Source organism: Rhinolophus sinicus, chromosome 1, assembly GCF_057876585.1.
Source record: "Rhinolophus sinicus isolate RSI-liver-muscle chromosome 1, RSI-T2T, whole genome shotgun sequence".
In the NCBI taxonomy this organism is placed as follows: domain Eukaryota; kingdom Metazoa; phylum Chordata; class Mammalia; order Chiroptera; family Rhinolophidae; genus Rhinolophus; species Rhinolophus sinicus.
Window position 1 is genome coordinate 7,339,629 of NC_142501.1, and position 71,277 is coordinate 7,410,905.

At 47.3% G+C, this 71,277-nt stretch overlaps 1 protein-coding gene and 1 pseudogene across 1 annotated transcript; both read left to right on the forward strand.

The window, feature by feature from the left end:
* The first annotated feature begins 695 nt into the window (after nt 1-695).
* Nucleotides 696-48,547, forward strand: ARFGAP3 (ARF GTPase activating protein 3). Its single transcript, XM_074326489.2, has 16 exons — nt 696-870; nt 5,754-5,872; nt 11,636-11,708; nt 15,243-15,374; nt 16,398-16,481; nt 19,049-19,136; nt 23,063-23,119; nt 24,433-24,479; nt 25,045-25,187; nt 29,189-29,317; nt 29,761-29,883; nt 34,837-34,968; nt 40,017-40,140; nt 41,431-41,521; nt 46,028-46,149; nt 47,484-48,547. Exons 1-16 carry the CDS (start codon nt 802-804, stop codon nt 47,499-47,501), a joined length of 1,551 nt encoding a protein of 516 aa, XP_074182590.2. The 5' UTR covers nt 696-801; the 3' UTR covers nt 47,502-48,547.
* On the forward strand, nt 13,019-14,000 carry LOC109436450 (U6 snRNA-associated Sm-like protein LSm3 pseudogene; annotated as a pseudogene).
* Nucleotides 48,548-71,277: the final 22,730 nt, after the last annotated feature.

Below are 71,277 nucleotides of genomic sequence, written 5' to 3' on the forward strand. Positions count from 1 at the left end.
AGTGAACTGGCATTTTAGGATTCTTAACCACGGAGCTGGAGGGACTTGTGGGTGGAGCTGGGCCCTTTGTTGGCTCTGGTCTTGCCTTCCTGTTGAACTCTGTGGCAATTTCCCGGGGAGGGATGCGAATACAGGGAGAAGCCATGTTGACGCTGGGTTCCTTTCTCCACGTGGGCAGCCGGAGGGCAGTCTGGGCTGCAAGTGCACTTCTTGGTGGTTCCGTTTCTTTTTCTTTTCGCCAATAAACCCGTTTTCTTTTGGTGGATCAGCTGGAGAATTATTAGGCCAGTCGACAGGGACTAGTGAAAACCCTGCGTCTAGACTCCAGTCCTCTGTCGGAAAGGGCGGGGAGGCCCTTCCCCAAGTTTCCTCCTTTGTCACTTCAAGTGGCTGGTTCTGCCGCACTTACGGGATGGAAGTGAGAAGACCTTGGCCAAGGAAGCAGTCCGTTACGAAGGTCATGCGCATGGGACTAAACCCAACCCAAGGTCAGGTTCGCTACCCACTGCCCTGCACGAACCGCAGACGAGGACCCGGAAAACGCGCACGAGCCTTCTGTGCACGCGCCTGCAGCGCCGGAGGCGGGGCTTGAGTGGGCGGAGCCAGCGGCGCAGTTGAGCGAGGCACCCTAGAGAAGAACGGCGCGTGCGCTCCCGTTGTGGGCGGGGCTATGGGCGGGACCTGCCCGTCACGCGCAGCCCCGCCCCCTGGGCCGTCGTCTAGCTCCGGGAGGCGGCAACCGCTCCTTGTCAGCCCTTCTCGGTTGGCGGGGCCAGCTGCGCCCTCGGTTGTCTGGTGACCATGGGGGACCCCAGCAAGCAGGACATCCTGACCATCTTCAAGCGCCTCCGCTCGGTGCCCACCAACAAGGTAAAGGTCGCCGGGCGTGCTCACGTTTGGTTGGCATCCCTGCCGGACCCCGCGGGCCGCCCCTGCGGCGCCAGTGGCCGCGGCAGTGGGAGGAGGAGCCGGTTTGGGCTGTGACACGTCGCACTTGCGGCAGCTGGGCCTCTCCTGGGTCCGGACCGCTCGCCGCCCCCCAGTCTCAACAAGGAAGGGGGGAGGGGTCGCACCCTTAGGGACTCGGGCGGGGCGAGCAGCCGGGGTCCTGGGGGCGGGAGGCCAAAGCACCTGGGGGGTCCTGGGGGCCGGGGGCAGACACTTGCGGGTTCCGGACGCCGGGTCGAGGGCGGGGGCGGCTTTGGGGGGTGGCCGAGTGGACACTGTCGAGTTCCCGAGAGAGCTGAGGATACCGGGGTCCCTACGAGTGGGGGCGACACCGCAGGCCACCTGTGACCCAGCTGGGAAGCACGCACAGGGTGAGAACTCCAGCTGGTAGCGCTCGGCGTTTGGAAAAGCTCAGCTCGCCCCCCCCCCCACTCGTGAACTCATCTCTAAAGTTCCCCCGGGGGCGCCTGTGGAGCCTGCCTGGTTCCCTCTGTCCTTTGATGGCAGCGTCAGTGTCTCCGATAAAGCTGCCAAGTGGTCTGTGCAGTGGCTTCCAGCTCTTTTCTCTTGCTAAGAAAGCCCACACACACAGACCCTTTCTCTTTCTTCCCCTTGGGTCTCTTTGGAAATTAGGGGTTTCCTTTTTTGCCATATCCAGAGGCTCTCCCCTCCCTCCCCCATGACTTTTACAACTTTTCAAAACTGGCTGGACATGTGATGACACATCGGGCTAAAGTGACACCTTCCGATGAGGATCACAGGTCGGAGTGGAACCTGGAGAGTGCAAAGGGCTGTCGCGTCAGTGTGGACTCTCCCCTCCCTTCCTGTGACAGGAGTTCTGTCTGGTCCCCGCCATCACCTCCAAAGTGAACAGCTGTTAACGAGCATGGTCACAGGAGCCATGAGGTGATGGCAGAGAAAGTTCCTGAGTTTTACAGAATTTAGGTGTCTTTGTTTTAAGTCTTGGTGGGGGATGGGGAGCCCATCATTTTGCAGCCTACAAAGAGTGAGAAAGGGAGCCGTTTATTGGAAGCGATGTCTGATGGAGGTAGGAAAGTCAGGAGGAGAAAGGCTCCAGGAATTCGCCAGTGCTGATTTCTGTGCTAGTTTCTTGATTTTCAGGTTTAGATTGACCCGTTTATAAAGAGTGGTTCCTGTAACTAGAATTCTTCAAAGGGAAGATGCCCTTTTCAAATAAGAAGTCAGTGCCTTTCTACCAAGAGACACTTTGAGGGACATGTGTGGCTTGCTTATAAATTGTTATCAGGACCCTGCTACTTTCTGTGTCCCCTTGGGCAGGTTACTTGACCACTTGGTACCTTGTTTTCCTCGTCTGAAAATGGGACATGAGCAGGATCTGACTCAGAGGGTTATTGTGAAGATTAAATATTTGAGAAAATCTAGGAAAAGCAATTAGAGCAGTACCACCGTATACTACCCTCCAATACACATCAGCTCTTTTCTGTTATTGTTATTTTTATTATGAAGAACACACCTGTGGAACACTTTATATGCTGTAATGGGATTAATAAAAGCATTGAGCAAAAATATTTTCTGGTAATGTTCCACACTACATTTTTTTGTGTGTGTTACATTTCTTGATTAAGACTTTTTATTCGATCATGAGTAAGAAACCATTACCTAAACAAAGATGAAAACTAGTTTTAGTGATGTGGAAGAGTTGTAGGACACGAACCATTGTCAAAATGGGGTTCTGAAAAGGAGCTGTAAGGTACACGAGACAGGAAAGGTAGGTAAAAAAAAAACAACTCGGTTTACTTTCAGAATGTGGTGTCCAATTGCTTCCTCTCGTGTATGATGACCATTTACTCTAGACCAAAGGTTTTAACTCATAAGGGTCAGCTTTCTAGTTTGTGAACTCCCGCCTTGAAGCTATACTGTTCCTTAGTTTTATGTTGATTCCTTAAGTTATTCATTCAACAAATATCCATTGAGCACCTGTGGTGTGCTGGGCACCGTGCCAAGCATTGAGGGTACACTGATGCACCCTGAATAAAGAGACAGGCTCCTGCCTTCTCGGAGTACACAGTCCAGTGGGTGAAGGATGAAGGCTGTTGGCCGTGTGAGAGGCAGTGTGATGATGGGGTGAAGAGGGGGCTGGGGCGCAGACTGCCTTGGGTCCGGTCCCCGCGATACCCCTTCTTAACTGTGATACTTAATTTCAGAATTCCTTAGTTTTCTCTAAAATGGGGATCAAAACTGCGCTACCTGATTTGCATGAAAACTCAGGGCCCTCGTTTGAAAAGTATTAAGAATTTCAAGATGAGACAAGAGAACGTTAAGCAGTCATGGGCCCTTCTGAGTATGGGGCCCAGATCACACACACCCAGGAAGCGGGCCCCGATGGGGACCATAACCATACCTTCTTACAGTGTTGTTCTGAAGATTCGATTGGCCAACAGCAGTGCCTGACAGGGAGTAAACAGTCAATATTAGCTTCTTTCTATAGCAATTATTATTCTCATCATTAGGCAAAGCAAATTGTTAGTCAAAACTATTTATCGTCACCGTAATAACTGATACTCTGCTTAGAAAAGCATGTCTCAACTTGGGTTTGGGGTTTCGTATGAAAACACAGAGGAGTCCGTCTCTCAGCGCAGTGTCCTGCGAGCAGGAGACTCAAGGCGGCGTGAGAGCCAGGCTTGGATTTCTAACTGCCTCCCGGCCTCAGATCCCACACGTCCCAGTCTCCGCGCCTCCAAACTGCCCCACTACCTGTTTGTGCCTTTAATGCCACTTGTGCCAGGCTCGTCGCTTGGCTCAGGTGAACAAGATCGACAGGGCCCCGCCCTCAGGGAGCTACACTCTAGCAGTTCCTCATCTCAGTGGGTCAGGAGGACGCTGTGCCTCCATGTTCGATTCCCCACTGCTCTCTTGTGCAGCCAGCCTTGCGGCCGCTTCAGGGGTGGTTCTCCGGCTTGCTGCCCTGGGCCGTGCACACCCAATCTCTGCTGTCACCTCTGTCCACAGGGCCATTTCCTGTACAGGCTATTGCCACTTGCTGACCTTTTAGACTCTCTTCTTGAGGTCCCGAGTGCCTGTCTAGAAAAATGGATACATCCTGTCCTTGCTTACTAAGATTCAACCTTGTAACTAATTGTCCTACCCTCTAGACTGCTAGTCTGTGGGCTCTGTGCAGCCGACTCTTCCTGACCCACCTTCTTACACGTGCTTTGTGTGCTCCAGGTACATATTTGATTGTACAAACGTACACAACTCTTAGTTGAGTAAGTGAGGCATCACAATGGCCTCTCGCAGAGGGACGGCACCTTTGGCAGAGTCCCAAGTAAGTGGATGCCTTACTCTGATGGCTGTGATCACAGGGTGTCTGAATTTCTGTGTCCTTCCTCCCACTGCACAATGAGCTCTTCAAAGGCCAGCGTGTGCCTTGGCAGGGGGTAGGGGCTCAGCACGTGTTTGTGGAATCAGCGACCCATCTACTTCTTAATACCTGAGCGCCGGCCAGTAACACTGAAATGAATGGCTGGCACCTTTCATGTCATTGTCACTCCATGCCCACGATTCCTGCATGCTCATTGTGGGCCTATGATGGTGAGGGGCTTTGGGAAACCCGCTCATGTTTTCGCTCTCGTGTTGCCTTCAAAAGTCCAGAAGCCAGGTCTTTCTTGATGATTATAATTGGGACAGTGTTCACATACGTTGCTGTGCCTATGAAGCGTGTATAAAATATGGGAGCTTTTTTTCTGGAAAAGAAAATTAAAAGCAATTCTCCTATTAGTGGAATTTTTACTGTTCTGTTTTTCTGACTTTAATTAATTACGCGTGAATTTCCATGACAAGCACTGTGTATTTTAGACTGCTTTTATAATCCTGTTATCAGATGAAGAATATTTGACCTCAGTCAGTGTTGAGGAAAGGAGGCTCGGGGTCTCTCTGTGCTGAGGTTGCAGTCGTCTGCAAGCTGGAGTTTCCATTCTCAGGCTCACCTGTGTGGTGGCTGGCCTGCCCCGCCCGGCACTGGCCTCACAGCCTCTCCACGAGGCTGCCCGAGTGTCCTCAAGACATGGCAGCTGGCTTCCCCCAGAGCTAGTGAGCCAGGGGAGAGAGAGCAACAGAGAGAAAGGAAGCCACAGCGTCTTTTGTAACCTAATCGGAAGTGATACATGGCATTCCTGCCACATCATGGTCACACGGATCACCCTGAAAAAGTGCGGGTGGAACTCCACAAGGGTGTGAATACCAGGAGAGGAGGATTATTGGGGGCACCTTGGAGTCTGGCCAGCACCCTCTCCTCCTCCTCTGGGTGAGGAGAGAAGTATCCATCTGTGCCCTGCCATCTGGTCTAGAGCCACTGTCCAGGGGACAGTAAGGCCTTGAGCGTTCTGAGCAGGGGCAGCCATGACTAGTGTTCCTTTGCGTGACTGGTAGGAACCGCGCTGATGCTTCAAGGAAAGGTGATGTGAGAGATGATACACATACCCGAGTCCTCGTCACTACGCATAGTGCGTTATCATAGACAGTGTTAGATACAGTGGTACAGTGTAATACTGCAGTGTTATAATAGATACGTAATGCGTAATACTAACGTACCACGTAACTAGTGGGTTGTATTAATGTAACTATATTAACATATAATTATATATGCAGTAATAAAGTGAATTGAAATTTGAGGTTTTTAAAATCTGGGTGAGATAGTTTCTAACAACCAGTTTAAATTGTGAAGGTTAAGCAGCTTTCAAGCTAAATCCTGTACCGTATCCTACGGGATGGCTCATTTGGCTAATAGAAAGTAACAAATAACAGGATTTAACATTTTCTTTCAGGTGTGTTTTGACTGCGGTGCCAAGAACCCCAGCTGGGCCAGCATCACCTACGGGGTGTTCCTTTGCATCGACTGCTCAGGCTCACACCGGTCACTGGGTGTCCACTTGAGCTTTATTCGGTAAGTAAGTCTGTCCTCGCTGGTCAGTGGGAGGGGTGACACTGTCCCATGGGACTCTTTCCCCTTTTTCTCTTATGTTTCCTTCGACATCAAGTAGATGAGAGGTTGATTATGAGTTAAAGAGATTTAAGTTCTTACATAATTAAGTAAACTGGGGAAATGTGTTCTTTTCTGGCCAGTTACTGGTATATAGAGCTCTGTGTCAGACCTGAGGCCGTGGTGGTGACAACAGTCAGTATGGAGGCTTGAAGACAGTATTTCCTTTCCCTTTATTATCTTGTAATAACGACAGAGGCGCCCTGCTGGGCCACTCGTGGTAGGAGGGGAGTCAGGTGCTGTGGGTCTGTCCCCGCCACCCACACACAGGTGGACAGCCAGGTCCTCAGAGCAGGGTTTCCCTTCTGGCAGAACCCTCCGGCCCTGGCCCGCACCACACGAACACCACAAAGCCCAAGTGACAGTTTTTGTATGAATTTTAGTGACGTCTTGGGCTGCATTGTGTCCTTCTGGCGAGTTCCTCTCCTCCACTCTGACACTGGCAGTGCCCAGGCGGGGCCTTTGTGTGCATCAGAGAAAGACGCCCCTCTGGACACACACAGCCCCAAGTCCAGGGGGAGGTAAAAGCGATTGAAATAACAACAAAAAGATCCCAGCCAGACTTGGGCTTGGAAGTCAAGCATGGCTTGTACATCAGCAGCCATGGGCCGAGGCTGGGGCGCCACCGAACGGCCGCGGTGGATCCCATCCCCTGTTTCCTGCTACTTCTTCTCCCAGGGAAGGAACCAGCTAGGCAGGAAGGCGACTTAGAAAGTGGCGAGCAATTTTATTTTATATTATGACTTAAGGAATTTGATTTTATATTACTGTAAAGAGCATTTTGTTCCTGGAAGATAAAGTCTTGTAATTCATGATGAGATATTTTGTATGATAGCACAAAAACTAAGTAGTAACGATCGCAACATAATTTCTTTTTAAATGTATTAACTTAAAGAGAACTTTCCTAAGTTCTTTTTTCAGAAATCAATTTGTAAAGGCCTGATGTGCTAAATATTTATAGCCATGTAACTCCATAGGTAGTTATCTAGGAAAGGGAATTCTCATGTGTGTTCTTATTGGTTTTAGAGCATCAGTTTCTTCTTTTTTCTTAGATGTTGGTCCCAGAATATTTTGAATACACTACCCTGTCTTTGTCTCTTTTTTAAATATTGAGGGGTTTACTTGCCAGGGCAAGTTTATTTTTAATGTAGCCCCCCCTTCCCGCCCTCTCCATCCCCCCCACTAATGGTTGCCAGTTAACACGATGACTTACTCTGCCCAGAGCCCATGAGCTCACAAGCCCACAAAGGCTGGACTTGAGGCAACACATTATTGCTTGTCTTCCTTTCTCTTTGATGTGTTCTTTCCCTCTTCCTCTCTGCCAAGCCCTGCCCTTAATAATCTCACCCTCCCTTTTCCTCACCACCAAAGCACATGGCCAGCTTAAACCGTTCCAGGAAGTGAGGTGGTTTTCTGACATGTTCCCCAGTTGAGGGAACGCCTGACCTACAGCCTGGTGAGGCTGGACAGCAGGGTCTGTTTGGGCCGTTGCAGGTTTAATCACCAGCCTTTTAAGCGTCAGATAAATATAACTGTATGAATCACAGTGCTTATCAATGATTCAAATCAACTGTTAAAAAAAGCACTGTTTAAAGAGCTGCAGCCTAGGATTTGGACAAGAGAAAGTCAAGGATAAGGGTATTCAGTATCTTTTGTTTTACAAGGTGGGGAGCTTCTCTTTGAACATTTTTTATTGATGAAAAAAATATTACAAACACTAGGTCACTGGGAAAAACATCCAAGCAGTCCCAAAGTATATAAAGTAACAAGTGAAAGCCCTCATCTGGAATCCCTTTTCCCCTCTTCTTCCTCTGCCCCTGCGAGCCACACACACACGTACATGTACACACAGACACATACACACACCTGCACACACATGTACACACACACTCACACACATGTACACACGCCTGCACACACACACCGGCACATACATGTGCACGCACACATGTACAAACATGCACACATACAGGTACACACACCTGTGCGTGCACACATGTAAACACATGTACACATGTGCACATATATGCGCGCACACTGGTACACACACACAGGTACACATTCACACACATATGCACATAAGTGCACACACATGGTCCCGTTTCCCAGACATGATCATGTTAGCAGTTTGGCATGGTGGAATATGTATTTAAATGGGGTGTTTTTTGTTTGGGGGACGGGTTTGAGTAGAATTTTAAGTCAACAATTTTGCAAAGGAAAAAATTTACAAACTGTGACTTTTGCCAAGCAAAAAGGGCAAGGCAGGTTAGGCATCTAGGGAAATTGCAGACTGCCTTAGGGCTGACTGCAGAGTGGACCTAACTGGATGGGGCCCTGCCCCCCCACATTCCCCATCCCCCCCTACCCCCCGCCCACCTGCCAGGACTCAGACTTCTTCACTCCAGCACCTGTGAGATCCTGTCTCACGCACTGCCTTCCCTCTGGCTCTGTTCGTTCTCAAGTTCACTGCTAAGTATGTGAATGGGATCTAGTCCCTGCATTGATCTTGTTGGGCTGGGAGCAGGGACAGGCTTATCCACAACATGAATAAGAAGAAAGACTGTGGCGTGTGGCACAGAGATGGAAACAAAATGCTGCGTGCAAGTCTGGTCGGAAAAGCAGGCATAGTTTAAAGGAAGAGGTAGCACTTGCAGTGAACTTCGAGGGCTTGGTGAGCTTTTGGTAACGGACACGGGCAGGGAAAAGGAGGCCAGCGCTCAGATGTGAAGAAAAGGTGTAGAGGTGCGTGTACAGCAGTGAAGTGCTTAGTGCTACTTTTTATGCATCGGAAAATGAGGAGAAATCGGGTTCAAAGGGGACGATTTGTGGGACGTTGTGGAGGGTCTTGACTGCCAGGCTGGGAGCTTCTACTCCCCTCCCGAGGCCCCTGCAGGGTGTTCCTGGGCCTTGAAGGCTGACATGGTCCTGGGCACAGCAGGCGCCCCCCAAGACGGACGAGGGGGCGCTGGGTAGGCGGTAGGAGCCGAGACTGCGGCCCGGCCGCTGCGGGTCTGAATCCCAGAGTCATCCCTTCCAAGCTCTGGGTGTGTCCCTTACCTCGCGGTGTCTGTTTCCTGCCCTTGCAAGTGGGGACGAGGAGCCCAGTACAGGGTGTTGGCAGGAGTGAGCGAATGGAGCCCCTGCCGCCTGGCACGGGCGAGCCGCCAGCGCGTGCTGACCGTGGAGCCACCCGGGCGCCTGCTCAGTGCGCCTTTGGATGAGCTTAGCGTGGACGGGTGACGTCTCACACGACCTTAGGTTAGGCAGTCAAGCCAGTTACACACCAGTGGCTTCCTGGAAGCTGCTCCTGGACGTGTCTCTGAGTAAGTCACGACGAATTGTGCTGTGGTTTATGCCATTACCGGTTCCTGATTTCAGGATGACCCTGTCGTGTTTATGTGGTGAGTCCTGATTTCATAAGTTTCTGAAATCCAGATGCTCTGCTTACAAAGAAATACTGACTTTGGCAGCCACGAGGGAAGCAAATTCGTGCCATTTTTCAGGAGGCTGTGTCTTGACTCGAATAAGGATTACAGAGATTGTGGGAAACCTGTTTTCTCGTTTACCTGGTTGGTTAACAGGAGCTGTTGTGTTCAAGTGACACCAATTCTTTAATTTTTCTTACTTTCGCGGCTTTGCTTTTTCCTTAGCACTCAGAGACTCTTACCTTTCCCCATCTCTTAATCTAAATTAAAGATAAGAAATAACCGACATTGAGTCACCTCCTCATGTGGGATTGGGCACTGATGAGTAATTCAGGTTTCTTGTTAAGGTTGGCTGTTGTCAAAGTCCACTGACATCAAAACCTTCTGTTTGGAAATTCCAGGTGTATCAGATAGAACCCCTGTCAGCTCATTTCTAGAACAATTAGGCTTTTTTAAACCTTCATTTCTAAGAAATATACAGAGAAATGTTTGGCTTTATTTTTTTAAAGATAGTTTAGGACCAAAAGTTGTAAGGCAGATTAGCACGTCTGAGTACTTGTAGCATCAATTTTAGGACATACTTTAGGTCAGGTACCTAGTATGTGCCTGTGCTTGAGTATGAGAAAAATATGGGACGTGTATGTCCTCTGGAGCTGGCTGCTTATGACACAGTGTGACAGGGTTACCATGATGATGATGATGGTGAGAATTTTAGCAGATGGTGTTTACCACAAACCAAGCACTTTTCAGACACCAGCTTATTTAATTTCTACAAAAGTGAAATAGATAATACTGTAATTATCCCCACTTTACAGATGAGGAGAGTAAGGCACAGAGAGGATAAGTAACTTCCCTAAGGTCATGAAGCTAGTAAGGGCAGAGCTGACATTTTCACTCTCTCAGTCTGTGTCCAGAGACTGTGCTGTTCACCCTATGGCTGGCGGGGTGGGGGGGGGGGAGAGGTGGGGACAGCCCCTGACTCCATGTGCCGTCTGCGGGGCAGTCACGAAAATGTGGTGACTAAGCAAAGTCTTTCAGAGAAAGGATTTCAGAACAAGATACACAGTTTAATCACCTTGCTTGGTAATCAAATAAATCTGAAAGGTTTTCTTTTGTCTTTGGTAAATGTGTTTCTTATAAAATATGGTTTAATTTTTATATATCACCATGAAGTGGATTTGTCATATGTATATATAATAATAATATTAGTATTATTATTAATCTTAAGGTAGCTAGGGGCTTCCAAATAACATCCCAACATGCATGAAGGTTAAATGATACAAAAAGGCATAGAAATTAGTAAATGGAAGGGCAGCAAGAAAGGAAATTTTGGGTGGACCTGAAGCCTCTTTTCTTTCTACCCTGCTCGTTTGTAAAGGTGTCCTACCTGCACCCATTTTCAAGTCCACATTCCTTGACGGTTAGTGGGGAGCAAGCTCCTGTGGGGTAGCCTTGCTGTTTGCTCATATCTATGGATTCAACATAAGACCTAGCATCGTTGCTCTGTCATACCTTGCTTTACGCTGATCAATCACCTGGTGACTTTTTGTTGTGGGGAAATACACTTACTGCCTTTACCTTGCTCGGTGGGATCTTAGGTTACAGGTAAGTAGAGCATAGGTGTGGTTGGGTAGGAGGCACTGGCACCTTTCACTTCAAGAGCAGGAAATCCCGAGTTTTCTTCCGTCCCGCGTGGTGTTGGTTGGGCAGGTCCCTTCCACCTGGTGGTAAAACGATGAGCATCGTCCGGCTCCTACTGGGGTCAAACTGGACAAATGGACAGCCGACCTGAAAAAGCCCAAACAGCGTATCTGCGTGAGTAGAGACGCATGACCACATTTTAGGTCGTAACCCGCTGACGATGTCAGGCCGAGAGTCAGAGTTGTTCCCGCAGCCCCAGGAAGCTTGTCATGTCCCTGTCCCTTGGAAGAGATGGCTGGCTGCCGTCAGTGCAGCAGAAGTGCGCTGGCCTGCGTGGCCGGTCTGTGGTCAGGCGTGGGGCGGAGCAGGCAGTCGGGGCCGGCAAAGCCTCGGCTTCTAGGCAGGACGAGGGGCCAGGAGCTGCTCGTACCAAGCATCACACACCCTGGAGTCCCAGCGTCCTGGAAGCATGTGTCACTGTGAACCTAAAGGGAGAATTCTTCAGGATCCTAAAGATCAAGGAGATCTTGTTCTCAAAAGTTGAGTGGATTGATTCTGGGGAAGAAAAGGATTAACATTTAAGAATGTTCTTTCCCTTTAGATCTACGGAGTTGGATTCTAACTGGTCTTGGTTTCAGCTGCGATGCATGCAAGTTGGAGGAAATGCTAACGCAGTAAGTTCGTCTCATACTTGTTTTCCTTCTGTGTAAATATCTGTGCCACTGGTGAAGACGCTCAGGATCGGCAGTGTTCGGGAGTCCCTGTTGGATAACAGCAAAACATGAGGGGCTTTGCCAGCTGGGCCATCTGGTTGACTTGTTTATCCCAAAATCTATTGAACACCTAATACACAGGAAGCTTTGGGCTAAGTGCTGGGATATGCGACACACAAGACAAATGAGGCCCCCTGTCTCATAGGCAGGGACAGTCATTAAATAAGTAGATAAAAGAAAGTAACAGGTGGTAATAGTGCTATAAAGACAATTAAACCAGGCAGCGATGATGTGGAAGAACCGGAAGGCGTCTTTATGACAATAGAGTTTTTAATATGTGAGGGTGGCTTTTGTGCTAGAAGGGAATAAACGCTGATAGCTCTTTACACCTGAATTTTGCTTAATCTATTGAGTCTACAAATAAAAAAATCTGGTCTCCAAATCTTCAAATATAGTACATAAATATCATTAACGTATAAACTTAGTAATTTCTGTGCAAAAATAACCAATTAAGTGGTCACTTAACTTATAATTTTAAGAGCAGATTTTCTTAACCCTGCTTACAAACTTAACTAAGGATCCTCAAACATTTTAAACTTCATTTGTAAATTCAATATATCCAATTTCTCAAACACTGAACTGGCAAAAATCACCCAAAGCACTGATACCCTATATATAATGCCAAATGGTAGAGGCTGAGTAAATAGAATTCCCTTGGACATGCCATTAAACATTCAAAGTATAAGAAATCAAATTTGTATGCATTTCAAATAAAAATTATATCTAGCATCAACTAGATATTTAAAATTAAAATTAGAAATCTAAAATAGTAGTTTTCAAAATACAGATTCCCTTGGATCAGTGTTTCTCAACCTTTATTCATTATTGTTCCCAAAGCAGAAAAATTAACTTTAAATTTGATTATTTTACATTTAAATTGGATTTAACTTTTCCCTAGTGAGAGAAATTAAATACTAAGGATGTAAGGGTGAGCTTTGGAGGACCACAAACCACAAAGTGAAAAAATATCTAAGATTTTTTTTTAACTTTCCAAGAAACAATTTTTACCCCATTAAGAAAGCATACCTTAACTTATTAGAAACCTGTGCCCATTATCGTGATGTCCACAAGCTTGTTCCAAAACTTAACGCTACGGGTGTGACTTGATCTGCTGCCCTTATTTCTAAGCCTTCCCAAGGTTGCAAGTCCGTTCACCCCTCTAGAGAGCAGCTTTCTCATCTCCAGTCAGCGGAGGTGGCAGAGGTGGGGGGATGGGGTGGGGAGGGTCAGGTCAGTGGTCATTCGCTCAAGCGCGGGAGTAGGAGCCAACCTGCTTGGGTTTGCGTGCCTGCTCTGCCCCTGCTTACTGTGTGACACTGGGCAAGTTGTGGAACCTCTCTGCGCTTCAGTTTCCCCATCTGTAAAGTGACTGATAGTGTTGCTATGAGGATGTAATGGGACGGTGCCCAAAGAATCTAGAGCAGAATCTGGTACGTGTGAGTGCTCAAAACTATCGTTAATCAAATTGGGTTAATACAAGGATTCTTGTACGGTTTTTACAACACCTGCTTTAATTAAGATATGAATTCTGTGCTTCATGTCTCTACATGGACCCTCAGAAGGTGGTTTAAAACAGTTTCCCCTAATTGTGTAAACATTTGTCACCTGGCCTGTGCTGTTTCTCTTAATGAAGAAATAGTAACCAGGAAGGTGAGAGTTAGCGTAGCTCCTAACCAATTTGCCAGAAATTTCAATTCAATGGAATCCTAATTGAAATGGATTTCTCATGGATTAAAAGTAGTCCTGGCAGGGTTTGGACAAACTACAAATATTTTAAGTAATAAACTATCAACAACAAACTACCAGCATCATAGGAGAACCCCTGGTCTCATCAGGCTCGGCCTGGGTGAGCGAATTTCTGTGGAAATGAGAAATGACAGAGCTTTGAGGTAGATGACATGCTTTTGATTGACATTTAAATATGGTACTGGGAGATGTGTAAGAAACTGTGACCACTATAGAAATTGATGAAGAAATGTATAAAGAGGTATATAAATCAACAGTACAGAATATTCCAGGGCTCTTTGTCCGGGCAGATGGTGCTGTACTGGTTGCCCCTCCTTTGAGAGTTGGCTGAAACAAAGAATTTATCTTGCATGGAAAATAGGAGGCTTTGTATGATTGCCTCTTTAAATGTAGAAGATATTCAAAAGAGAAACCAGAGTAAAATTTGATATTAAGAAATGATCGGGCCGGCCCGGTGGCTCAGGCGGTTAGAGCTCCGTGCTCCTAACTCCGAAGGCTGCCAGTTCGATTCCCACATGGGCCAGTGGGCTCTCAACCACAAGGTTGCCAGTTCAATTCCTCGACTCCCACAAGGGATGGTGGGCAGCGCCCCCTGCAACTAAGATTGAACACGGCACCTTGAGCTGAGCTGCCGCTGAGCTCCCAGATGGCTCAATTGGTTGGAGCGCGTCCTCTCAACCACAAGGTTGCCGGTTGGACTCCCGCAAGGGATGGTGGGCTGTGCCCCCTGCAACTAGCAACGGCAACTGGACCTGGAGCTGAGCTGTGCCCTCCACAACTAAGACTGAAAGAACAACAACTTGAAGCTGAACAGAACCCTCCACAACTAAGATTGAAAGGACAACAACTTGACTTGGAGAAAAAGTCCTGAAATTGCACACTGTTCCCCAATAAAGTTCAGTTCCCCTTCCCCAATAAAATCTTTAAAAAAAAAAAAAAGAAATGATCAAGGGTTCTTCCACTCCTGAAACAAGTTGATTTGCAGGTAACTCGCAAATTCGTAGCTCAAATGACATTTTTATTTTCCTCCAACCCTTCCAATAAATCTGGTCACCAGGATGCAGCACTCTTTCTTTCAGGAGTTGATTTGCTCCATTGTTTTTTCTGACAATTTCTGATTTAAAAAAATTTTTTTTTATTAGTTTCAGGTGTACAAAACAATGTAATAGACATTTACACCCCTCACAATGATATTCTTTTTTTTTTTAAGGAGGGTGCAGCTCACAGTGGCCCATGCAGGGATCGAACCGGCAACCTTGGTGCTACCAGCATCACACTCTAACCAACTGAGCTAACAGGCCACCCAGATTTTTTTAAGTTTAAATTAAATTTGATGTTTTTTAAAAGATTATTTTAATGCAGAAAAAAAGAAAAGTAGTCCTGAGTGGAAAGCATCCCCCCAAATAACATTCAGAGTGACACAAATAGTTTAATAGAGAAGTGAGGGGCCAGTTATTTTATTTTGTGATTCAAGTCTCACGCCCAGTTTTACCAAAATATTCATGTTACCATCTGTGGAGGGTATTCCCTTTTACAAGGAAAATTTTATTTAAAAAATTTTCATGGTTTACATTAATTTGGTTTTCACTAGTAGTTTCAAAAAATCCTTCATATCATGAAGTCCCATTTTTGGTTACCATGCTAGATTTAATGCGGTATTGCTGGTAATCTGGGTACTCTCCTCTGTAGTCATCCTTCTTCCATCAACATGGGTGTGACACCAGCGACACCAACGCCAAGTACAACAGCCGTGCGGCCCAGCTCTACAAGGAGAAAATCAAGTGGCTGGCCTCCCAGGCGACGCGGAAACATGGCACTGACGTAAGCACGGCGGGTTGGATGGGTCGTCTCCTTCAGACGAACATTCGTCTCAGCAGGAAAAGTGGTTTTTATCCCAGACAGTAAAACCTTCTAGCTGGATTCTCTTACAAGGGAACCACCAGCTGGTTCTCACCCTTGGTGGCTCTGTGCTTTGGGGGTGGTGGGGGGGTGGTGTGTGCTCTGAACACTGGTGGAGCGAATGCTGAAACCCCAGTCCCAAGGGAAATCCAGGGTCAGGTGTCTCACTTCTGGCCACGTTTTCATCCACTGATCAAAGCATAGCCTTCCCTTACGTGTGTTTCTGTTTAAAGACACCTTATTTAACACATATTGTTGATGCTACATTGAACTCAGCCAACAGCACTACAACTCATGTCTGAGTGAGACTGTATTTTCTCTGTGAGGCACATGGCAGCCTCACGTGCTTACGGACGCCAGGTCCCACTCAGCACTATGCTTCGGGGCCATTTTTAAACAATGAAATCACTAACAAAAGGCACAAAAACATGAAAACATGTCACTAAATAGACCACGAGAAGGACACTTGTTGACAGTGTGAGCTGAAACCAGGCAGAGTGTCGCCCTCTTCAGCCTCAGCTGGGAACAGGCACCTCGGGCAGAGGCTGTGCTGCTCTGCGCATGTCCATGAGGGACCGCAGGAGTGCCCCGAGAATGATTTCGGGGTTACAAGTACATTTAGCGAGGACGTGAATTCGCGGATATGGAATCCACAACAAGGGAGACGGACTGTACTTTGGAACCTGCCCTATTTATAGCAGAAGCCTTTGATCTTTCCTTTTCCGAAATGGCTTGCGACATCCTCAAGGTTTGGAAGCAGAAGTTGCGGAATGGATACATGACTAAAATGTGCTCAGGGCCCCCATGTAGGCCTGTTACTGATTTTTACTAATGGGAAAGTCCCGGTCGTTAGCAAACGGGTCTCTAGAAAGGGAGTGACAGGTAGGAACTAAAACCCTTTTAAGACAGGGAAATGCTAAGGGCCACTTCATGTCTTTGTTCCAGCTGTGGCTTGACAGCTGTGGGGCTCCATGTCTGTCCCCTACACCAAAGGAGGAAGATTTCTTTGCCACTCATGCTTCTGCTGAGGTACGTATGATGCTTTACGGAATTTCACAGTGTGCTTCATCTGACAGTTATAAAGGGAAGATATTTAGAATGTTTCAGGCTAAACTGCTATAACAAACAACCCTGAAATACGGTCACTTAAGCAAGATAGAAACGAGTTTCCCATCAGAAGTAGGCTGCCCAGGGCTGGCCAAGGGATTTCTTGTGTTGTTTGCAAATGAGACTTTCATCTCAGGGTCCAAAGTGGCTGCTCCAGGGCATGACCTTTCCCAGCAACGGGGACAGACGTCCCGGAAAACAAGTGCATAAAAAATCTAGAGGGCATACCCATTACCTCTAGTCAGACCCTATTGGCTGGAATTTAGTGGCATGGCCCATACCCAGCTGCCAGGGACGCTGAGAAATTACTATAATCTGGCACAGTCCAGCTCAGAGCTTTGGAGCTGACAAAGAATGAAGGCAGTACTTTATAAACCCCAATTTTAAAAGGGGTTTGAATCTCGTTGCCCCTGGTTAGCTGTGTACACAGAACATATCTCAAGGCTGTTATGAGAATGAAATGAATTGATACAGATAAAAGGAATTAGTACCTAGCACAGAATACGCTTTCCGTAAATGCTATAAGTATCATTATCTTTTCTGTGGTCCGAAGGCAGCAGTAACAACAGTCCACAGTCCTTTTGTGGGTTTTCTCCAAGTCGTTTAGATCAGGGAACATAGGCTCCAAAGCCTAAAATACTTGCTATGTACTGGTCCTCTCAGGACATGTGTTGACCTCTGGCTGCGAGCCCCTGTTCTGTTAGCTGCCCTGCCTCCTCCCAGTCCCACTGGGGAGGGGACCCCCTTTGCCTAACTGCTGCTCAATCCAGTCTTTAAATAATTTCCAAGTAAAAATTGTGTGAAGTTGTATAAATTCCTAAACCTTGAGTTTTTTTACTATTATAATTTGCACATACGTGTTACTGACGCAGTCCATTGTTACCAGAAGTAGTTATCAAGAAAGTAGTTGCCAGAAGTAGTTAACAGAAGAAAAACAGATAAGGTGCTCTATTGTGATCTGTTACTATTGTTTACTATAGAACTAGATATAGAATAGCCATGGTGAGTAGCTGAGAAACTTAGGAATAGAAATGATGGGCTTAAAAGAGGAGAGATGAGCAGTTTGGTGTGGATTAGAGTCGGAGATGTTAGTATGAATTCATGTTTATCTTAGTGTCTGTCTCTGTATACACACGTGTCTCTATATACACACATGCATACACAATGGAGAACTAATTCTCCGTATGTGTGTCTGCATGGGTTAGTACACACATATATGTACTGCTTAGCTTTACTGAGAGGGCCAGGGGACAGTGACAACCCAGGACAACAAACATACCCGACACCCAGATCTTGCTTTCTAAATACCATTCTCCCATAAAAGGAACCAGGGCTGCCTTCGGAGAAACCGCAGACTCTGGGACTGAGGCTGCGGGGGCGGATGAGCCTGGAGCGTCCTGTGGTGCTAGGAAGTGAGGAAGCGCTGGGGAGGGAGGGGCCTGCAGGAGGCCATGTCCAAAGGACTCGGGAACCAACCTGAAAGAGGTCCCAGTAGTCAAAGCGGAAGCAGTTTGAACAATGAAATAAATAATGACAGTATTGGATTGTAATCCAGAGAACAAAGTAAATCTCCAGGAATCCATACGGATATAAATAGATGATTAAATAAATAAATGGGGAGAGGGGACTGTCTTCCTTATACGAAGTTCCAGGTCATGTATATAGATACTTCCCCTTGAGAAAGTGGGGCTTTACTCCCATCCCTGGAGTGCAGGCCAGACTTAGTGACTCGTTTTCTTCCACCAGAGGATGGGAGGGGAAATGGTAACTTTACAGGGAAAAGACTGGCAGGTGTTTCCTGCGTCAAGTGCTCTGGTATCAACAGCATTCAGTCATGTTGACATGAGGTGGTGAGAAGGGCACCTCACCTCTGTGGTTTTCTTCGCCCAAATTGAGTCTAATCATGAGAGAACATCAGGTAAACCCAAATGGGGGGTGGGGTGGGAAGGAGAGCATTCTACAAAATACCTGATCAGTAACCTTCAAAAGTTTCAAGGGAAGACTGAGAAAATGTCCCACACCAGAGGGCACTAACGAGACATGACAAATGCATTGTGGGATTCTGGCTTTGATCCTGAAACAGAAAAGAGACATCAGTGGAAAAAATTGTTGAAATCCAAATAGAGTCTGGAGTTTAGCTAGTAAAGTACCAGTGGTAACTCTTAGTTTTGACAGCCGTACCATGGGTATTTTAACCTTAGAGGAAGCTGGGGGAAGAACATATGGAAACTCCATACTCTTTGCAACATTTGTATAAATCTGAAATTATTGCATAATAATAATTTTATTTTTAAAAAAGGAAAAATAAAGAATTTGAGGATTGAAATAGAGACTTAAGAATAGACATGTTGAATATTATCCTTCCTTCCCAATAATCCACGTACTAAGAAGGTGACTATTTAAATTATTAGGTTTTTTCCCCTGCTTTGATTTGTTTTTTTTATGACTTCTTGCCTGGCCTGCTAATGACTTTTGTCACCTTGCTTCAGGTGAGTAGCACAGAGTGGGCGTCAATACAACCAGAAGCATCGTCTTTAACACCAAGGAACGTGGAAACCACCCCAGCAAATAATGAAGGTAGTCTTTCGAAGTTCACATAAAGCTACCCTGTGGTTCAATGACTTGCTATGAAACTATTAGAAAATAAGACCCTGTATTTAATAGGGAAAGATATCCATGATAGATGATAAAGTGGGAAAAACAGATGATTGAACATGGAATATGAGCTCATTTTTGTAAAAAAAAAAAAAAACAGAAACGAAAATATACACCCACAGAAAACATTCTGGAAGGTACACACCACAATGGTTAATTGAAGAATGAAATTACTGATGATTTTTTCTTTCACTTTGATACAGTTGGGTTTTTTTGATACAGTTTTGAAGTGACTGAACTTTTATGATGAATATCTGTTTTATCAGAAAATACAATTGCAGTTTAAAAAACTATTCTATAAATAGTTGATGCCCAATGGTTCACATTTGGTGACTTTATTATAGGATTATATTTGTTGTAAATAAATATATCAATATCAATTGCTTACATTTAAAAAATCACTTATGTGATATGAATAACATGGGTCAAGACATCAACTTTTTCTGTTTTAAAATTGAGCATGTGTTATTAGCCCAGTAAATGTACGTGTCAATTAACAACAGAAACGTAGCATTGACAACTAAGCAGTGAACTCCTGGGGGGCTGGCTCGTATAAGCTGAGCCTGGGACTCTCCAAGGAACTTAGTGTAACAGGAAGGACCAGTCACCAACCTTGAGACTGGGCGGTAGGACAGAAACTTCCCGGCAAGGGTTTTGGTGGAGGGTTGGAGAATAAATGGTATTTCTCAAGCGTGCTAGAAGTGGTCACTCAGCTCTCTGTGAAAAGAGTGAGGGAGTACGCTGTAAAGAAAAGATTTGGTCACTTCCCTTGTATTGAATTACGGGTGCGAGTGTCCGAGATTCCACCAAAGAGCAGGTTTCAGGGTGCCTGTTTTTCATTTTACTGGTCTAAGAGTAGATCAATCAGTGAATCAAGATAGGAACCGTCTGCATTCTGGGGAACAATGAACGGAGTTGGGAGAAATGTCTGGCGTTTTGGAAAAAATAATAAAATAAGGCAGAATTCTTTCTTTACTTCTACACCAAACTAAATTCAGGTGGATCAAAGATTTAAGTCTAAAACATTAAAATATGAGGGCACTAGAAGACACATGGGTACAGGTTTTTATCATCCTGGGATGGGGAAGCCCTGCTATGCATGGTCAAGCCTCAGGAAAGAAGAGCTCAGTAGGTCTGACTGGTAGAAATGTGCCATTTCTGGTCTGAAGAAGTGCCTTGAAGACAAATGATAAACATTTGCAGTTCATATGCAGACAAAAAGCTTAGTTCCTTAATATGCAAAGAACTCTGACATGGCTGGTTTGTATGATTTGCACCTGTGATTTGTTTTCACATTTCATCTTTTATGCACATGACCCTAAATGCCTGCAAAGAAGACATTGACACATCTCCAAGAGGCGTTTAACTTTTAGATTTCTCAGACGTCCACTGCACTGCCACTTCGCTGCTTTCCTGTGCTTGCTTTCTGTTTGGCTTGGAGTGGGACTGTCACCCCGGTTGTCATGTGGCCACCCCATTATTGGAGTCTCAGCTCCAAGTCCTCTCCTCAGAGAGGCGGTGTCCAGCCACAGAGCCCCTGCAGCCCGGCCAGTGTATGTACACTGTCTTCCTCGTAGCACAGCACACCTCAGCTCTGGGAGCTGTTGTGTCCCTTAGCTTGCATGTCCACTGTGTGTACCTTCCACTGGGCTGTGAGCTCCTCAGGGAGAGGTTCTGTAGTAAGATAAGGAATCTTCCTGAGCCATTGATCCGTCTGTCGTTATCCATAAGGAGAGAGGAGGAAATATAATTCCAACACTCTGCTGACTGACAGAGAATCGCTGGGGTGTGTACCTTCCGAAAGTGCAGGTGATCGTTTGAATATTATTACTGTTACAACTTATTAGCATAAAAGCCTTCTGAGCCTGGAGGTTACAGGCCACGGGAGATCCACGTAACCTCTCCAGTCCAGATGTTTCAGTTCATTTTACTAACAGAAAACTAAGGTACCTAAATGCAGAACAAGATTTTATTCTTGTAAGTATTTTATTTTATTTTTAATACATTTTATTGGGGAATATTGGGGAACAGTGTGTTTCTCTAGGGCCCCTCAGCTCCAAGTCATTGTCCTTCAATCTAGTTGTGAAGGGTGCAGCTCAGCCCCAAGTCCAGTGGCTGTTTCATGCAGGGGGTGCAGCCCACCATCCCATGCGGGAATTGAACCAGCAACCTTGTTGTTGAGAGCTCACGCTCTAACCAGCTGAGCCATCCGGCCACCCCTCCAGAAGCTCAGCAGCAGCTCATTGTCTTCAGTCTAGTTGTGGAGGGCGCAGCTCACTGGACCATGTGGGAATCGAACCAGCAACCCTGTTGTTCAGAGCTCACGCTCTAACCAACTGAGCCATCCGGCGCCCCTATTCTTATAAATATTTTTTAATCTACATTCTTAGCTGAAGAGTTTCTCCTAAACGTTTTTATCATTTAGAATTCCATCTCCTTTTGCACCTGCGACAGCCCTTTCCTCTCTCTTCTCAGTCCAGAATTTTTCTTAAGCAGCTGTTAGTTAGGGAGACTTGTCTCAGGCTTAACCCAGAATTTCATTTGTCAGCCCTGGGTAACAAGGTGCAGTCTTGAGTAAGCTTCAGGATTATACAAGGAAAAGGGGAGAACAAAAGAAATTTAACAACTGGAATGGGAGGCCTGAAATACTCTGCTGTTTCTTCATGGCCCAAAGCAGTTCCTGGCCCATAGTAGGTGATCAATAAATGCATAGTCAGTTCTTTTTCTACAAAATATCATCCTTCTCACTCATCCTGCTGTGCCTATTTAAATGCCTCCCCTAGCGCTTAACTTTTAAATATTTATTAAAAAAACAAAACAGTTGAGTTTCCGCTGTTGAGCTAGCCATTTTTAAATACACAGCTTTATTGACATATAATTCATACACTATAAAATTCACTGTTTTAATACAATTCACTGGTGGTTAGTACTTCACAAGGTTGTGCCACCATCACCACGCTCTAATTCCAGAACATTTTCAGCATCCCCAAAAGAAACCCCGTACCCATCAATAATCACTCCCCATTCTCCCCTGCCCCCAGCCCTTGGCAACCACTAGTCTGCTTCCGTCTCTATGGATTTATCTATTCTGGACATTTCATACATAAGGAATCATACAATATATGGCCTTTTGTGACTGGCTTCTTTTGCTTAGCACAATCTTTTAAAGGTTCATCCATGTTGCAGCCTGTGTCGGTATTTCTTGGTTTTTTTTAATGGCCAGATAACATTTCATTACAGAGATATAGTACATTTTATCTATTTTTAAAATAACAAATAAAATTCAATTAAAATAACAACATATTTTTAAAATTAAAGGAGCCATTAATTAGGATCGGGTTTTTTCGTTTGTTTGTTTTTAAGAATTTTGAAAATTCTTAAAAACTGAGCCATCTGGCTGCCCCGAGGATCCTTTTTCAGGTAAACTAGAAAACAGGGCAGATTTCCTGACAACTGAAAATTTAGGTTTCTATCATTGATATAATTGGCATTAGAATTTCTAAATGTTAACATATGTTCGGTAGATAGTCCATATATGTAGCAGATAACTCAGAACAGTTGACTTTAAAACGCCAGATCACGAGGTAGAATTCCGAATGATATTAATTAGGGAGACCACTAACAGTTTTATTCTATAAAGCAACTGTATAAGAAATACACTTCTATTTTAATGGACTTTGAAATCAAATTCTTATAATGATAAAATAGAAAATGGAGCTTAAAAGAAAGACGATCATTGACAAAATTGGATAAGATGTGTACTACTGAGCAAGTTGGACGTCTTATACATTCAAAGGATGTTTGATGAGTCTGATTTCTGCATTAATATCAATATTTTTAACTTTCAGGACCAGCACAGGGACCAAGCGTGGAAGGTCTTAACGTACCGACAAAGGCTGCTTTAGGTAATGTGCATCAGACGCTTTATTCTGCTTTAGAGAGTGAGGTCGTAAGGGAAAAATGGATTCTGCCTCTGCTCAGACTTTATAGAGCAGCATGACGTCATGACTGTTAATCTGTAACCTGTTAATGAGACTTGATCACGCGAACACGCCGCTCTGATTGGGCCTGCTTGATGGTGAGGACGTGCGGCAGCCGTGCACCTGGCCGAGACAGCGGGGAGGCTTTTGAGGTGTGGGTTTACGTTGCGCTGTTTGTGTTCCCAGTATAAGCAGAGGTCAGAGCAGCCACACAATTCCTGTTTACTCAAGAACTCTTAGCATTTTCTTCTCTTTCTGATTTTATAATAGGTGAACTTAAATTTTTCATTATTAGGGAAGTAAAACCTGAAATTTGTGCCAATTGTATTGCATTGATTGGGAAGCAACTTCTTTGGTGAAAAATAACTAAACTAGTCGAAGTAGTCTAGATATTTCCATCGCATATTAATAGACTTGTAGGAGTTTGGGAGCAGATTACAAACCTAAAAGAATAGTGGAAAGAAAAATTTCCATGGATCTCTTTTTTATACTTGAAACGGAATGATGTTATCCTCTCATTAGAGCTAAAGATTTTAATCTTTTGTTTGTGGTTTTATGCTCTTTTCTTATTACAGCACATTCTCATCTTTGTAATAAAAAATTAAGATTTTATTCTTGCTGGGTCTCTTAAACATAATTCTACAAACGGAATTTATAATCTCTGATTAAAATTTACCCAGAAAACAATTTTTTAGAAACTTCCTCTAAAAGCGTCATATATTTTTGTGCAATTTAGAAAATGTGGCTACTAAAACAATAGGATGCTTTAATATTTGTTTTTGGTTAATATGATAAAACCAGTTTGTAAATCAAAGTGGAAAAGACATCACTGACTGTTTTCGTTGTATACATAATGCCTCACTAACTTTACGTTTTGAAATAATTTGAAAGTTTTTGAAGAGTGGAGGTTAATGGGAGAGTGTGTTCTAATATACTAAGAAGTGCTCCTGAAGAAAGCGACGAATGGGGACAGCTCAGGCCCTTTATCTCTGTTCCGTGTGCTGTCCAAAAATATGTTTTCTCTGAGTTTGGACGTTACGTGGAAATGCTGCGTACTCCATTTGATGAAGCTCCTTTCATCCAAAATAGACTCATCTACTGTCACCTAATGACAAACTAATGTGGAAAATGTCTCTTAATAATATACAGTATGTTAGAATTTTAAAAAAAAATACACTAAAAATAGAAAAAGTATGTATTTCTATTGGTCTGACTTTAAACTTTGTGTTTTTTGACAGAAGTTTCCTCTATCATAAAAAAGAAGCCAAATCAAGCTAAAAAAGGAGTGAGTATGATGTACAAAATACCTGGCAATTCATCTCTAAAGTAGCTTACACACTCAAGAGAACCACCTTTGTCGTTTTATTTTTATTATTTTGAGCCATATTATAATAAATGTGGCTTTGATAAAGAGTCTGTTGTGTTCAAGGAGGTGAATGTTACTCTTAGTGAGATTTTCTAGAATGAGCGTTTAGCTTTTCTTCTGTCAATGACAAAATACTTAAAAAGATCAGCAAAGACGCCCTGGCAGTTTCTAGCATGTTTGTGTTTCTCTGAGCAGTGCTGTCTCGTGAGACCTGGAGGGCTGTCACGTGTGCAGCTTTCAGGTACCATGATTCCTTTTAGAGCCCCTGCTGTGGAGGCAGGCGCCAGGGTTTGAATCCTGACGGCCTCATCACTTCCTGCTGTGTGATCTTGGGTCCAGTCGCGTAAGGTGCATGAGCTCCAGCTCCTCCCTGTAAATGACAGAATAATAATGTCCAGTCCCTAGAGCTCCTGCCATTACGCGAACTGTTCTTGCAAAAGTCTTCAGACAGGTTGGGTAGAATATAATCTTGCGTATCTTCTAGCTTGGGGCCAAAAAAGGAAGTTTGGGAGCCCAGAAACTGACGAATACGTGCTTTAATGAAATTGAAAAACAAGCCCAAGCTGTGGATAAAATGAAGGAACAGGAAGACCTTCAGGCCAAGGCAGCGCCTAAGGAAGAATCGATGTAAGTTTAATTTAGGTAAAGTCATACATTCTTAGTGAATAAAACTGTTAATTAAACAACGCCCAGATTTACTTTCCAAATGCCATTTATTTTCGTGTGTGAAGAGGCTGATGCAAGATTTCGTTTTATGAAAACTTACGTTGTGTGCGGTGGAAGGTTGAGGGCCTAGTGGTCAGGGAGAGCAGCACCAATTTCCGGTTGAAGTTGTGAGGGTGGGATTGGGATGGTGTCAATGGGAAGGGAAAGACAGATGTGTCAGGAGGCATTTACACATGGAAGACGCTCAGCATCATTAGTCACCAGGAAATGCACCGTCAGACACCACTGCACGCACCAGGATGGCCGTCATCAAAAGGCCAGGCAAGAATAAGTGTTGGCGAGAATGTAGAGAGATCGGACCCCTCATCCGCTGCTGCTGGCGATGTAACAAGTTAAACAGGGAGCCACCATACGACCCAGCAATTCCACGCCTGAGAGAAATTCAAACATATGTCCACACGTTCACACAAAAGCTGTACATGCGTGTTCATGGCAGCATTAATCCCTATAGCCAAGAGGTGGAAACAGCCCAGGTCCATTGATGAAAAGGACCCATGCAATGGATGTTATTCAGCCATGACAAGGAATAAAGTGCTAATAGGGGCTATAAAAGGGATGAACCCTGAAAAGTTTGCTAAGTAAGAAGCCAGTCACAGAGACCACATGCTGTGTGACTCCTGGTATATGAAATGGCCAGTCCAGGCAAATCCATAGAGACAGGAAGCCGACCAGTGGTTGCCGGGGGCAGGGAGAATGGGGAGTGACTCCTAATGGGTCCAGGGTTTCTTTTTGGGGTGATGAGAATGTTCTGGAATTAGATGGTGGTGGTAGTACAACTTCGTGAATATACGAAGCACCACTGAATTATATACTTTAAAAGCGTTCATTTTATGGTATATGACTGGTACCTCAATAATGAGAAAAGTATTTATAATGTGAAGCCCTATTAGACTGGGTGACAAAATTCTGAATATATGACGGGGAGGGCTGTGGGTATCGTGGTCTCCAGAGGTTTTGAGCCTGAATTTTGGAGGGGTCTCAGAGGCAGACTTGGCAAGGAGGAGAGGCAGAAGGAAGACTTTAAGAGAACGAAAAGGGATTAAGGTGTTTGTACTGCGGGGGGCCTGTCTGGTAAGGTGGGGTGCCCTGGAGCCAGGCCGCTGGTTTCACACGTTCTCTGAGAGGACTGCCGTGATGAGGCTGGCGTGTTTGGGAAATTGGGTTTGGTAGTGACGTCCAGGGCGAAGAGAACGGGGAAGAAACTGGAAGCCAGGAGGCCAGTCAGGAGACTGGTTTTAAGTCTATCTAAGGCTCTTGAATGCTTTCATTTGTGTTGACAACAGAAGAGAACTATGGGCATCTGGCAAGTGTACATGAGCGGGTATAAACGATCACAGCAGATGAGTGAACACGGAAGGAAAGGCAACGTGCGTTTATTTTTATGTGTGTTTATTTTATTTTCATGGCGTTTTCTCTTATGTTCATGTGTGTTTTATCAGTTTGAGCTTGAGTTACTGCAGACTGTGTAATGAAGAAAATAACCGCACCTATTTTATGAGGTTGTCTTGAGGATGAGCTTAGTTAATGCTCATTAAAGTACATTAACCAGTGTGGTGCATACTAAGTGCTCAACCACGGTGATTTCTTACTATTCATACTAACAGTTGGCCAAGCGGCATTTAAATGGTAAGCCCAGATCATTTGAAGTTGGTAGTTATTTCTCATTGTCATTGAATTCATAGACCACAGAGGGCAGCACTAAACTGTATTTAGGTTAAGTATGGTTTGAAATGGTTTACGTAAAATTTATTTGGTGTCTCATTTTAATTTCTCTGATGAAGCTAGGTTTTTGACTCTGGGAAAGAGGGAGGGTTAAATCTGAGTGTTTGGACGGCTTCTCTCGGTATTTGGGAGTGGGCTGTGTCTAGATCGCTCACGCATGAGCTTTTCCCAGAGAGTGTGTAAAATCCTAAGCCTCGTGAGAACAAAAGACGCAGAACACAGAAAGCAAGAGCCCCTCCCCACAGCTCCGGTGGGTGGAGACTGGTTATTAAAACCAGCAGCAGGACCAGCCTGTAGTATGTCTTTCATTAGGACGGTTTAATGCACCATTAAAGCAAAGCTGCTGGTCATGGGATTTGTGACTTTGACTTGGGGACCCAATTTAACAACTTTCTTGGCCTGTTCAGAGCAGCCGCCCCGCAGTGCCTTGGCTCAGTTTCCGCAGACCAGGCCATGCCAGCTACGAGAGAGCTCCTGTTGCGTTCGTCCTTAAGACGTGAGAGTGCGGTTCTTCTCCAAGTTGATGTTTTTAATGGCTGCAAATAAAGTTATTTCAATTTAGCAAATGCCAGAAACAGTGCTGTATCTTGTATCTCCAGACTGTGAAACTGCTCTGTCGGTGAAGCAGCCTGATTCTCACCTCCTGACAGTCTCTCGGTCACGCCCAGAGGTGTCTGTGCACAGTGGGTAGGCAGAGTGGAAGAGACAGGCTGCTGCCCAGAGCCACCCCCTTTCGTGGTCTGAGTGTCTTCACGCCCTCCCTTGAGCTGGTACTGGGAAGGGCTCCAGCAGTTCTGAGAAGCACGGAGTCCTGACTGCTTAATTCCATTAGCGCTTCCAGAGCCGTGTTACAGTAAGCCTGGAAGTTCAAGAGCGTGCTTTTAACAAGTGGCAGACCCAATCCCATGTCAGATGTCCTAAGAAGGAAAACGTTCCCACTCATTATCTTTCTAGTGGAGTTTTTTCATTTCCACCCGCTCGGCTTCTCCAGGAGAATCTGTTGCTACAGTTCTGTCTGTTCATGATTTTAAACAAATCTATTGTTTTCCTCCAAAAGGTATACTTGAAAGAGTATTTTTTTTTCTTAGTAATAAAATGGGTGTATTGCCATAACCTGTTCTGTAGGAAGAATAGTAAAGAAAACAAACTGTCAGATTAAAACAAAACAAAGAAATTCTGGTGGACTCATTAAGGAAGGAAACAGTAAAAGCAAGATTACTTTTTCTGAGTAAGACATTCTGTTATCATCCCCTGTTCCTATACAGAAATGCATTTATATTGTTGTGGCATTTATACAGTACTTTGCTTATGGGGAGTTCTTGACCTTTGACACAATTTTATAAAATGGATGATAGCTTAGAAATCCCGATAAGGTAGATATATCACTTTAAAGGGCCCTGAAGTTTTGTCGCTTTCGTACATTTGATAAAACACGCTCATTACTGCTAATATGGGCATAGTTTTCTTTATGAAAAATTAAGTGTTTTTGCATTTCAGAAACCTGACAGTAAGGGACAGTGTTTTATACATCTTTTTATAAAGATGTATTATTGGTGCATTATTCGTAACAGGTATTTGATAAATAGATGCTTAGCATCTGACCGGTAGTGCAGAAAAATCTACAGAGGAATGATTATTCCATTTTAAATGCTTTCAGAAGCCTGATTACATAAAGAGAATCTATGGGGAATGTTCTTGTAAACCGAAGAATCCTTTTGCAAATAAGTAACCCCTTCTTAATTTATCTATTTGTGAAGTCATATTTATGTATTTTTTGTCGCAAACCAAAGCAAACCAATGAGACTAACTTCGTATTTTTCATATGTAACTTTGAAATATAACAAAATATTAGTCCCGGTAAGGAATTCTGCTTTTTACTAACCTCTAGAGAAATGATTTTGGTATATATTGTGTTATTCTATAGTAAGTAGTATAAATTATTGTTACAGGATAATAGGTCATATAAACTAGGACAGTAATGTAGGTTCAGCAGCAACCAGATTTTCTTGAGCATCTACTCAAAGAAGACAGAAAAAAATGCTGACTTGCCTTCGTAATTGTTAATTATGGAAAGAAGCACAAAGCTAAAAGTATAAGTGGCATGCTTAATTTTGCTTAGTATTTTAACTTAAGAACACAGAATTAAAACTAAATTAAGGAGCATCTGGTTTTTCTGGCAGTGTTTCATCATTACGATTAGCCTATAAGGATCTTGAAATTCAAATGAAGAAAGATGAAAAGATGAACATGAGTGACAAAAAAAAGGTGGAGTCAGAGAGGCTTGGCATGGGATTTGGAAACTGCAGAAGGTAGGTGAGAGTGCTCTCTGGGATTTCAGAATTTAAACCAGTTTGCTAATCCTGAATGGATTTTTCTCTGTATTTTCAACTTTAGCAGTATTTTCTCATTATTCCTTCCTTTCTTCAATTCTTTTGCTTTCCTCTAGTGTTCAGTTTAGCATGAAAACTTTCAAACTTGATTCTTAGAAAAAAAGAAATAGGTCTGACTTGTCATTAAGTGGATGCCATAAGCATAACTGATAGATATGGCCGTATTTTGTGTAATTAGTTACAGTCCTTACTAAGGTTCAGTATTTTCCAATGCTTATACCCCCCAAAAAAAAGTTTTATTGTTCATGTTTTTAACCTCACTAATCAATTTATTTTTGTTGAGTATAGATTAAAACATTCATTCTTTGGTGAACACAAATGTCTTCACAAACTAATATAACCTTTTTTCCATTTTATTCAAGTGGTATTTCACATTCAGTGACTTCAGACATGCAAACCATTGAACAGGAAACTCCAGTCCTAGCAAAACCAAGAAAAAAGTACAGCGATGACCACGATGATTCCTATTTTACTTCCAGCTCAAGGTAATCTGCTAAAATCATCCTTGGTGTTATTTTGAAAAGCAGTGATTAATATGAACTTACTAATTTATTTGCATTAGGAGCAAATACAGATCAGTTTACTTCATTGTTTTTAAAAGCTATGGCTGGAGTCAAGGGTATCCTTTGAAAAACATTGGGGAAACATTCATAAGTGGACAATGTTTGCTAATATTAAAATGTTTGACAATGAAATCAGCGACCAAGAGTTGAAATTAGAGGTAAGAAGTCTTGTTCATCTAAAATGGGAAATTGGAGAAATTTGTTTAGTCTTATTCCCACAGTTGGGACATTTCTCAGCTGAGCCTTCCAGAACACCAGCTCGGGAGTCTCCAGTAAGCAAGGCAAAGTATTGAGTAAACTCTCGTTGTGTGTGTGCAGTTATTAATAAGAACACTGTCACATGCTGAGGGCTCCCAGGACAAAGCCTCTCCCTGTCCCTGAGTGCTCACCCTCTGATCGGATGAGCTGCCTGACTCCTGTGTGAAGCTGACCATGGAGAGTGCCGTGGTTCAGGTCCCAGCGGCCTGCAGGGGCAGGGACGGCAGGTTTGCACTTGAATCCACTCTCTTTGTGAGGTTCCTCCAACAACCTGACCAGCATGAGAGAGTCCTGCTAGAAAGGTCCCAAGTGAACTTAGGAAATTACTAGAGGTGGGCACCAGCTGAGAAGCTGAGGGGGCAAGAGGGTAGGCCAAGGAGCCAGGTGTCCTGGGTCTGAATCCTGGCTCTGCCACTTAATGACGGCGTGACCTTGGCCAAGTTACTTAACCTGTCTGTAAGTTAGGGATAGTCGCAGTGTCTGCCTCTCAGGGTTGTGTGAGAGTTAAATGAGTTAACACAAATAGAGCACTTGAAATAGTGCTTGGCTATTAATGTTATGCTTAGCTGCTGTTATTATATGGAAATTCAATTCAGGAGACGTGTGACTCAGTCTCAATGTTTAATCACTATTGTTAGATACTTAAATCAACCACATTGAGGGCCACCTTCGGGGTTAGGAGTTTGGGGAGATTGAATGTGTGCCTGTCGGTAACTGGCGTGCTCATGCAGAGGCCCCCTCACTCCTGTCTCGAAGGGCGTGACGGATGTCTGGCAATCACACAGGCTCAAAGCGGTTTCACATACATAACAGATACATGTTTCATGATTCTCCTACCAGAGTTCCCAGAGAGTACTGTCCTTAAAAACTCGCTTAGCGTAGCTTCAAATTATTTCAAGTCCAGATATTGTACCAAAAAAAGTTCATTGTGTAGTGGTGTCCCGTCGTTACTTTCAGAGATGGTTTTATATTTGACTGACGAGTAACCGGTGTAACACACCAGGGTTCAGTTTACTTAGAGGTAACACCCAATCTGCCTCTCCATGCAGTTTAAGTACACTTTCTACACCTTGAAATCAGATGTCTAACTGCACGTGGAGGCTGCGGGCGGGCAGGTCGGACCGTTTTAAGTGCGCACATTAAATGAGGGCGAGAGTCTCCGTCAGAGGGTGGTGCAGGTGACCCGCAGGCTCCGCATTCACCTGTCAGGTTCCCCACACCTTCTGATTCGTTCACTGCACACTAGCGACTCCTACAGATGAGAGCGTAGGAAAGGAAAGGAAAGGAATCTCCAGTTAACGTTCTCGCTGCCGTGTTTGTCTATCGTCAAACGACATTTCCATGTCGCCGGCTGCTGCGTTAACTGGACTTACTTAAAAATATGAATACTGTAATTATTTTCTGTGGATTTTTGACACATTTTGGAGAACAAACTTGAAATCAATTAATGGATTGAAAAGGTTAAATCAATACTGCTGGGACACAGGCCTGAGAAACTTCTGGAGAGCCTCCCGGCTCCAGGTCACTGACAGGCTCCTGCCTTGTTGGGAGCTCCAGGGGTCCGGCGGGCTCTTCTTCTCCAACCGTGTGGTGGCAAGAGTTAGCCCTGGAGGCCTTCGTCGCTCTGGAGCAATTATTTATGGTTTGAAACCTGGGAGCAGACGGGTGTGTTTATGCAGACCACAGCTGCTGGCCTCCTGCCAGAGACCCTGGGGCATTGTTTATCATAAGGAACATAAACGCCTTCTCTCCTGTGCCCTGTACCCACTGTTGGCAGAACAAGGGCGCTCTGAGGGCTTTGGCAACAAGTGGCAGCCACATGAACTTTCGGAAAGAAAGCGTCTGGGTTCCATGAAGAGCTCTCATTGCTTCCAACTTATTCATTAGCCCATTAGAACTTGAATATTATGAATTATGAAAGAGTGCTGTTTCTATTAAAAATAAGATCAACCGTATCGTTGGTTTTTGTTTTTTATCGAGTGCCATTATTTCCAGGAGATAAACAATGTAATTATATACTGAGTACAGAATAATGAAAGTAGAACAGCTCGCTCAGCCTTGTCGAGCAGTGCGGGCTTCAGTGAAAGAACAGTGTCTGCAGCCGTCAATGACTTATGTGATATTAGGGTGCTCTATCCAGGGGTCTTCAGTAATGTGCTCAGGGTGGAGGAAGACAGTGGGAGGGCGGAAAGAAAAGTAAGAAGCACTGAGAACTGGGATCTAGCAATCGAAACAGTAGAAAGTCAGTAAAGGTTTGGAGATCAGATTTGGAGGCTGTCGTGTTTCTGAGGAAAGGCAAGTGCACCGTGGCCATCAGTTGGCTCGTCACCCATCCTTCCAGCGGGCAGCTGTTTCGCGGGGAGTTGCTACGTGCCCCCTGCATTGAGTGAGAGCACAGACAGCTGCTGGTGGGGAATGGTAGGAAGATGCCCCCCACCCCAGCGCAGAACGATACATGACAGGCTCTTGCTAGGCAGTGGGACCCCAGCAGAATGGCTTTCTCTCTTCTGATTTTTGAGTAGTCCAGTCTTTGTTTTTAAAACCGATGCTCCTATATTCCAGGAGAAGCACTTTGGTTTCTGTGAATGAAAACTAGCTCCTTAGAGTGATACTGAATCTGCAAAATCCTAAGTCCTAGTACCTCAGAGTTGTAAAGAGCACACCCTGTGCAGTGCTCCCGGCACCCCCAACACCCTTCGGGGACCGTGTAGCCCCCCACGCAGTCCACCTGCTCCTCAGTCCCCAGGCAGCTCCGTGAGAACTGCCGCCTATACTGACACCCCTCCCCCGCCGCCCACCGGGGTTTCTGAGCTCAGACCAGCAGCCCTGTGAGGGCAGGACCTGAATATTCCTCTCACCCGTATCCTCCCCTAATGAGGCCGGCCCTTCAGAGGTGCTTATTTCTTAAATTTTCATTGAATTGGTCTTCGTTCTTTCCCTTGGGCGCTTACGAATAAGCTGCTCAGATAGTTGAGTATAATTCTCCAGGCCAACACACGTCCCACAACTTCTTTCTTGATGTGACGTCAAGTCACGTGGTTGTCTCGGTGTCTCTCTGAAGAGGGCTGGCTGTCTCCTCCTGCCGGGCCGTGGCTCAGGGCTCCTCCACTGGCCCCAGGGAGAGCTTGCAGCTAGAGTCCAGACGTGCGCATGGTTGTTTCCCTTCCTGGAGCAAGGAGGCTACTGTAGCGACATTTGTTCTTAATGACCCTCTCACCAGAGAAGGCAGAAGCCACACTTGAAAGTTCCTCTTTCTCTCTATTATCCACGTAAAGTCACACCATCTGCTTCAAACAGCAGGTTTAGCCTTCCTCCCTTTTTTGTTTTTTATTTCCTGCCAGGAAAGAGTCCATCTGTTTTTGGCCCCTGCCCCAGATATTAGCTCTTCTGCGTCCCTGTCCTGTTTGTCCTGCTGCGCTCTCACATTCACCTTTGCTCACAGGCCCCTCGGACCACCCAGGCTTTCTGTCTTTAAATGAGTCCTTATGATGGTGGAGCTTGGTGCTCACCTGGTTCCTTGTGCTTCTTGCTCTCTGCAGAAGGCCTGGGTGACATTTTGAAAACCTCTCCGTTGTCTCCCACCATCCTTCCTTTCCTGAGACCTAAGCCTTGGAATCTGCCTCTGTCTTCTGAACTTCTCGAACCCCACCTTTACAAGGAGGGCGTATCTGGCCAGCCATTTTCTATCGGAAGCTGTCCTGATTTCTGAGATAGCACAGTCACTTCGTATGAGGGCAGTGGCACATCCATCCCACCTGTCAATCTCTGTCCTGTTCCAGCAAACCCTGATGCTCCTGGGCAAAGGCCTTTCTTTCACTACATGGGACCGAAAGCTGCCATTGAGGTTTGCTGTCTGAGCAGTGCCCTGCTCAGTGATGCTCAGCTGATTAATGACAGTGTGAACCAACCCGGAAGGCCAGCATCTCCTCTGAGACGCTTACGGGTCAAGTTCACATCAAGCTCCAGGCTGAAGGAGCATCCGCAGAACAGCCCAATTCAGCGGTCCGCAGCTTTGTGTCCGATTCTGGAGGAGGTTAATTAGCATCATTTACATTAAGTGGAAGTTGCCGTTAGGGCTGCAGCCTGACAGTGTGGCTAAGGTGACCGGGACCGCCAACAAGGAGCGCCCCACGTACAGTCGGTTCTCCAGGCCCAGCTGCATGGTGTGTGACTCCCTAACTTGGCAGAACTAGACCCAAAGAAAATGAAATACGTAACCTATAGTGGTTAACATTTAAAGATGTCGTACTGTGCGGATAGGCTAGGTTGTGCTGCAGTGACAAACATCTCCCCAGATCTTAACATAACCATAGTTTATTTCTTGTTCACTGAAGTCAGGTGAGTGTACAGGCGATTGTCTAGATTTCCTGTCCTTCGGGTAGCACCTTGATCATCCAGATGGATAGAGGTTTCACCTGCCTGAGGCTGTAGCACCTGGAAAACACGGCCTCTTCCATTTGGCATGGGGAGAGGGGACTGGGCGTGCTGAGCCAGGGCGCTGTACAGGCCTGAAAATGGCTCACCTCGTGTCTGCTCAGGTCACAGGGCAGCCCCCAACTTCAAGGGGGCCAGGAAGGGCAGTCCTCCAAAGTCACTGTTCTGCTCTTTTGCATGCAGGTACTTTGACGAGCCGATTGGCCTAAGGAGCAGTTCTTTTTCTAACTGGGATGACAGTTCAGATTTCTACTGGAAAAAGGAGACCGTCAAAGACACTGACACCGCTCTGAAAACCACAGGCCATTCAGACAGGTATGGACAGCAAAACACGGATGTCTAGGGAAACTCTCCAACACCAGTAACATGCTTTTGTTCTACTGTTTCAAGAACATTCTTTGTATCCTGGTCTGTCTCTGACCTGAGGATTTTTCCTTTCCCCGAATGTTGTATAAAGGGGACCATGCAATAACTGGCCTTTTAAGACTGGCCCCTTTGACTTGTCTTAGTGTCAAAGGGGTATTGTTGAGTTTGTTATGCCGTCAAAGAACTGTCTCCTGCTTGGGGATCACGAATGAAGGGCTGTACAATTTATTGTCCAAACCAGGGAACTGTTGAGAGTACAAGGGACACTACTAATACGTTGGGACAGCAGGTGTGACCAGGAATTGTCCCAGGTAACTGGAATGTATGGACATCCGACTCATTTGGTAGCCTACATAATATGTCTTCAGTATTTGCTAATTGATCTGTGGATCTGAAGAGTGAAATAACAGGCCTATTCTAAATGGAAAATTCTTTCAAATGTGTGGTTTGGATGTTCATTTTTTATTAGAATTACAGGCTTTTTCAAAGTGGCCTAAAATCCTTTTATAAAATTACTGCTGTTGGCTTTTTAAAAAGTAAAATGGCATATGTATGCATTATAAATAAGAAACTTATTTGCCTCACCTCAAATTAATTTAACCTCATTTTGCTAGGGGTTTTGTTTGTTTTTTTTGTGCTGAGATCTACTCTCTTAGCACATTTCAAGAATATACTACAGTATTATTAACTATAGTCACCATCCTGTACATCCCATCCCCAGAACTTACTCATAAATGGAAATGTGTACCCCTCGACCAACAGCTGCCGCTTTTCTCTACTTCCCAGCCCCTGGGACCCACCATTCTACTCTGTTTCTATGAGTTTGACTTTTTTTTTTTTTTTAATTTTAGATTCCACTTAGAAATGAGATCATACAGTATTTGTCTTTCTCTGGCTTATTGCACTTAACGTAATATCTTCTAGGTTCATCCATGTTGTCACAAATGGCAGGATTTCCTTCTTTTTTTATAATGGAATAATATTGCATTTTGTGTGTGTGTGTGTGTGTCTGTGTGTGTGTGTGTGTGTGGGTGTATCACATTTTCTTTACCCATTCACCTATTGACAGCCACAAAGGTTGCTTCCATGTCTTGGCTATTGTGAATAATGCTACAATAAACATCGGAGAGTGTAGATATCTCTTTAGGATATTGATTTTGTTTCCTTTAGGTATACACTGAGAAGTGGGATTACTGGACCATATGCTAGTTCTATTTTTAATTTCTTGAAGAACCTTCATACTGTTTTCCATAATGACTGTACTAATTTACAATCTCACTAACAGTACACAATGATGGTTCCCTTTTCTCCAATCCTCACTAACACATCTTTTGTCTTTTTGATAGTGGCCATTCTAACAGATGTGAGGTGATATCTCATTGTGGTTTTGATTTGTGTTTCCCAAATAATTAGTGACATTGAGCACCTTTTCATATAACGGCTATAAACTTGCCTCTTAGAACTGCTTTGGCTGTATCCCATAAGTTCTGGTATATTATGTTTCCATTTTCATTTGTTTCTACATATTGGTTTTATTTCTTCTTCACTTTGGTTGTTCAGGAATGTGTTAATTTCTACTATTTGTAAATTTTCCAGTTTTCCTCCTGTTACTGTTTCCTACTTTCATACCATTGTGGTTAGAAATAATACTTAATATGATTTCAATCTTCTTGAATTTGTTAAGACCTAACATGTGATTTTAATTTGTTTTGTGACCTAACTTATGATTTATCATGGAGAATGTTCTATGTGCACTTGAGAATGTGTGTTCACCTGCTATTTGATGGAATGTCCTAAATATGTCTGTTGGTCCATTTGGCCTAAGGTATACTCGTAGTTCAAGTCCAATTTTCCTTATTGATTTTCTGTCTGGGTGATCAGTCCATTGTTGAAAATGGGATATTGAAGTCTCCTGTTACTGTAGTACTGTCTGTTTCTCCCTTCAGCTCTATTAATATTCACTTAATATATTTAGGTGCTCCCATGTTAGATGCATATATATTTACAGTGTTATGTCCTCTTGATAGCTTGACCCCTTTATCATTAGATGAGGACCTTTGTATCTTGTTGTAGTTTTTGGCTTAAAGTCTTTTTTGTCTCATGTAAGTATGGCTATCACAGCTCTCATTTGGTTTCCACTTGCATGGAATATCTTTTTCCGCATCTTCACTTTCAGCTTTTGCATATGTAAAACTGAAGTGAATTTCTTATAGGTAGTATATGGTTGTGTCTTGTGTGTTTTTTTTGTTTTTTTATAATCCATTCAGCCACTCTGTCTTTTGATTGGAGAATTTAATTCATTTACATTTAAAGTAATTATTGATAGGTAAGGATTTATGATTGCCATCTCATTGTTTTCTGTTTGTTTTGTAGTTCCCTTGTTCCTCCTCTCTTGCTGTCTTCCTTTGTGATTTGATTCCTTTCTCTTTGTCTTTGGTGTACCTGCTGTTGTTTTTGTTTTGTGATTACCATAAGGCTTACATAAAACATCTTATAGTTGTAGTAGCCTATTTTAAGCTGATACCGTAACAAGTTAACTTAGATTGCATACAAAAACCGTACCCTTTGGGGCGGCCGGATGGCTCGGTTAGTTAGAGAGCTAGTCCTGAACAACAGGGTTGCCGGTTGAATTCCCACATGGGCCAGTGAGCTGCGCCCTCCACTATTAGATTGAAGACCACGAGCTGCTGCTGAGCTGCTGGAGGGGGCGCTGGATGGCTCAGTTGGTTAGAGTGCGAGCTCTCAACAACAAGGTTGCCGGCTTAAAATTCCCATGCCCCCTGCAACTAAAGATTGAAAATGGCAACTAGACTTGGAGCTGAGCTGCGCCCTCCACAACTAGATTGAAATCCAATGACTTGGAGTTGATGGGCCCTGGAGAAACACACTGTTCCCCAATAAAATAAAATAAAAGTGAAAGAAAGAAAAATAAAGAAAACATTTCCTAGCTTTATAAAAACAAAACAAAACAAAAAACCCTACCCTTTTACTCTCTCCACCTATATTTTATGTTTTTAATGTCACAGTTTACATATTTTTATGTTGTGTATCAACTAACAATTTATCCACTAACAAATTATTGTTGCTATAGTTACTTTTACTGCTTTTGTCTTTTAACCTGTATACTAGACTTAAGTAATTTACACACCACAATTGCAGTATTAGAATATTCTGAATTTGACTATACACTTAACCTTTACCAGTAAGTTTTATGCTTTCATATCTTTTCATGATACTAATTAGCATCCTTTCATTTCAGCTTGAAGAACTCCTTTTAGCAGTTCTTGCAAGATAAGCCCAGTGGTTGGTAGTTCTTCTTTTGTCCTTTTAGCACTTTGAATATATCATCTCACTATCTCCTGGCCTACAAGGTTCCTGCTGAGAAATCTGCTGATAGCCTAACAGAGTTCCATTGTCTGTGATAAGTTCCTTTTCACTTGCTGCTTTCAAAATTCTCTTTGTCTTTGATTTTTGACAGTTTTATTCTAACGTGTCTTGGTGAAGACCTCATTGGATTGAGTCTGTTTGGGGACCTGTGAGCTTCATGTACCTAGATGTCCATATCTCTCTCCAGATTTGGGAACTTTTTAGCCATTATTTCTTTAAATAAACTTTCTGTCCTTTCCCCCTCTCTGCTCCTTCTCGGTCTCCTGTAATGTCTAAATTGTTTCCTTGATGGTTTCCTATGATTCGTGTAGGCTTTTTCGCTCTTTCTCATTCTTTTTTTCTCCTTTGACTGAATAATTGAAAATGAATCATCTTTGAGTTCACAGGTTCTTTCTTCTGCTTGGTTAAGTCTGCTGTTGATGCTCTCTACTACATTTTTCATTCTGTTCATTGTATTCTTCAGTCCCAGAGTTTCTGTGGTGTTTTTTTTATGAGTTCTATCTCTGTTGAACTTTTCATTTTATTTGTGTGTGTTGTTCCAGGTTTCATCGCGTTGTCTGCCTGTGTCCTTGCAGGTTGCTGATCTTCCTGAAACAAGTATTTTAAATTCTTTGTCAGGCAATTCTTTGGAGTCCATTACTAGAAAATTACTGTGTTCCCTTTGTGGTGTCAGTTTTCCTTGATTTTTCATGTTCCTTGGCATTTTGTGTTGCTGTATTTGCGTTTGAAGGAGGAGTCACCTCCTCAGAATTCATGCCTGACTGGCTTTGGGTGAGAAATACCTTCAACAGTCAGCCCTGCTAGGGATTCTGAGACTTTTTCAGCCTCTTTCTATGGCTGCGCCCACTCCACACTTCTTATTCCCTTTTGGGATGAGTGCTAAGATGCTCTCAATCCCCCAAACTGGGCCAGGTGCCGAGAGCCTCCTGATTCTTTCCCCCGGATGGCGCCCTGAAATGCTCAAGGTTGCGTGCTTGAGGCTGGCTTTCCGCACATGCTCACTAGCTGTCCGCAAAGGCTTGCATTCGCCATCTGCTTGTGTAGGGGGCTGGCTGTGGATGGGGGGAGGTACGTGGGTGAAGTGCACAGAGCATTGGGCCGCACCTGTGGGCCATGTGGGGGCTCCACAGACAAAGTGTACGTGGGGGCTGGTGAGTAGGCTTCCTCACAGTCTGCAGGGCGCTTAGGAGCCGCGAGCCCCTGAGGAGACCCTCGCCCTGGCTGCTGGGCTTCCAGCCTCTCCCAGCCTCTAAGCCATGCAGAGCCCCTCAGTATCCTGGGTGGGGTGAGAAAGAAGTGAGCATCTTGGCAATGTCCCACCCAGCTGGAGAAACCAGTCAGCCACTCACCACCTTCTCACCTTCCCTCCTGGCAGTGGTGCCGCCTTGGGGGAGAGGCAAAGTGCAGCTGTTTCTCTTACCTTCTTCATTGCATCCAGTCTTGGGTTTTTTGCTCCCGTGATGTGCTGGGACCTCTCTTCTGGACTCCTGACATCTCCAAAGACGTTCTCAACTGTGGGTGATTGTGAGAATCAGTGCAGGGTGATGGTAGAAAGTTCCTATTCCGACATCTTGCTGATATCACTCCTATTTGGCTGTTTCTAATTTTAGACCTACTACTCGCCGCAAGCCAGACTATGAGCCAGTTGAAAATACAGACGAGGCCCAGAAGAAGTTTGGCAACGTCAAAGCCATTTCATCAGATATGTACTTTGGAAGACAAGCTCAAGCTGATGTAAGTGTCTGTAGAGCGTCTGTGTGGGCCCCATAGAGCGGGAAGCAAGCAGGGGCCTGGGAGATGTGGGAGCAGGTAATGGACTCTGAGTGAGGTGGACTCAGGCGCGAGAGGCCCCTGGCCCCAGAGCTGGAGCAGGACTCGAACCCAGGTCTTTCTGACTAATCACCCCACTTTGCTGCCCCAACTAGAGGAATGATTGGAGTAGGAAATGTCTCATTTCTCTTATTCCTGTCTCAGTGTTTTCAATAGTCGTACGTTCAATAGCTTTTGAACAAATTTCAGGCAATTTTTGATACAGCTGTAATTTGCTTAATAATTTTTAACCATAATTAAAAGAAGCACATAGATATGTTTGGGGAGGGTGGATATATTTATTTTCAGGTTGTTGCATCTTTTCTCAGAAATGTTAACAAGCCTGTGTCAGTGGAGTCTTTCTAAGTAGTAAGACTCAGATGGAAATGGGGGCGAAGGGTTAAGGTGTCCCCCTGATTCTGAAGCGCTAGTGTGCTTACACAAAGCTCTTGGAGTTACGTGTATCAATCACTAAGCTTCTTGGACTATCCGGAGAATTACTTCCTAACGTGTACTGATTTTATTTTGTAGCATTAGAACTTTCCAGTTTTACTTTTTTTTTTTTTAATTTTATTTTATTAAATTTATTGGAGTGACAATTGTTAGTAAAATTACATAGATTTCAGGTGTACAATTCTGTATTACATCATCTATAAATCCCATTGTGTGTTCATCACCCAGAGTTAGTTCTCCTTCCATCACCATATATTCAATCCCCCTTACCCTCATCTCCCACCCCCCACCCCCCACCCCCCTTACCCTCTGCAGTTTTACTTTTGAGAGTATTTAGAGCTGCCTCTAGGCTTTTCCCCAACCCCTAAACTCTGCCTTGTTTTAAAGTTGATGACATTCAAGTTCAGTCATAAAATCACATACTGGGGGTGGTACTGGAAGAGAGCTTCTTGGAGCCGCCTTTCCTGGCCGCTGGCGAGAGTACCCTCGCTCGAGAGAGGTCATTCTCTCACTCTCACTCTGGTCTCCCCCTCGCACTGGCAAGCGTTGGCCAGGCCGCTGTTGATCTGTCCGCTCTGACTTGCAGAATGTGAGCGAGCGTCATGCCGTCCGGTCCCAGCTGTGGTAATGGCATTCAGCAGCTGTTGGAGAGACAGTGCCTAGGGGACACACACATTCAAAGGACAGCTCCTCCTGGACTCCTTTTGCAAAATTGCTCAGGGTATTTGGAGCCTAATGTTTCCTTTTCCTGCTCTTGTCTAGTATGAAACCCGGGCTCGACTGGAGAGGCTTTCGGCAAGTTCTTCCATAAGTTCAGCCGATCTGTTCGATGAGCAGAGGAAGCCGATGGCAGGTAATTGGGGGGCGGGGGGAAGTGCGGGGGTTGGGGGGCAGCGACAAGAGTTGGTCTCCATTGTATCTGTGGCACGAATACATTTTCTCTGGATAGGACTTTCTACTTTTCCAAGATTCTTAGCAACCGTTACTCGCTGCTCTTCTGTCCTCTGTAAGACAGTCCGGTCGAGCAGTCATTCCAGGCTTCCCACGTGCCCACGTGAGGAGAGCAAGTCAGGAGAGTTAAGCAACATCCCCCCAGTTACCCAACAAGTCGTCTTTCTACAACATTGTCACAGACCGGTATTCCCGCACGGTGTGGACGTGGGGCCCGATTCCATGTGCTGTCCCTGCCTTGGAGGTGGACAGCCCTGGCTGCCGTGTAGGCTGACCGCGTCCTAACTGTGAGACCCTGTGTATTTTATGTCGCTTTTGGCCTCAGTCTCGTCTGTAAAGTGGGTGGATAATCCCTACCTCACAGGGTTGTACTGAGGCTTAGCTGAGGTGCTGCTACACTTAAGGGACCAGCTCGGGGTCGGGTGCCTGCAGGCCCTCCCGGGCCCCTCCCAGGCCCCGCCTGGGCCCCGCGCTGTGCAGAGCAGATAGTACAGGTGACCCACCAGCCCTGTTCTTCCAGGGAAGACAGAATGCGGCTTTGGAAACAGGCGGTGGAGAGGAATTTCCTGTCTCCCCCATCCCTCTTCTGGGTGCAGACGCCAGTGGGGGGCTGTCTGCGAGCCCTGGAGAGTGAGGCTGAGAGAGCGGGCCCAGCCTGGATGCCCACAGCCAAGCTGCCCTCCACTCCACCAGTCCCTGAGCCACAGAAAAGCCATGTTCCTGTCCTACTCGGGCCTCAGCCAGGCCACCGGGGTGGGGGAAGTGCCATGTGTCCCTCTTGTGTCACAGCTACCATTAAAGAAGCAGTGTCCTTTGAGGTTAGGACCCACTCATCTTTAGAAGAGCCCAAAGGGAGGGGCTCTCCAGAGCCCCACACCACCTGCACCCCTCATTTCCAGCCCTGGAGAAGCTGGGTGTGGGCATGGGCTCAGCAGGGGCAGCCACTTGGTCTTGCAGCTTCAGAGAACAGCTGTTTTCTGAGTCCAGAGAGAAACAGCCTCAACACAGAAGTCTTAGGCGAAACCTGAGTGCCCGGGGCCTTCTGTGTCTGGGTTTGGGCGGTGTTAGAAGGCCCACCGTGGCCCTCGGCCTTGGGCACTGCCAGGCAGCTGTGGGGCATTGAGGAGTAGCCTGGTGAGCTGAGGGGGTGCTCACCTACAGGCCGCCATCAGGGCATGGTGCTTTCCAGGTGGGGACCAACCTTGACCTCAAGCAGGAAGGGGCTTGTTGCTTTATATCAGACCATTTCCTGACTGGGCGTTCCCTGTGCTGAGTGTGGTCGGCAGTGGTTGTGGCTTGTGGATTTTTGTTCTCATCTCCAGCTTACAGTGTCGTGGCCTCTTGTCAGGGTGACTTCCTTTTATGACCGCCCCTGGCAGAAGGGTGCTTGGCCCTTTGGGGGGCTCCTAGCAGTCCCACCTCTACCCCCTGCGGGTTGGTGCTGGGTCACCTCACAGGAGCCCTGGCACAGGGTGCAGGTCGGTCCAGAGAACCTAAGTGTTGTAAATGAGCCCCGGCAGCGTGTGTTTTTATCATTCATACGGCTGGAAGCTTCACTCTGAAGTGTTATTGTTTGCTGTAAAACCTGTTGGAGATCAAAAGATAGCGGGCTTTTCGATTGTTGAAGAAAATTGTGGCCAGCCTGTGTTTCTCTTCCTGTCCCCTTTCAGAGTGTGACGGGCCAGCCGCCACAAGTCAATCGGTTCCCGAATGGGGGAGTGGGAATGAATAAAAGACACTCTCACATATGATGATGGCGATCGCGGACTCCAGTGATGCTGAAGTCACTGAGTTTATTTTACTGCACCCATATATGCAGTTTGAGTACGTGCAACTTAGCAACGAAAGTATGCATTAACATAGCAAATGTAAATTCTTTAACTTTCACACAGAGGACACAAAACTCACTGAAACTCTCACATGTAATTATCTTATCAATTGCCCTGATAGGCATCAGCCTTCTGTGTCCGGGAACTGGCCGTTCCCACCACATTCCTCAGCAGCTTACAAGCTCAAGCTCCCCCCAGGTGCAGGCAGAGACAATTGCCTCAGGGGGAGGGAAACAGGTTAAGCATAAACGGAGCCATTCTGTAAAGCTTAGAGTCACCTGTAACCATGGCTCCCCACACAGAGAAACAAAGATCCATTCATTTTTGCCCATGTGTGAGTTCCAGACAAACTCTGGTCCGTGGAAACCTGTAGTCATGGTGAGGGAGCATCCTGGGGTGCTGGGTGCCCAGAGGCCCCTCATCCCCAGCTGGCCAGTTCGGGTTGGTGTCCTCAGCTCCAGGCCCACTGTGGGTGCTACGGGAACAGATAGTGAGCAAATGGGGACCCTCACCTAGTTCAGGGTCAAGGAGCCTCTTTCTGAGGAGGTGGCTTGCGCTGTCATTTCCCGGAGCACACTGTGTATAACCTGAGCCCACTTGGGCTGTCTTTGACCACGACCACCTTCCCTTGTAACCTGCTGCACTGGGCAGCCCTCAGGGGAGACTCAGTGCCTAGATATCAGAGGAGGAAGGAGACTTTGCCAGACTCCGGCCCCTTTCATCTTGTTGCTCATGATCTCCATTCTCTACTTCACTTCATGCCCAATATGGCTGCGCTGGCTCTAGCCATCACATCTGCATTCCAGCTAGCAGGAAGGAGGAAGAGGGACGGAAAAGGGCATGCCCGGCCCTGTGAGGCACGTTTGCCTACATCGTACTGGTAAACTATGTCACTTGGACACACTTTGCTGTAAGGGTTTGGTTTTGGGAGTTCTGAGCAGAGAAGGGGAGGCGAGGAATGACAGGGGCACTAGCAGCCTGTGGATTGAATGTAGTCAGGGAGGGGTCATTGTCCCAAAGCTGCTCCGCCCAGGCCCAGGCCCGGTCTAAGGAGCGGCCAGACATCAGAGGGGCCTGGTCCTGCCTCAGCTGTGCTGACTTCTTTAAACACTTCTCGAGTTGAAAACTCATAAGTGGAGGCACTCCTACTGAGGTCACCCCCGCTGGCTTCTGGTCCCCACCTGCACAGCCACTCTGGACCTCGCTGCATAATGGAGCAGCTGTGATTCTGGCCCTTCATGCTCAGGATCTCTAACTGGCTGCTTGTTTGCAGTAAAGACCTAGTTTACAGGCTGGCAGCACTGCTGGTAAGTGGCTGTGTTGGGATTTGAACCCAGATCCCGTCACAGGGCTGGGCTTCTGCTCTGTTGCTGGCAAAGGCCTACAAAATTTTAAAAGTCAGCTGGAGGCGGAGAGCGGAAGACCCCACATCCACAGCCCTGCCCACGTGGTGGGTCCTGGAAACAGTGCCATGGGGAAACACAGCGTCTCTTCTGGGTGCCATCTGTGTGGAAGGACAAACGTGTCGTCTGTTTTGTTCTTGGAAAGGGGCAGGAGGGTCTAGCTAGATCATGTGTGGAGCTGAGGGAATAGCTGGGCTGGGCTCCCCTGAGGACCTGCAGGGTTTGGGTTCACTCACAATCCCTGAGCCCCTCCAGCAGTTGTGTGACGGAAGTTCACCTTGAAACTCTGGTTGTCAGATTTATGTGTGATAACGTTGATGTACTTCACCTGCGTTGGTGGCAATATGCTAGTGTTTATGTTGGGGCAGCCACAACTTAAGCGACAGGACCCTGGCTGACACTGGCCTCGGCCTCTGTACCTGGGAGGACTGGCAGTAAGCTTGGCTCGGGCTGTGGCTCGGAAAGCAGCCAGACTCACCCGCTTGGCTCCCCTCCCTGGATGAACCTTTTTCTTGTACAGGCTTCCTCTGTACCCCCTTGAGCAGCAAGTAGGAGGGGGACAGCCGTAGTCAGAGCTGCAGTCACAGTGCCTTACCCACCAGTAACCCCAGAGTAAGTAAATGGCTCCTCTCACTTAAGTGCACGTGAATCCCAGGGAAGGCTCTGATTGGCCCAGCCCAGTCACATGCCCATCCCTCTGGATGGGGTCTACGAGAGGCCGCCCCAGCGGAAGGGAGGAGGGCTTTACCAAAAGATGGGGGAAGGGATGCTGAGCACACAAAACACAGATGTCTGCCGTTTATTGAGAACTTACCTGTCAAGTCTTGTGTTAAGCAACTGGAGGAAATAGGGGCCCAGAGAGGGTAAGGAACCTCTCCAGAGGCACTCAGCTTGGAAGGTGGCAGTGCCAGTATTGAACCCAGGATGGTCTTCAGACCCAGTACTACATGTTCTCTGATATGGGGTCTTGCAGCTGGTTGTAAATGCAGGACAGCGGGGCTGGTGCTGAACCCCAAGTCCTGCCCCCCACAGGGTCCTTTTCCCTTGACCACATCTGCTACTTGTGCAAAGCAGGAGGGTCCGGGATCCACGTTCCCTGAAGTCGTCGAGTGCCCTGAGCACTGGCTGTGCTGCTGCAGTGGCAGAGTGACAAGCCAGCCTCTGTTCTATTTGCAGGAAACTACAACCTCACGAACGTGCTGCCCACTGCCCCCGACATGGCCCAGTTTAAGCAGGGGGTGAGGTCCGTCGCTGGCAAGCTCTCTGTCTTTGCTAACGGAGTCATGTCTTCGATTCAGGTTAGTGAAGCTGGGACGACGTTATCTGAGTGTGATGGTGGGTTCATAGTTTTGAAAATGAGATTTGGACCACTCTTCAGTTGCTCGGAAATTAGATTTTATATTATTGATTTATATGTTTGCTACAGTGTAACCCAGGACATCATAAAAACCAGAAGTTATAGTTTTATATTTGTTTAAATTTTCTAATTTATGAGTCTAGGGGAATTTATGACGTTACAGGGATTATCATGATCGTTATCCACTTTTTTCCTATATCAGAACAGAGAAATATTAAGAAGAAAATAAAAATGACCCATAATCTCATCTCACAGGGGAAATACAATTTTGGTGTATTTTATTTTAGTTCTAGATTTGTATGTGTTCTTTTTATCTTTAAAAAGATGCTCTATGCATGTGAGATTATACTGTATATGTGGTTTTATATCCTGTTTTTTTCTCCATAATGTTTTGTTATGAGCATTTCTGTGTAATTAAAAATTCTCCAGAAACCACATCCTATTGAGTGAAAATACATGTAATTTATTTACTAATTCTCCAAGTTGGGCATTTAGATTGTATTCTAATCTTCTAAATAAGGCAAGGCCAGACCCTGGTGTGTAACAATTTAAGGTCGTCTCTGAGGATACGAAATGCTTCTCTCGTGAACCTTTGTGTTTATGTCAGGTCATGTTAGAAGGATGCTATTGGGATGTAAAATGTGGCCATAGGAACTCTGCTGCCTTTAGGGTTCCGGGGTCCCCAACTGGGGAGCGTCCCCTCAGCCCCGAGGCCCCTGCTGTGTCACCGCTGTTGATGACATGACAGCACGCCTTACTGTCCCTGAGGCCAGCTGAGCCCACATCAGCCCTTCCAAGTGGGTGACATCCCTAGTTTATAGCTGATCACCCCCATTTTCTAGTTTACCCCCTTTTCATATCCCCATTTTGTAGGTGAGGAAATAGAGGCACAGGGAGGTCAAGTTGCTTCTGCGAGCTCACTCAGCTGACGCAGGATTTCAGGGTTCAGACCCCACTGTGTCCTCCGTCCCCATCACATTCGCCTCCTGGAGGGCTGACCCCTTGGTGACCTTGCTGCTGGCCTCACAGCCCTCCCAAGCCTGGGCCGGCGGGCAGGACGTCAATCCTGTCAGCTTCCAGAGGCCGCGCAGCCCTTGGCCTGGGGAGGCCTCAGTCCCCCGTGTCCCCTGGGTACGGGGTGGTGGCAGATGCCAGACAGGTGGTGTTTTGGGTCAGCCGTGGTGTCATTCTGAGAAGTTCCACGCTGTGGGTCTGCATGCGAATGAGGAAGTGATACTGAGTGCTCGTAACTTTCACTGGGTTCTCTCTCTTTAGGATCGCTACGGTTCTTAATACTGACGTCAGGAGATGTGCTTCCTGGAGAAAGTCCTCTTTAATAAACCGGTGGCCACATGGCAGCCTGCAGTGAAGACCAGCCAGTCTTGCACATCGTTCTGCTACCTTTTCACGTGGCATATACACATTACTGACTTTTAACGTTTCTTTGATGTAGAAGCTTTACTGTCATTTCCGTTTTGTGTTCCTTCCTGCACATGTGCTCCCTACGGCATATCCATGCATTTCCTTGCTTTCTTTTCTTGGAATCTCTAGTTCTGACAGCTGGGGGCAGAGACATGGGCCCCTCCCACCTCTCCGAAGACCAAGGACCAAGAGCCTTTTTGTGGACAGGGTCTCAGCTCCTGTGACCCATGGGCCAAGGGTCACCAGAATCAGCTGATGCTTGCTGGGCCTGGAGAAACAAAATTCACTGCACACATTTCATTAAAAAGGGAGCAAAGAATAAAAACAAAAGACCAAAAATGGTGTCTAATTTGGCAGATTGCTTCATTTATATTTCCACATGTTTAGGTAGTTTCAAAATAATGTTTAAAGTCGCCTGTCCCCTTGTAAATTGTTTATTTTGTATGAACTATAAATTTAAAAATTATTTTCAGCGAGTGCTTTTAACAAACCTCAGCTTCTGCATTGTCAAGGGAATTAATCTTTTGACAAGGTGTTGCTCTTTGAATTTATGAGAAATGTAAAATGAGACTCCCTAAGTGCATTTATAAATCGATATAGTGTACAGAATTAAAAATGAATAAGGTAAGAAGATGCACCCACAGAAAATATTTCAGTATATGGGGAAATAGTAGTTGTAATTGGGTAGTTTTGTTAATATTTTTTATCTTAATCTTGGTTTTCAAAAAATTATAGAATGTGTATAAATGAATAAAGAAAAATAATTTGGCTGTGTTTTAGACAGCACTAGAATATATTGTTAGGACAGTAAAATATATTTGAAATTTAATGAATGAGAAAGATGGTTTCGACAGAATATTTTGTGAATCTTTCTTAAAAGCTCAAATTTATAGACTTCTAAATAAACAGTTGCAGTAGATAACGTTGTCGACTTTTTCTACCAAAGCTTATGAAGTGAATCACCAGGAGGGCTCATGGTGTAAGGCTGAAGTGCGTGTGAGTGATGGTGTAGTTACTGGTGGATGGGCCTTGTATGTATGTTTGGGGCCTGATGTGCCATTGCCATTAACTGAGATGTCGCGCACCCTGGCGGGGGTGGGGGGCAGGACCTGTCCTTGCTGTGAGTGAGGTGTGCAGAGTGCCGTGGTTCGAGCCCAGAGGGTTGCGTACAGCATAGTACAGGCTGGGGGTTAAACAACAGAATGTTGTTTCGTCACAGTTCTGGAGGCCGGAAGTCCAAGATCAAGGTCCCGTCAGGCTGCTTTCTGGACAGGCCTCTCGCCCGGCTGGTGGAAGGCCGCTTTCTCGTCTGTGTGTCATGTGATCTTTCTGAGGAGTGAGCCACAGACCACTGGTGTCTCTTCTCGTAAGGACACCAGTCCTATGGGACCTAGGCCCCACCCTCATGGCCTCATTTTCCTTTAATTACTTTCTAAAGGCCCCCTCTCCAAATACAGTCACATTGGGAGTCGGGGCTTCCACATAGGAATTTCAGGGGGACACAGTTCAGCCTGTCACAGTGTCCACAAGAAATTCCACGCTGGGTTAGCCCTGCTCAGGGCTGGGGCAGCCGGGGCACAGTCCCTCCCTGGGATTTTCCTCCACGAGGGTTCTGTCCCCCTTTTTCTGACGGGGCGAGTTAGACTCTGCAGACGGTCACCCCCTCTGCCTCTGAACATGCTCTGCTTTTCCCCATCAGTGAACTTCACAGCGAAGGGCCTCAGCGGCTCCCCAGCCCAGGCCTTGCCAGGACACCCTTTCCGAGTTTCCATACGTGTGCGTGTGTTCGTGTGTGACTTTCGTTTGTATTCCTGGCCCATTTATCCTTGGGCCTTGGTGTTTTGTTTTATAGTCAGTTGGTGCGAGTGTTTCATAGAGTAAAGATGTCAGTTAATAATTGTTCTAAGGAAACATGTCTGGAGTCTATTGATTAAAACAGAGAATGGTGATGTGACTGTCCAAGGGCCTCATGAAAACCCACCGAGACTTGGCTGAAGGGTTAATACCGTGTTTCCCCGAAAATAAGACCCAGCCAGCCAATCAGCTCCAATGCATCTTTTGGAGCAAAAATTAATATAAAACCCGGTCTTATTTTAAGACTGTATCTTATATAATAATATAATATATAATATAATATAATAAATATAATACTGGGTCTTATATTAATTTTTTCCAAAAGACCTGGTCTTACATTAATTTTTGCCAAAAGACACATTAGAGCTGATTGTCCGGCTAGGTCTTATTTTCGGGGAAACACGGTAGTAGAGCTTTGGAAAAGGTGTTCATTGTGCTTTTGTTCTTGAGAGAGAAGCCAGTAAGGGCCAGATGATATTTCTGGGACTTGGGGAAGCAAAGGAGGGGGAGAGGGGGAGGAAGGGGTTTGTTTTACCAGCCTTTACGAGAACAAATTGACCTTGAAAATGCAGCGATTTTTGATCACCTTGGAGAGCTGTTGGGAATGTAGGTAAATAGATGTAACTAGGTGCTGCCTCGGAGGGCATGGCAGGTGAGACTGACTCCAACAGAGACCAGGGCTCCCAGGAGGGGTGAGGTGCCGCCTGTGGGCCTGGGCGACGCCGGGGCGACACCCAGAGCTGGTCCAGCTCCCCCCCCTTTCTGAAGGGCCTCAGACACCAGGAGCTGGGCTGCTGCTGGACTCCCCACGCCCACTTCTCACGTGGGCCTCAAACTGGGCTGACCAACACCTGCTCTGCCCACCGCGTCCTCGCCCTTCTGGACGCTCTGCCTGAAAACCTGGCCGTCAAATGTGATAAAAGTCAACGGGCGTCTTAAGAAGATTAACCATAGAACTGGGAGGACTATGGGGTGGAGCTGGGCCCCTTGTTAACTCTCTAGCCCTGACTTCCTGTTAAACTTTGTGGTAACTGCTGGGGGAGGGATTCACATAAAATATAGAGGCCCTCTTAGGGCGTCACACTGTCTTATTCTTTTTGCACGTGGGTGGCTGGTTGGAACACCAGCCAGGAAGTGCGCGTTTACAGACTCCTTGGTGGCTTTGTTTCTTTTTCTTTTCCCAAATAAACCGCTCTTTTGGTGGACTACGTGGAGAATTATTTGTCCAGTCGACAAATGTGACCCTCCCACAATCCTGCGGCACCACCTTGGAGTGGCCCAGCGTCATGCTGGAGCCTGGGATCTGCTCACTGGCCCGTTCTTCTAGGTAAGAGCACGTTACTTCCCCCCGGAACCCCCAGGCCTCCATCGCAGAGCACTGTACCCCTCACTCCTGTAGTGGGCACGTTTTCCAGCCACCTCCTTCACCACCACTCATTTTATTTGTTCACACCCTGCTCCCAACATCCACGGAGAGCCCAATGGGCCCAGGGCCATAAAAAGCAGGTTGCTAAGGTGGGTGGACCAGTGGCAACCTCCCAGGATGCATTGTGTGTGGTGGCCGTGGGGCAAGATGAGGATTGGGGTCTGGGCCTGTGACGGACCGTGGCCTCCCAGAGTCAGACACTGAGGACCCAACCCTGCCCCCAGCGGTGCTCTCCTGTGCCAGGGATGTGGGGTCGCAGACCTTCCTCCCGGTCCCCCAAAACTGCTCGGCTCTCTTGGTCACACGACTCAGACACCATTGTTTGCACTGTGTCCTGTGATCGGTTTACAGAGGCCCACGTGCTTTCTTCCCTCCCCTTCCCGGTCTATTTTCCTCTATTTATAGTTCTTATCATTCTGCTTGCCCAGGCCATTTGTCTCACCTGAAACAAGAGCTCAGTGGCAGCAACACCAGCCATACACGGATGGACAGACAGGGAGACAGGGACAGCCAGCCAGCCAGACACCAGGGATCTCTGCGGCCCACAGACTTGCAAACAGGCTCCCTCTGTCTGATCTGCCTCGCTCTGTGCTGGTCCTTCTTTGGGGCTGACCATACCCCCTGAGGCTGTGGGGTTGTGGGGGGCTCTGCCAAGCCCCAGCTGGGTAGCCCAGCTATGCCCTGAGGGCCCTGCACCCAGGGATGGCCTTTTTCTTGACTCGGTCCCCACTGTGCTTCCTGCCCAGACCTGCCCTCTGCCTCCTGAGCCCCAGCCAGTTCGTCTCTCACCCTCTGCCCTTCCGGGTTAACTGCGCCCTCGTCCATAGGTGTGGGTGCCGGCCTCCCTCTGGGCTGTGCTTGGGGAAGGCCACGTGTTTGCTCAGGCGCCCAGGGCTTGACCTGAGGTTAGGCCCTCACTGCTGGCCACGCAAGTCCAGCTCTGGATGTCAAGTGGCCCCTGAACCCCACACATGCAGGCAGCTGCCTCCCTCACCTCCCACCTCACCCCCAGCTTGTCCTCCAGGGACCACCGTGGCCTTGGTGAGATGCAGCCCCACCATCCACGTGCAAATGACCAGTGGGTCTGTAGAGCTTATTTCCTGAATGTCCCCAGCTCCTGGCCTCCACCCGACCTGGGCCCCCGCTATCTGGCCAGGAGGACTCTGCAGCCCTGAAGGCCCCTCCAAGCTGGGCCCCCAGCCGCCCACTCACCAGCACAGGGCAGCCTTGTGACAACACACAGCTCCTGTCCCCCTGTCGAGGCCCCCCCACCGGCTCCTTTCTCCTCTTCAGAGTGCAGATCTCAGCGTGGCTCACAGACCCCGGGGGGCTCCACCCCGTCTGCCCCTTGCAGGCCCTGGGCAACCAAGCTCTGTCCCTCCCTGGCCGTTCGGCAGTGGTCACCTCTGCCAGGAAGGATCCCTCAGAGCAAGGAGATGAAGAGCTGGTTCTGGAGGTGAACAGGCTACGAGGGGCGACGGCAGCCTCATTGCTTCATCCTTCAAATGGACAGGAGAGCAGCGCCCACCTCCCTGTAGGTGTTGGGGGGAGCCTCAGGAAACACATCCGCTTGTCTAGTGGGGTCCCCCCCACGAAGGTCTGCGGCCTCGGGCCCTTCAGCGAGTTGGGGCCAGGCCCCTGCAGGCAGTTAAGGCTTCGCTGCGGCTTCCCAGAGAAAGCAGCTGAGGCAGAGTGGGCGCCCGCGATAAATAGTGGGGTGAAGGGTACAGCCTGGGCCTCCCAGCGCCACGCGGGCTCACTACAGCAGCCTCACGCATTCATTCAGACACCCCCTGTGCCCAGCAGCCCAGCAGGCTCCCTGTGCCCATCCTGTCCCCTCTGTCCTGCTCTGTCCATGTTCCTCAGGCTTCGGAGGGGAGGGCCTGGGAGGCCCACGTGTGGCCCCAACACCTCCTTTTTGGTTTCAATGTGGGAAGCGCAGGAAAGAGAAATTCATCTTCCTCCTACCCTTCTGGGCTCTCGGCCGAGGCCCTTTCGACTGACTAAAGGCACATTAATGAGAAAAACAAACAAGTGTGTTAACATGTGCATTGTGCAAACCCATGCGAGTACCTGGTGAGTAACTGCACGGACTCGTTAGGACTTGGGCTTCTAGAGCGTCTTAACAAAAGCATAATAAATCTTTAGAGAAGTGACAAGACAAAGGAAAGGGATTTAGACTTTTAAGGGCAGTAAACTGTGTGGGAAGGGACTATATGGGCGACACGAATGAAGTACGGCTGCTTTGTGCAGGTCCATCTTGGCCTGACTTTCCATCTTCTTAAGGCCCCAATTTTCAGATTTCTGCTTTTAGTCAGATAAGGAAACCTCCAGGAAGGCATCTTTCTGCAGCTGTTGATTCTTATTTGCCCCCAGCTCAAGATAATCCTTATACCAAAGTAGCACTTTCAGGTCCCCTGTGTAAGTCAGAGGGAAGCTGGAGCTGGCCCGACCCCTGCTGACTGGGCAGCACTCCTTTCTGCAAAAAGAGGGCCACACCCCAATCCCTGGGATTTGTGAGTATGTTATGATACATGACAAAGGAACTTTGGGGACCGTTTTGCTTTCCATAAAACCCTGATCTTCCCCTTAGCTTCTAGATTGCTGCCCTCTGTACAGGGCATTATAACATCCTTCTCTGGCCATCTGAGCAACCCAAGAGAGAAAAACCCAACAGGACTGATATCAGCAGGTCTCCCAGTGAAACAGGTCAACGGATCCACCCTACAGTGACTCCCACAACTGATGAGCCCCACGCAAAGTGAGACAGTGTCTACTTTTTGGTGCCTCTCTTTTAAATATGAGCACATAGCTAAGGATCACCAGACATTTGAGGAAAGTATAAAGCATGAAACATGAACACCAAGGAAACAATCATTAACAGGGCAATTTGGAGGGAAGAGATTATGCCAGAGATGAAAAAAATTGTTTATCATCCAAATCCTTAGTGAAACAGGAAAAGATACTGCATCTGTTAAACAAGGACTGGATTCCATAAAATGAAAAAAGTGGAGAACAAAAACCAGCTCTTGGAAATTGAAAATAACAGCAGCACAAAATAAAGTCCTGCTGAAGAAATGAATAGAAAAAGATGACCAAATCTCCCAGAAAGTAAAGAGTCAGAGATAAAAAGGTGAAGGGCTTTCGAGAACAAATCCAGAGGCTCTAACCTCTGAATAGGTGGGGTTTCAGGCAGGGAGAAGAGGAAAAACAGAGGGAAGGCAATCATCAAAGAAATAATTCAAGAAAATTTCTGAGAAATGAAAGACAAGTGTTGGGAATGTGACGTACAACCGCTGCCCAGGTGTAAAGCGGTTACACAGAATCTTACTTGACCTTCGCAATCATTCTGAAGAGGCAATGTCAATACTTCCACCTAATCGGTGAGGAAACTGGGGTTCAGAGATATTAAGGGGCTTGCTCACAGTCACCCCAATGATGCTGGGACGTGCCAGCTCCCTCTTTGACCTGCCTCGAGGCCTCCCTGCCCCTCCCTGAGCAGTGTGTCTGGAGCTGGAACTCCACTCACAAACCCAAACAAACCCACATTTTGGGTGATAGTGTTTGGGGTGGGACACAGCCAAGCCTGAAACAAGATAGTGACGCTTCCAAGGCTCCCGCCGTGTCCAATTTCTCCCTCCCACCTCCCCTCAGGACCCAGGAGGAATCTGAATATCCTCCCCAACTTGTTTCACAAACTGAAACTGAAGCCTAGAGAGGAAAGGGCTTATCCAGAGTCAAGACTCGAACCCAGGTCTCCTGGCTCTTCTGGGTAAGCTTCTGTTTTCCGCGGCCTCTCCTAGACGAGCAGCTAAGATTATGGCGGCGGGGGCATGTGATTTGGGAGAGGAACTTGTGTTCATGTCATAAGTGACCATCAGAGGCCCCCGGGGGGGCTTGAGCTGAGGGACCAGAGAGTGTGGGAGTGTGAGTAGCCTTGGGAGGGAAGGTGAGTGAGGAGGTGAGCGAGGGCGGAGCAGAAAGTAAGATGAAGTTAGAGACCAACATGGGAGGAGAGACATGCTAGGGACACCGATGCCAAAGGTGGAAACTGACGGGAATTGCTGGGTGGGGTGTGACATGTTCCTCACCCCCACCTTCTCACAGAAAGCCCCCGTGTGACTCACACAGGCTCTCAGAGTCGATCTCTTTGGAGGGCAGATGACAAAATGTCCATGTTATTCAGCAATCTCACAGAGCTGGCTGGGCACTAGGAGCTGTGTCGTTTCATCTTCACAGCGGTTCTGCGTGGTAAGCACGTTACCTGTTTCCATAAATAGGGGAAACTGGGCATGCGGTGGGGTGGGGTGTGCAAGGACAGGCCCCTGGAAAATGGTGGAGCAGGGACCAGCAGTGTGATTCTGGGCCTCAGCCCACCTCCCCGCCCTGTGTCTCTTGTAGGAAGTGAGTCATGCAGCCGGGCAGCCAGGGGAGGCCCAGGCTGTACACGCAGGCCCTGCAAAGGCTGGGTCCGTCCAGCGGCTCCTCGGGATTTCCTAACTCCTGGGCAGTGCCCAATTGGACCTTGGATTAAATCAAGCCTCTTGACACTGAGCCAAAAGCACACCCTCCCTGTGACTGTCAGCCAGATGGATAGAGACCCCACATGACCCTCCATCCCCAGGAAAATGGGGGGAACTACCCCCAGACTGGCAGTACCCTCTCAAGAAGGGGGACAGATGGACTGTAAGTGGACTATTTGGATACCTTTTTATGAGGAAAAAAATACAAAACTGTTAATATAAAATTAGGTATGAAAGAGAATACTAAGAGTAAAGAAGTCACAGGGCGGCTGGATGGCTCAGTTGGTTAGAGCGTGAGCTCTCAACAACAAGGTTGCCGGTTCAATCCCCGCATGGGATGGTGGGCTGTGCCCCCTGCAACTAAAGACTGAAAACGGCGACTGGACTTGGAGCTGAGCTGCACCCTCCACAACTCGATTGAAGAACAATGACTTGGAGCTGATGGGCCCTGGAGAAACACACTATTCCCCAGTATTCCCCAATAAAAATTTTAAAAAATATATAAAAAAGTACAGAAGTCACAATAAATTGCACAACTTAAAAAATCTAGTAAACAGCATAAGCATAATAACATAATATTTTTATCAGAGGTGCCTGACGCACCTCTGTTGTACCTTTTTCCTTGTTTTTTTGATCACCTCTTTGTAAAATGACAATTTTGTAATATCATTTTTCATTGAGAGATTAGAATGCTAATTCCACCTTTCCTCCAGCATGATTGACTGATATTATTTTTTTATTATAGATAGTTTTGACCAGGCAGTGGTGAGAATCAAATTCTCTGCGAACACTTTTACCTGCCTCTGTTTGGAAGAGTACCAACATGGGGAAGAAGGTTCCACCAGCTAATTCTGGCTCTGTACATTTCAACCTTTGTTGAACATTGCACGACGGTGTGACCAAAAAATATGGTGAATGTTTAAATTTTTAAAAATGTGTTACAATAAAAGACAGATTGCCATTAATCCCCCTCAAAATACTCCCCCTCGCTTCGAACACACTTATCCCATGGTTCTTGCCACTTTCTGAAGCAGGTCTGGAAGTCCTCTTTTGTGAGTATCTGTAGTTGTGCTGTCATGGCTGCCTCGATATCCTGAATCATTTTGACTTTGGGGAAGAGCCAGAAGTCACATGGGGACAGATCCTGTGAATAAGGTGGCTGAGGACACACTGTAATGTTTTTATTTGACAGAAATTGCTGTACCAGAAGTGATATGTGACATGGAGCATTGTCATGATGGAGGATGATTTACACTTTAAAACACACCTTCTCTCAACCGTAACTCACACCCAACTGACTGCACTGAACAAGTTGAAATTTGTCACACACTGTTACTAAGGTTCCACATGCCACTTCCTGTATTGAAGATCCTGCCTTTCCGTTGGATGGCACTTGGCAGCAGCATTCACCGTATGTTTTGCTCACACCTTGTTCATTGTACCTTGCTGAAATTGTACGCTTCTCCCCCATTACCCATAGACCCGCCTGGCCTGGAGAACCTGTTGTATCACCATAGGATACCATTTGGCTGGCTGTGTTTGGGGGTTTCCAGTGGCCAGCACAAAGCACATACCCTGTTTCCCCAAAAATAAGACCTAGCCAGACAATCAGCTCTAATGCGTCTTTTTGCAGCAAAAATTAATATAAGACCTGGTCTTGTATAAGACTTGGTATTTTATATTATATTATATTATCGTATTATATATTATATATTATATTATACCTGGTCTTATATTAATTTTTGCTTCAAAACACACATTAGAGCTGATTGTCCGGATAGGTCTTATTTTCAGGGAAACACAATAAATGTATTTATGTGCTCATCCCAAACCAAATACACCTCTGACTCAACCTCCCTTTAGCTGGATTTCCAAAATGCCCATGCCCTCGCCAAAGCCAGCCTCACCCACACACCCAGGGAGTCATGTGGAAGGGGTGGGGTCAGGGTGGAAGGAGATGGTCCTAACTGCTTACAACAGGAAGGAACGTCTTACTACCTCAGATTTGGCAAAATCGTATGGTCACATCCTCAGGGCACCTCCAAGGGCCTGTTGCAAGGTTCGAGCTTCCTGGGCTTCGTGTAAATACCCCCTGTGGCTCAATGCTGTGTGAAGTCACTTGCTCAAGAAGATCAAGAAACTTGCCCATAGAATCCTGGGTTGAGTTGAAGCCAGAAAAACGCTGTGTCTTAGGTCAAACTTTAGCAGAGAGAAGGTCAACAGCAGACATGCTTGGGACGGTGACTCAGGCCCACTGCGTGGAGCCCAGCAAGGCACTCCCCCCGCATGACCCCCCAGGCCGATTGCATAGGAACCTCTGGTGGCCTCAGGTGGGACTCAGAGGCAGAAGAATGTACCCGGAGAAGAGATCTCAGACTCACCATTACAGCTGAGCCACCAAAATGTCCCTGCGTGACAGGATTCAGAGACGCACCAGTGACAGATCACTGGGAAGGACTGGGGGTCTAAAGGGACTCAAAGTCACCAAGTCCCGTCCTTGGGGCCCAACGCCCAACATCCCTCGCAATGGACTGGCCAGTGTTGGGAGAGTTACGCGGGTTCACGGATTTCTCTCAGACTAGAGAATCTTTGGCAGCAAGCCCCACAGCGGGACTGGGGGGCAGGGGGCAGCTTGGAGAACCAGTACCGACAGGAGGTGGCCAGGGGCAGCCATTTAGAGAGAAGCATTCCTAGGAAACTGCGAACTGGAGGCCACCCAACTCCCCTACTATCTTGTTGATGAGGATAATTTTGGAGGGGAAGTGAGAGGCTGCTGACTGTTGCATGAGAACAATGCCACATTTCGGGGTTACAATCAAGGTGGCCCCTGGGTGGCACTGAGGTAGGCAGGCTCAGGCCTGGAGGCTGGTCCCCACCCATCACACATCTCAAAGACAACCTGAGTCTCTTCCCATGGGGCAGGCTTGGCCACAACAGACAGGAGACAAATTCAGGGACAAAAGAGCTTCCCACGGCTGTGAGGAGGACATGTGACTTGTTCCATTCCTTGTGTATTACCCAAGAGGCCTCACCTCTAGTCTCGCCTTTCAGAAGCCAAGGGAGGGCCCAAGCCACCAGGACGTGGGGTCAAAGACTCAAGAGGGACTGACCCCACCTGCATTTGACCCGAGAGAAACAAATGCTCTGGCCCCTCGAGGTTCCCTAGGGATTGGGCTGTCAGGGTCCCCTTCCTAACACATGCCATCCCCAACCAGGCCCAGCAGAATGCATAGTCCTAGCTATTGGGGGGCAGGAGAAGGCTGGGCCACAGATCAGAGAAGGTTCCTGTGCCCACAGGAGCCTCTGCGGGTGGAGTGCCCCAAATTCCTCCAGGGTCAGGTGCCTAGAAAACCAGATACCTGTTTGCAGAGCCATAAGCGGTCACTGTGGAGGCTCTGGGTCTTGCTCCTGCCGTTTGTGCAGCTGAATTGCTGCACATGGACACAGACACAGAAGGAGGAGTCTCTGGAGGTGGGGTGGGGTGGGGAGCGCTTGGGACAGGGGCCTGGTATGCGTGTGGGGGGGCGGGGTGTTAGAAAGAGGAAGAGGAAATTGGAGAAGTGCTGCATAGGTGTATCTCACCTCCTGAATCTCCTGTAAAACTGGAATTATTCACCAAAGCTTTTGTTTTATTTTATCGGGGTGGGAAGATTGTGAGAAACGCGGAGGGTGGGGTGTTTCTGGGAGAAGGAGGAGGGTTCAGGGCAGCAGAATGGCAGGTGCTCTCCAGAGGGAGGGGGCACATTGCCTGAGTATCTACTCTGTGTCAGGGACTTTGCCTAGGTCATCTCTGAACCCCCGTAAAAACATGCTCACCCTCAACTCAACTGGCTGGTGAAGAAACCAAGGCTTGGAGAAGCCATGGGTTGAGGCAGCTAATAAACGGTGGAGCCGGGATCCAAACCCAGGGTTTTGGATGCCAACGCCTGGGCCCACCCCACTGCTCCGTCAGTACAGCTTGTCAGTCATGGTGCTGTGTGTCTTCTTATGAGATCATAGGCCCAGAGGCAGCGACCCCACTGCATGTTTTTTCCCGTCGCCAGAGCACAGGGTCTGGGCAGATCCCTAGTTGTCTACCTGGGGGGCCTCCGAGGAGTTTGCACTGATAGAGAAAAGAGCCACAAACCCATTTTTAATAAATGTCACCAACGTGCGATATAAGGCTGGTAATGGCGACTCACAGAAATCTCTCCGTGTCCGCCGGGCTTGCACATGACCCCAAGGACTGTCCTAGGCAGCTCACCCCGGCTGATGTATTTTCATGTCATTTGCCTGTTAGCAAATGATAGGTTTCAAATTAGTGTCAAATTTGCATTTTCTTTGTTACTATGGTATTGCATTATACCCAAAACACAGGAGCTAGAATACACGGCTCAAAGCATCATATGGAGGTGTGACAAGACGTAACCCCACAGAATGACACTGTAAATATACGAACAGGAGCAGGAGAGGGGTGCAAATGCACAGAGAGGACCTGCAGGTCTGGGCCAAAACAAATTTGCGGGGGTAATGCTTCCACAAAGTAGCCGGAAAAGGAAGGAACCGCTTGGAAGCGTGACCACGGGGTTTGATGTTGCTTTTCTTGGATCCATCTGGCCCTGACTCCCAGAGCAGTGACGGAGCAAGTCTGCCAGTCACTATAGGAGCGGCGGGAGCTCGTTTTCAAAGATGGCACCATGGCTTCTCCAGGCAAACCCATGCGGCTATTTCTGGAACAGAATTCTTTCCAGCACAAAAATCTATTCATTTTGACACTAAAGGCAGAGAGAATGCTTAAACCATGGAGCAGTCCATTCCTTCTGGCAAGAAAAGAGCGACCAGGTCACACTGTCACTGGGAAGGTAGGGAAACCTGCCTGTTAAGGGCTGAATTGTGTCCCCCCCGCCCCCAATCATGAGATGAAGTCCTAACCCCCAGGACCTCAGAATGTGATTATATTTGGAGATGGGGTCTTTAAAGAGGTAAGTAATTTAAAATGCAGTGGTTAGGGTGGGCCTGGTGTGATTGCAATGCAACTGGCACGCTCCTAAGAGACCAGGACACAGACACGCACAGGGCAGGCCATGTGAGGGCACAGGAAGCAGATGCCACCTACGTACAAGCCAAGGAGAGCGGCCTCAGACGGAAGAGCCCTGCAGACGCCTTGATCTTGGACTTGCAGCCTCCAGAGCTGTGAGACACAGTGTCTGCCGTTTCAGCCGCCTGCCTGTATCTTGTTACGGCAGCCCCAGGACACGAGGACGCTGCCCAACGTGACTGTGTGATGCTACGTTCAGAAAGTACAACATGCAGTTGTTCAAAAGACAAGGTTGGAGGTCACAGAATATCGGTTGCATATCAGGTGGAACCACATAACGGGGAACCCATAAGGGGCTCGTAGCCATTTTGACAAAACCACTGGTGTCTCAGCTCTCGGCCTCTCTCCACACAGTATGTATTTGTCGGTGTAAGAAATGTCCAAACCTGTAGAGAATTTTTGTGAGAGTTTATTTGAGCCCAAACTGACGACAGTAGCTGGGAAGCAAGATCTCAAATGCTTGGAGAAGAACAGTTTGTATCTTCTTTTATGTGTTTGGAATTAAGGAGGGACCCTAAGGAAGATGGGTGCGGGGAGGAAGCAAGGCAGGGATTGGATTCCAGTACTTAACAAGATTCTGTGCTCTCTTGAGGGCGGTTGCACTTCTTTCAAAGGTGTGTTATTTGACGTAGTTGCACAAAACAATGCACAGGCCTAACCCTAACCGCTTATAAAAAAGGTTTGATATGCCTGGGGTGGGGCTCCCCATGATGACCTGCCCAGTGAGGAATTTATGATCGGATCGCCCTGTGAGGCGACTTTCTTAGAACCCCTTTTTCGTCTAATTATATATGAGGCAGAAATGCTTGATGACTCTTCGTTCTGCTTGTCACTGAGAACCCAAGCTCAGGAGAGGAGATAGTGTGTGCCTGTGTGTGTGAGTATGTGAGCGTGTGTGTGTGTGTGTGTGTGTATTAACCACCCCGTTGTTTTGACATAGAGAAAAAGCCACATTGATGCCAGTTTTGAGGAAACACCAAATACACATGCAGTGTCCTCACGATAGCAGACGTTGTGCAGGAATATCTTTCCACACTTTTGCTCCCAAGAACCTGTTGGGGGTCAGCAGCTCTTTCCTCACCTTACTTTGGCGATGAAAGAAACAGGGAAAGTTAGGAATAAAACCAGCTGCAGCCAGTACTGACGAATCTTTTGAACAGGCTGAATGGGCCCACAACCATAAGACTGAATTTCCGCCTCCTGGTGTAAGCCCCACGTGGGAACTTTGGATATTTGGGATGTGGGTTTTGTTTTTTTCTTGCCTGACACTGTTAATTCCAGTAAAAGCCATTTCTCAGGTTTCAAATGATTGGCCAACACGACATTTCTTAACAGGATTTTGTTTAGCATGGATTTGTTTTATGGCCAAATATCACAACTTTCATGTAAAGACAAGCTGTGAGGGCTTCTAGAAGATGGAGTGTGATGCACACAGCTCAGTCATTGCCAGTTTGGCTCTTTCCCCAAACACTTCACTATAATAAAAACAAAATAATAATAATTTTAGCTAACATTTAGCAAAGGCTTCCTTTGCGCCAGGCAGTGTTTTAAGCACCTTCTGTTTTCACAGTCACTTAATCCTTACTGTGAGTGTTTAAGGGGGGTACTTTTATCAGGATTTCCAGATGAGGATGCTAAGGCCACAAGTCAAGTGACTTGCTCACAGTCACACAGCTGATAATTGGGGACCCTGGCATCCTGGATCTGCAGAATGAGTGCTACGTCATTATTTCATTTACCAGGACGGGGGTTAATCAATGACGCATTATGAGCTGTATCTAAATGCCACAGCAGAACTTGAAGAAACCCTCTCCAAAACCATTCGTCACCAGAGAGGCTCAGGATTGTTTTCCAGAGACATCCTCAGGTCCAGAGGGTGATGTGCCATCAATAGAGTACCTGGGCCACACTGCAGGCAGTCTCCTGGGGAAACGTCCCCAGCTACTGAGCCCAGAAGGGCTGGACACCCAGAAGGGCCCTGTATGGCTCCGGTCTGGCCTGTGGAGGGGTGGCCTCCAGGAGGAGTGAGCAGGACGCTCCCAGACAGGAACAGACACTGCTGGCCACAGTGCAATTCCTTCTTCCTCCCGAAACCTCAGTTTGTCCCTTTAGGCCTTTTTTCCAATTGATAGAATCAGGCTCACCCACATTATCCAGAATAATCTCCTTTAGAAGGCAATTGATCACTGATTCTAATCACGTCTACAAATGGAGACAAGCAATCTACCAGATGTCTCCATTTTGTTTAGTTCTTTTTCTGGAGCTTTGTTCTGTTCTTTTATTTGGGACATAGTGTTTTGTCTCCCCATTGTTGCTGCCTCCCTGTGTTTGTTTCTATGGATTAGGTGGGGCTGCTCTGTCTCCCGGAGTTAGTAGAGTGGCCTTATGTAGTAGGTAGGTGTCCTGTGGGGCCCAGTGGTGCAGTCTCCCTGGTCACCTGAGCTGGCTGCTGCAGGTGTGGCCCATGTTTGGGTTGTGTGTGCCCTTCTGTTGAGCCTTTGGGTGTGTGGTCCTTGGAAGTGGCCAGGTGGTGCTCCAGCTCGATCAGAAGCTGGCCACTGAGCGTGTCAGCCCGGGGCTTCCTGGGAGGGGCCTCACCACAGGCCAAGTTCAGCTACAGCCTGTGCCCTGCCCAGGGCCACCTGGCACGAGCCACAAAGCAATCCACAGATGGCCACCGCTCACACCGCGCTTAAAGGTACCTCAAGAGGCCAAGCTGCGAACTGAGGCTGGCTGTCACCAGTTCCAGACCCGGGGCTGCTCAGCCAGAGGTACGGGGCACACCAAAGCCAGATGCTGCTTGTTTGGGTTTTGTGAACCTTTGAGAGATTTTAGCAAAGGCCACAGCATGAGCCAAGACAAGCTCTTTATACAGAAAAGCCACTGGAAGTGGCTTGGGTGGGCCCAAAAGTTGGGTGGGGCAGGGTCTCAGGGAATCAGGGCCAATGAACAGGGTTAGCCAGGTGGATGGAGACTCAAATATGGCAGCTGCCTATGTCTGCACTCCAGAAGGGTGGAGGGTTCAATAAAGAAACAATGGCTTCTGCCAGCTCCGCTCCAGGAGAAAGCTGTCCCTCCAGCCTTTGCCCTGAAGCCAGACAATTCAGTTCCTTCGTGTGTCCCTGGCACCTTTCCAGCTGCTGCCCCAGTGCTGGAGCTCAGCGCGAGTGAGGGTCAGCGAGTAAGTGCATGCGTGGGCCCTTTAAGAGGAGCACCTGGGACTGCAGCCGCCCTCCTCTCTCAGCCACACTCAGCATTTACCTGCTCTGCCATCTTGACCAGATCCTTACTGTTACTTTTTAAAGTAAGTTTTTGAATTAAAATATTCCATAACTACAGAATGTACACAATAGGATGAATTTTCCAATGACACCCCCCATAACAGCACCAAAAAGTCCCCTTGGGCCCCCTCCCCACCATTCCCTCCCATCGTGAGATTGTCTCAGACCCCAGTCAGCGTTGCCAGCTTTTGGACTTTTTTGTGTCTGGCTTTTCTCACCCACTATTATTACGTTGGTGAACTTTAGCCGTGCAGCTCTTGTGTGATGGTGGTTTGCTCGTGCTCAATGGTGTATGCTGTCCCCTCGTGTGAATATGCCCCAATTTATGTCTCCATTCTGCTGTTTCTGGTTTGGGGTTATTAGGAATGAAGCTGCTGTGAACATTCAGGTACAAGATTTTGGGGAACATCTGTGCGTTTTTCTGTTGTATGTCGCTGGGGGTGGAAGGCCTGGGTTGTAGGGCTTGTGTCTTTGGTAGGTGTTGCCAAAAGCTTTTCCAGAGAGGCTGTACCTGCTAACACCCACACCCTCAATGTGTGGGTGTCCCGATCGCTCCACGTCCTCACCAGCTCTTACTGGTGTCTGTCTTCTCACTCGAACCCTGCTGATGGGGACATAGGGCTATGATACGGCATGACACTCTTAATTCTCGTCTCCTTGATGATTAATACATTTGGGCCTCTTCTCGTTTGTTTATTGGCCATTTCCAGATGCTCTTTTGTGAAGTCCTTTGTCCACTTTTTGATTCTCTTTATCGTATTGATATGTAACGCTCCTCTATAGAGTCTAGGTACAGATGATTGTCATGAATTTATATTGCAAATATCTTTTCCCATTCTGTGGATGACCTTTATTTTCTCTCTTAGTAAAGAGAAACTCTTAATTTTAACACAGCCTAAATATCAATTATTTTCTTTATTGTTGGTGGGTTCTGCATCCTCTATGAGACGCTCTGCATAACCCAAAGGAATGAAGATAGTCCCTTAGGTTTCTTTCTAGATGCTTTATTGTTTTACCTTTCTCAATCCTCTGGGAACTGTGTTTTATATATGGTGTGAGGAGTGGCATCGGACTTCGCTTACATGCATGTGGACATTCCATTGACCCCACACCATTTGCTAAAAACATGTTATTGTCACTGTTGTGAGTTTATGATTGCTCACATTTCTTTGTTCCTTTTTCAACAATTATGAATCTTCTTAAAAATGTGCTTAAAACTGAGGGGCCACAAGTGTGCTAGGTTGACCCGCAAGGGCTGGGCAGCTGCTACCACTGAAACCGCTCCGTGTGCTGAGCCCCGGCTGCGTGACTGGCACTTACCAGGTCATCATTCAGCTTCCTAGTAAAAGCTCCCCTGCCTGTCGCCAGTCACCCCCATTCTGCAGAGGAGAACTGAGGCCCAGGAGCCTGGGGACCTGCCCAAAGCCCACAGCTGGTACTCGGCGAGCTGGGACTAAACCCACACAGGGCCAGCTCCCGGCTGCTTTAAATGAGGAGGGTGGTGACGGTGACGAGCCTGTGTGTTTGAGGTGACTATACAGTTTCCAGAGCACTCTGCAAATAGGAGGGGACTTGTGATTCCAGACCACTGTCCCTGGCTGGCCCTAGCTAAAGGACCGAAGCTCAGAGCCCAAAGGAAGGGACGTACCCCGAGGTGGCTGAAACTGAGACATTCCTGAGGCTTCCTGGAGGAGGCAGCAGCAGGGCTTGGGGGATGAGAGTCTCCCTGGAAGTCGCCCAGGACCTCTCTGGCTTCCTCTCACTTAGAAAAATCCCATGTCGCCAGGAAAACCCAGTCATGGGTCATAGGGACATAATTGGTATTTAATCTGCCGTCTTGTCCGTTTGGAGGGGGGTGGAGCAGCAGTGGCACGTGCCAGATGCCCAGATGATTTGGTTAAGGCTACGGCTGTGCAGGAAGACACCCTGATGGGTGTCCTGGGACAGCTGGGGGAGAGAGGCCACGGGCTGCAGAACCACAAGCCCTCGGGGGTGACGGGGTCACCCTCTCCTCCTCCACGGTGCCTTCCTTGTCCAGGGCCCCAGGAAACCAGCGCTTCACCCACAGAGCCTGGGAGGGAAGGATGAGCGTTCTTCCTAGTTTGCAGATGAGGAAACTGAGGTTCTGAAGAACCCACAGTCTCCTGGAAGAGGAACAGCTGAGTGATACTAAAGCCCCAGCATGTATAGGGCAGAGAGGGCTATGGGGGTGGGGGCGGGGAGTCTGCTGTGGCCTCCAGCCTCCTCGTCCCCTTGCTCCTCCAGCCTAGAGGGAGTGAGGGCCCTGGCGTTTCTGCCCCTCCTCTGTGGCCCTGCCCCCAGGAGGGCGCCAGGGACAGGTTCAGGTCAGGAAGCGGCCTCTCAATGCTGCCTGAGAGTACAGAGATGCTTGTCACCCCCTCCGACATGAACGGGTGATTCAAGGAACCATGGAAAGTCTTCTCTTGTTTCCCAAAGGGTCGACACCACCCTAGGCAGCGCTGACCTTTGTCTTCCTTTTCTGTGGAACCATTTTAAGTTCATTAGTGGACTATTTCTATCTCCTGATTGTTTTGTTTTATTTCAAATACCAGGTCAAAGCAGCTTGGACTGGGAGAGTAGGAGACAGTCAGACATGACCAGGGAAGGTCTCCACTCCACGGGTAGAAACTCATGTGAAATGCTGGCCATGGGGGGCTTCGTTTGGTCCTGCCATGTCCTGACCTGACTGCATGAACCAGGGTTACAAAGAAAGGCCTGGCCCTTGGCGCTGTCACAGAGCCCTGGAGTCCTGGCACACAGCCCCAAAGCCCTGCCCAGCTCCTGCTGCTGGCCCCTTGCTGGCTGCAAAATGGAAACAGTCGTCCCAGGCCCACCTTGCAAGGCTGTGGCGAGGGCCAAGTGACCTGGTCACCGTTCTCCCTCCCCTTGTGTGTTTCTAGTTTTGCCTCCTGGAGACTTATCTGATTGATGCCCAGAAAGCCTTGGAGCCAAGCCAGACCCCTTGGGTGCTCAGTGGCCAAGAGCCATAAATAAATGGCAGGAGTCAGAGCTCTGGCTGATGGGAGGGAACTCATGGGATTATAGCTTATAGTGATGAGCGACCTACTCTTCGGGCACCAAGCTGAGGCCATCAGTCCTCGGTCATCAGCTGGCCGTGAGCCTTCATTCTCGGGGCAGGGCACTCACGGTGCCCACAAGAAGCCTGGCTGGCTCTGCGCCCAGCCTTTGAACAGGGGCACTAAGGCACCTGGAGAGACCACCCAGTGAGATGGGACATGCTGGGAACACACTTGTCATTCCAAACAAAGGATGTCACAGAGTGAAATGCTCTGTCTCTCTGACTCCATCTAGTTCAAGTGTGCTGCTGTGTTCCGTGGCCCTCAGGCTAATAGCTTCTGCTTAGTCTTGCATGTAGACACACTAATCATGATTAGAATTCTGCTTTGGGCTTGAGGAGACAAGGGAAGTTTATCAAAGTTTTGGAGGAACCTTCTGACCAGATTCACAGCAACCAGCACACTCTTCCCCCCCTGCTGGCGCCCACATGTCTGCGGTCCTCAATCACCTCTTCCCCTCCCATCCCCCTTCCCTCCACATAAAGGAAGCCTGGACTCTGTACTTTCTTAAGATGGATTTGGAGATTAGATCTCCCATCTTCTCGGTTGGCGTGGTTTGATGCATTCTCAATAAAACTTTCCTTACTCCAAACTCTGATGTTTTGAGATTTGACCTTTCCCAGTGTCGGGCACATGGATTTTGGACTGGTAACAAGAGCAGGCGCTGCCGAGAGAGGAAGATACGTGGATGGTCCAGGGCCAGGAAAGCGGTGCCCAGGCCGCTCAGATCTCGGGGCAGGAAGAAGTCATTTGACACCCCCTGGTGGGCTCAGTGTTCCCAGGCCGCCTTCCTTCCTCCTCAAGCAAAGAATCCAAACCTCCCCCCAGGGTTGTCCTCACACAGCCCTTCAGGCAGGTGGGGCAGGAGCCTAATTCCATCTTCAAGAGGGGAGGGTTAAGGCACAGACGGGGCAGGGGCTTGGCCAGTTCCACACAGGATCAGTGGCAGGACATGGACACAGGTCCTGAGGCCACGGACAGAGAAGCCCAGCCAGTCCTGAGAACAGGGCAGTGAGGCAGGGGCACCCCTAGCTGGCGTGGAGGGCGGTGAGGGCCAGCCCCCTGGCCTGCAAAGCTTGGGAGGGTGGACAAGCAGCTCTTAGGAGAGGATAGGGCTGGGTGGCGGGGCAGCACAGTGGCCCCTGCAAGTCTCTGACCCCACACGGGGCCAGGCGGTGAGGCCACAGGACATGGCTATGGGGGGGGCAGCGTGGTAGAAGTGAGGGCCACCGGAGCCCAGAGGGTGTATCTGAGGTTTGTGAAAACATTCCTATGTTTAGATTATTTGTATTGATTCTGCTCAATATATATTGTGATTCCTGTATTTGTAGACTCAGGACTTGTACCATTTCTGGAAAATTCTCAGCTGTTATCTCTTCATTTGCCACCTGCCCTGCAAGCCTCCCTTCAGGGACAGGTCAGACTCTGCTGTACCTCCTTGTTCCACCCTCTGTCTCCTGGTCTCTTCCACATTTTCCATCTCCGTGTCTCCCTGGGCTGTGTTATGAATCATTTCTTTATATCTGTCTTCCAGCTAATTCCTCATCGTGTCCAATCTGCTGTTTAAACCCCTCTCCACTGAGAATTTAAGTTTTAAAATTATACTTTTAATATCTACAAGTTCTGTTTGGTTTATTTTAAATCAGCCTGGCCACTTTTGATGGTGTCTTGTTCCCTACTCACTATTTTTATTCCCTCCTTTATGTTTCTAAACATTTGAAACTCGGTTATTGTTTTATATGCTGTATCTTGTTGATGCAAGAATGTCCAAACCTGTAGAGAATTTTTATAAGAGTCTGAGCCAAACTGATGACATATGCCAGGGAGCAAGATCTCAAATGCTTCTGGAGAAGGACAGTTTGCAGCTTCTTTTATGCGTTTGGAATTAAGGAGGGACCCTAAGGAAGATGACTGGGGTGGAGGGGGTGGGGGATGGGGAGGAAGCAAGGCAGGGATTGGATTCCAGTACTTAATGAGATTCTGTGCTCTCTTGAGGGCGGTTACACTTCTTTCAAAGGTGTGTTAATTAACTTAGTCGCACAAAGCAATGCACAGGCCTGGCTTAAGGCAAAGATAAACCTCTTATAAAAAAGGTTTGATGTGCCTGGGGTAGGACTCCCCATGATGACGTGCCAGTGAGGAATTTATGATCGGATCACCCTGTGAGGTGACTCTTAGAACCTCTTTTTCGGCCACAATCTAATATTGGCTATCTGTAGTCCTTGGGGGACAGCGTGGGGAGGGGGGGGGAGGTACGTAATCCCTTTCTTTTGTTCTCTTCTCTCAGCTCAGGCTCTGCCAGGTTGTCCTCCATCCTTTCCCTTCACGATTGCGCTGGGTGTCCTCAGTTTCCCCTCCACACTCATGCTCTCTCCCCACTACACCCCTCCTTGCTCTGTGCCTGGTTCTGGCCTTGGCAAGCCCCCAGCTTGAGAATTCCAACTGATACCATGCCAAGGTCTGGCTGCCTGCCACTTGCAAAAGTTAAAAATCGAGAGACAAGTTTGGTGGAAAGAAAAGCAGGTTTATTCAGAATGCAGGCATTCTGGGAAGATGGCGGACCCCTGTCCAAAGGCCGTCTCCCCGTTCCTAGAATGGGCAGAAGGTTTTATAGGTGCACAAGAAGAACAAAGGAAAGGGGGAGTCGGTCAGGCAGGTCCAAGGGCTGGAGCTCTTCCTGGGGTCTGTTCTGCTTTAAGATAATGTTATCTCTGGACTCTAGACTCCACCGGGGCCTGGGGCTTCGTGTGTCACCAGTAAAAACTGTAACTGGAGTTGCAAATTGGATTCCGGTGTCCGGTGTCTGGGCGCCTGAGGATTAAGAAATTGCCCTTTCCAGGTGAGGATTCTGCTCATTAAATGGATTAACGAGGTGTGGGTAGTCTTGAGAAAGGGAAAGAGAGTTCTTCAGTTGATGAGTGGTGGGAAAAGCAAAGAGAACACAGCTGAATATCAGGACAGCTCTAACTGCAAACTAGTTAAGTTTAATTACTTTATTGATTTACCAAATGTCACCGTTACACAACCAGTAGGTGCTTCCCACACGTACCTTGCGCTTTCCTACATCTGAGGCTTTGCTCAGGCTGCTTCCCCTCCAGGAACACGCTTTCCAGCCAACTTTTCCTCTTCTTACCCCACCAGGAAGCCTCCCCCCAAATGCCTTGCTGGTTCAGACACCTCCTCTGGGCTCCTGGGGCCCCTGGACACACCACACTGCCCTGACTGTCCCCCTCATTACTTGTGAGCCCCTGGTGTGGCCTCACAGCACACAGCCGGCTCAGATGCCACTCAATGGGGGTGTGTTGGATGAATGAGTGTGTCTGCTCATGTGAATAGCCTGTGCTGGTATTGACTGCACGCGTGGTCCTGTGGTCACAGCCCTGCCCTCGGCAGCTTCTGAGTGTCTGGTCAGAAGGAAGCCCAGGGCCAGTAGCCAGTGTGGCGCCCGTGGTGTGTGGCCTGGCTCAGCCAGTTCACACATTGTTCCCACTTGGAGCTCATGTGCTTCCATTGTGTGGCAACCACCTGGGCGCATAGCTCCCAGATATGCTGTGGGGACAGACTCTCAGAGAGCAGTTTGCAGGCTCTCGGCCTCACGTGGAGGGGTGCTGGCTCGGGTAGTAGATGGCCATCAGCTGTGATCAGTTGGCCTTTAGCCACTGATACAACTGCCGTGGCTACGTTAGCAAGTGCGGATTGCAGTTGGGGTTGGTTGGTTGGCAGAGAAGCGGACGGTGGACTGCATATCGTGTGGATCCTGCTCCCTGTGTCTCCAACCCAGCCGCCAGCGAGACTATAGTGGTATGACTCCTCTATCCATGGCTCCATTGGTGTTCCTTTTTGGCCTCACCATGTCCTGCCTTCTTGTGCGGGGAGCAGGGAGCTGAGTTCCTGCATGACATGTGTCCATCCAGGAGGCTGAGGCTCAAGCTGCAGCTTTTAACTCCCTTCTCTCTGGGTTCAGGGAACCAAAGGGCCTGCCCAGGGCTCTTCAGCCTCAGACCCAAGCAGCAAAAGGCCTCTACCTGCTCGGAGCTGAGACTGACGTGAGGTACCTGGGGACAGAGTGTGTATAAGTTGGGATGGGGGCAGGGGGCAGTCACTGGGGCTCCCTCCCGAGACCTTCTCTCCCTCCCCAGACCTTCTCTCCCTCCCCCTGATCCTTTCCCCTGTCTTTTTCTCCTGCCCCCATCTCTGGTCCTCTGTGAATCTTTCTTGCTATTCCATCCTCTTTCCCTTTCCGCACTTCTCTCCCCCTCTCACACTCTCACGTCCTCCGCCCCACCCCCACCCCCTGGCTTCGCCCTCTCTCTCTCCAGATGATGTCAGGGCTGCATCATTCTCCAGGGAGGCTCCTGGGCCTGAGGGACACACAGAGGAAAGTGCGG

Excerpts from the sequence above, each read along its gene's own strand:
- ARFGAP3 (XM_074326489.2), top strand. The coding sequence starts at position 802 with ATGGGGGACCCCAGCAAGCAGGACATCCTGACCATCTTCAAGCGCCTC. Across the intron at positions 16,482-19,048 it reads CCACTCATGCTTCTGCTGAG|GTGAGTAGCACAGAGTGGGC; the intron begins GTACGTATGATG and ends ACCTTGCTTCAG. Across the intron at positions 25,188-29,188 it reads GCGCCTAAGGAAGAATCGAT|TGTTTCATCATTACGATTAG; the intron begins GTAAGTTTAATT and ends TTTTTCTGGCAG.